We start from the raw sequence: 72,089 nt of genomic DNA, 5'->3' as shown, positions 1-72,089 counted from the left end.
GAAACTGAAATTTCAGAATGTGATTTTCAAGAATCAGGCTGGAATTAATCAAGCTTTTGTTAATTATTTTTCTGCTGCTTATAATGAGGTGAAAACCATCCATCTGAAGAGATTCGACATCCCGCTTAAGAGTATAAACTTTTCTACCATAAGATTTATGGAGAGCCCTTTCTCGGAAGAGGAGGTTTGGCTTACCGTTAAGTCGTTTGATGGTTCAAGAGCGCCTGGTCCATACGGTTTCAGATTAGACTTTTTTAAGAAATTTTGGAATCATATTAAAGGTGAAGTTATGAATTTTATAGAGGAGTTTTATTGGGGAAAAGTTGAAGACCTTTCTTTTAACAAATCCTATATTGCGCTTATCCCGAAGAAATCTCAGGCTATCTCTCCAGATGATTTCATACCAATCTCCCTTGTGGGCAGCATGTACAAGATTATCGCTCGGCTATTGTCTAAGATATTAGGTAGTTTTCTTTCTGAGGTGATTGGAGAGCATCAGTTCGCTTTTATTGCTGGTAAATAAATTTCCGACTGCAGTTTGATTGCTAATGAGGTAATCGATGGGTTGTATAAAAGCAAGAAAGAAGTAGTGTTGGTTAAGGCAGATTTTAGTAAAGCTTTTGACACGGTTGATTGGCAGTTTTTGAACTTTATTCTAAAGAAGATGGGGTTTGGTAAAAGATGGAGAAAATGGATTAGCCTTTGTATCTCTACTCCTTCAATTGTTGTCCTAGTTAATGGTTGCCCGTCTCATTGTTTCTCAATCAAGAGGGGTCTTAGACAAGGCTGTCCGTTGTCTCCGCTGCTCTTCAATATCGTTGGTGAGGCGCTTAGTGGAATGTTTAAGAAAGCTGCGGATCTTGGAATATGTCGTGGAGTGGAAGTTGGAACTGGAGGTTTTGCTTTATCCCACATCCAATTTGCTGACGACTTGCTCATTTTTTCTGATTCAAATGTGCTTTCAATTTCTATTTTTTTGGATTCTAAAAATCTTTGAGGTAGTAGCCGGTTTGAAGCTTAATTTGAAAAAAATTGTTATTTGGCATTAATCTGGAAGATAGTACAGTTCGAAGTTGGTCAGAATTTTTTCATTGTGGATGGGCTCAGCTTCCGTCGTCATATTTGGGTCTGCCTCTGGGGCACAGAAAGAATTCTAAGATGCTCTGGCAACCAATTTTAGATAAAGTCTCTAGTCGGCTCCAAAGTTGGAAAGGGAAAATGCTTTCACTGGGAGGTAGAATTACTCTTATAAAATTTGTCCTCGTCAACTTGCCTGTTTATTTCATGTCAATTTTTTTCAATCCTAATTCAATTTCTGACCACATTAATAGATGCATAGCTAATTTCATTTGGAATTCTAAGTCGGATAGAAGTATCCATTGGATTAAGTGGGACGCTATATGTAAACCTTAATCTCATGGGGGTCTGGGTATATTTGATGTTAAAATTAGAAATCGTTCCTTGCTAAATAAATGGGTTTGGAGGTATGATGTAGAGAAGGACAACTTATGGAGGAAGACTGTTATAACAAAGTATAATTAGGATCAAGACGCAATCTTACCAAAAGCTGTAAACAATATAACCTCTTCTTGGGTGTGGCGCAGCATTATGAATCCCTCTGGCTCTATGGTGTTTGATTGTTATTGTCGATTTGCGATGCGTTATGGGTAATGGGAATAACATAGATTTCTGGACTGAAAAAACATCTTTAAAAATCTCTTTTCTGAGAATTTTCAGTCTAGCAATTAAAAAATGCGGGATGATCAAAGAATTTGGTTGTTGGGTTCATGGAAGATGGGAATGGAGGATTGTTATGAGAAGAGCTTTCTTCCAATGGGAAAAGCCTATTTGGAGTGAATTCTTACAGGTTTTAAATAGAGTGGTTAGTGTCGAAGAAGGTCTTGATAGGGTAACCTGGTCGGGTTCACGGGATGGCAAATATACTCCAAATTCCTACTGTTCTAAAGTGGCTTGTGATGGCAATTCGGAGGAACCAATGTGGAATCTAGTTAAGTTTAAATTTGTCCTTCCTAAAGTTTCTGCTTTTGTGTGGAAAGCAATTCATCTTAGATTGTCGGTTATGGTTGAGTTGGCTAAAAGGGGAGTAAATTGTAATGATCAGATTTGTTGTTTATTTTGCAAAACTGAGCATGAAGCAATTAATCATGCTCTATTTCATTGTTCTGTTGTATGGAAAGTTTGGCAAAGTTGGTGCTTGGTGTGGAATGTAAATATAGTGTTTCCTAAAAATGTTTCTAAATGGTTAGAAGTCTAGTTTTCACAAAGTGTTAGGAAGATCGTGAGGTCGCTTTGGTGTATTGGTTTTTTTCGGTTTGATTTGGGTTATCTGGATATGCTGAAATAATTCGAGATTTAATGGTGTTTTTTTTGGGCAAACCAGATTTATTTAAAAGCTTTGCTCCAGATAAGGTTATAGGTGAATTACTTATGGCTGATGCTGGTTCCAGTGGTCTCTGATTTTATCCATAATCCAGAAGCTATTGTTCAAGGTGTGACTTAATGGTGATTGTTGCTGCTGCGTTTTTTAGCGATGTCAGTTTAAGCACATGATGGTCTTTGTTAGCTACTGTTTTTTTATAGAAATAAGATGCCTCATTAAAAACCTCCCTCATAGTAGTCCTTTTCCCTAAGGCTAGAACCAACTAGCGGAAGGAGGAAAAGAGTGCATCAATTTATTAATAATAAGCCAGTTATATAAGACTTAATAACAGTCTTGCAAATTACATAAAACTTAAAACACTTTCCTCTAAAACATACAAACCAACCAAAACAACGTTATTAATCACCCAATTCCTTCCTTTGCTAGCTTATCAGCCTCAGAGTTACACCTTCTAAGAATCCACCTAACAATAACTTGTTTAGTTGAAACAATAGAGACAATTTCCTTGACAAAATTTGACAGAAAAGCAGGGGCTATAGCTTGGTCTTTTATCCAGACCACTGCTATCTTTGAATCACTTTCAATAATTATTTTGCCCTTCGAAGCCCATTGTGATGAAACAAATAGATCAATGCCTTTTTTATAGCCTTAAGCTCTGCTAGAATGGTAGGAGTAGGACCGACACTTTCTGAAAATGAAAAAAGTATAACCCGATTCCAATCTCTGAGGATATCCCCTATTCCAGCATTCATTCCAACCGTACTAACAATCCCATCCACATTCATCTTAAAAAAATCCCCTAGAGGAGGACTCCAGCAATTCACCATCCTGTTTAGGTAGTTGAACTCTGTAAGATTATCAGCCAAATAAGGGTCAACAATTAAAGAATCTATCTGAATAGGGATTAGGGGATACTTTGCTATATACCATTTGGCTAACCTTAACCAAACAGTGAAAAACACTGATAATCTATCTAACTCTATTTTTTCAAAGATGAACTCATTTCTAATCTTCCAAATTGACCAAAAGACTACCCCCGGAATAAACTTCCACATAGAAAATTTAGGATTCACATCATCCCAAGAACTTAACAGAGATAGAGGGTCTGGCGAAAGAGCTAGCCGAATACCCCAGTACCCTATAATCTTATTCCACAGTTCCCACGTAACTTGACATTAAATAAAAAGATGTTGGATTGATTCATCCCCTCGGTTATATAGAGGGCAGAGAATGTTCTCCCCTAAAGGAACCCCTCTTCTCAATAATTCAACTCTAACCGCTACTTTTTGGTGGGATAATTGCCAAAGGAAAGATTCTACTCTAGGAGGAACTAAGCCCAACCATACACTTTTGCTCCATTGAAAAGTTTCATCCTTAAAAATAGAAAGAGCTTTCCTGCATGTTTTAACATAAAACAACCCCACATCCGACCCATTCCACAACAAACAATCATCCAATGACTCAAGAAGTTTAATATTTTTTCAACGTATCCAACAGCTCTACCAACTGCTCCACCTCCCAATCACAAAGGTTCCTCCTAGTCTTAACACTTCATTCCCATCCGGTTGAATCAAAACTCCCAAAATCTGCAATAGTACCCATTTTATTTAAAGAAAGGGAAAAATTTTGGGAAAAATAAGTTTCAAAGGAAACTCCCCAAGCCATGTATCACTCCAAAAAGATATAGATTTCTTCATTCCCGATATGAAACTTTGCGTGAGATCTAAGACAACCTCCAATGGCATCATCCTTAATATAGTTGTTCACAATTCCCCTCCAAATCCAAGAGTTGTTTTGAGAGATAACCTTGTTTATATCCATGGAATGACAGCTCACATTGTGTTTGCAACATAAGAATTTCTTCCACATCGAGTTTTTATCATTAACAAATTTCCAAATCCAGTTACCCAACAATGCTCGGTTTGAAATATTCAGATCGACAACTCCCAATCCTCCACCACTCAATGGCTTGCAGATTTTATCCCAACTCACCCAATGCATTTTCTTCTTTGCAGCCTCTCCTCCCCATAAAAAATTCAACATCATGGAATTTAACCGGTGAGAAATAGTAGTAGGCATCTTAAAAATGGAAAGGTAGAAAATAGGTAAGGATGATAAAACCGACTTAATAAGTACCAATCTACCGGCCATAAACAGAGAATTAGCTTTTCATCCTGCCAATTTCTTGCTGAAGTTGTCCATGATTGGCTCCCATAGCTTAACCGAGTTCTTTTTCGCCCCTAAAGGAAGGCCTAAATATACATAGGGAAATGAATCAACAGTACAACCAATATCCCTAGCCCAATCGTCAAGAATATCACTCTCCACATTAATCCCATACAGTTTAATTTTAGCTAAATTCAATTGGAGCCCCGTCAATAAGCCGAAAATCCTTAAAACTATTCTAACATTCTTTATCTGGGTAATTGAATCTCGAAAAAAGATAATTAAATCATCTGCAAACTGCAGATGAGACAAAGTAAAAGAGTTTTGATTATTTCCAAAAGAGAACCCATGAAAAAGACCCAAGTCCACAGCTTTCGACAGCATCAAGTGAAGCAATTCCCCAACCACATTAAACAAAAGAGGAGAAAGACTGTAACCTTGCCTCAATCCTTTAGCAATAGAGAACTCTTCAGTAGGTGACCCATTCACTAGAACCGAAATAGAAGCCGTTGAAATGCACTGTGTGATCCAAGAACACCACCTCTCACCAAAACCCATCTTTTTCATTAGCTTTTGCAGGATCTGCCACTCCACAGTATCATATGCTCTTCTAAAATCCACTTTAAATACAACCCCTTTAAGTCATTGCTTCCTCCAAAAATCAATTCATTCATTAGCTAAACAAACACAGTCCAACAATTGCCTTCCTGGAATAAAAGCAAACTGTGGCAGACTAATAATATCATTGACACACGATATTAGTCTCTTAGAAAGAACTTTTGACAGTATTTTGTACAGGTTGCCCACAAGACTAATAGGTCTATAGTCTTCAATACTCTCGGGATTACCTTTCTTAGGAATCAAGGTAATAAAAGCTTGATTAACCCCATGAACCCACTTCTTTCATTTATAGAAATCTGAGAAAAACTCCATAATCTGATTCTTAAGAATTTTCCAGTATTTCTTGTAAAAACCCATGGTAAAACCATCTGGACCAGGAGTTTTTGTACTATCCGAAGAATAAATTGCTTGCCAAACTTCTTGTTCCGAGAATTCAATCTTACAAATATGAGCTTTGAGATGCTGTTAACTATGCAAAATCCAAATTCAAGTCCTCTACCTCCATGGCTGAATTGTAATTGTAAGCAGCTTTTGCTACTGTTTTTGTTTTTGGAATTCCTATGTTTGATGCTCGGTCACGAAACTTCCTTCAAGTTATCTAGTTATGGTCGTTCCTTTATAGCTTTCAGCTCTGTTTTAATTGTTGCAAAGTTTAGTTGTTCTCTCATTGGTTGCTATGGTGCTCGTTCTGTTGGTTGCTTTATCGGTTGGTGTTGATTCTATTCTGATACAAGCTGGGGTTTCGCTTAGTGGTGCAGTGAGGTTGGCTCCATATTTCCCCTCTCCTTGTGACCACTAAGTTGTGTAGTTTGTCTACATTATTTCCATAGTTATCGATCATTGGCCTTTGATTTTGGGGGTTGCAGTAGGGATTTTTTTCTAATTTTGGTTGTGTAGTTCCTTGTCGTAGCTCTTTCAGGGGTATTTTGTAACTATATGTTAGCTTGTTATGTGCTATAATTCTGATGTAACTTTCGGTTTTCGTTCTGTTGTTCTCGGTGATTTTGATCATCGTTCCACCTCAAGGTTCACTCTTTTTCCTCTATATAGGTTTAGGGAGGTTTTTTAATGAGGTCATTGGGGTGATATACTTTGGTTACTTCAATACAAAGTACTCATCTTTCAAAAAAAAAATAGAAAGCAGAAATCAGAATAAGCTAAATTTGTACTAAATTAAAGTAGAATGGTTAAATGTTTAATTTCAAATTAATATAGGAACTAAAATTATAATTATACCATATTTTTTAATTAGTTTTATTTCTTGAACATGCAAATATAAACATACATCAACTCTCTATCGCAGAGCAAGGGTGACTGTAATGAAGAAGACAAGGGAAGAGTAATAGAAACCAAATGCATGGAGTTGATATCAGCCATGGCAGCAGGCAAAGGAGCTAAACAAATACTCGAAATCACAACACAAGGCATCACGCCATTAACGATGGCACTCGCGGTGGCCGCAAAGCAAACCAGCGGTCAACTTATCTGCATTCTTCCGTCCCTACAATCATCGCACCACATCTATTATCGACAACAACATCATTCGAAAATTAAACTCCGTACGGCTGATCTTCAACGATTCATAAAGTCGGTGCATGCCGCCGGAAGCAACCCTTGCGAGATTACGAAGCAAATAGCGCATCTGCAGTTGAAGAAGGTAGATTTTGTGGTGGTTGATTGCAGGTTCGACGATGGTTATTTGGAACTAATGTTTAAAACGCTTGATGTTGGCGATGTGATTAAAACTGGGTCGATGGTGATAGTTCATAATGTTGATGACGGGAAAGATGGATTGGGTCATGTTTTCAGGAAAATGAGAGTGGAATCTGTAACTCTGCCGATAGGAGAAAGAACTGAGATTACTAGAGTTTTAGGATTAGTTTTAGGAGACGAAATAAATTTCTCGTCACCCTCTCAATTAGTTTATATTTAATTTTTCGTTTTCTGATATTTCTTTTTTCTTTTTCTTTTTCTTTTCTCTTTCTTTTAATTTATTTTAAAAGACGAATCAAGTGGTATTCGTGATAAATAAATTATTATTATTATTTGAAAATATGTGTTCAAGTACTATAGAGACAGAGGTTTGAGTTTTTAATCTAAAAAATATGAGAATTTATCTTTAAACAGATATTATTTTTTATTTATCTTAGATTAATAAAAAAATTTAAAAAATAAAATACAAGATCAAATATATTTTGTCAGTTAATTAAATTATTTATAATTTATTCTATCGTATTTTTTATCAGTTCTAAATTTATTAAAAGTATTTGTTTTGTAGAGTGGAGTATTCCCTTGTTTTATAAGTAATATTAGAATCAAATTTAAAATTTATAATAAAAAACGGCGTGCAAATTATAGAGTTAATTGAATTAATTTTTAATTTTTTTGAATATTTTAACTACAATTTAATTTTATTAATTTTAAAATTAAAAGTCTAAAAAGTAATTAAATAAAAGCTAAAATTTTATTCTAAAATATAATTAAATTAGTAAATTTTAAGAGGGATAATTATTTAATTGTAATAAACAAATTAAACTATTAAAATTGGGGGAGTTCAGTTGCTCCTCTCATCATCCACGTAGATTCATTTCTATATCCTATGTGAATATATAATTAGTTTCAATCATAATTTAATTTTAATTTTTTAAACATATAATAATAAAATTTGTTCGAAGAATTTTATTAATAAATACATAATTAGTATATATTAATAATTTGAAATAAAATTAAAATATTTAAAAAAAATTAAAAACTTGTTTAGAATGAGATTCTCAATTTATGGATAAAATTAAATTATTCAAAGATTAAATTAAAACTTTCAAAAATTTAATAATTAATTTAAAATAATAATTATAATTTATAATTACCTTTTTAATAATATATTGACAATAGGAATATATGTTAATTTTTTATAGCTAATTAAATTATTATGGAAGGAAATGAGCTACGCTGGTAAACAAATTCAACGTTCAGTAATGCTACATATCGGTAAGAGTAACTTGATTCAATATTAGGTGTCATATCAGAATTTTAACTCCTCAATCAGTTGTAAATAATTAATATTATCTATGTAGTCCCCCCAATCAAAAAAATAATTTTTTTATATTATAATATAATTAATATCTTTTATCTTGAAACGTGATTTAACGACTCTTGTATTAAATTGAAATAAAAATTAATGGTAAAAAATATCCCATCAATTAATTGGGGCCCTCCAAAAAAGTAGAATAAAATAGAAAAATTAAACCAAATCTAAATACATCCGATCTAAAAATAAAGATATATTATAATATAATTAATAAATAAATTCACCTTGGATACCAAAATCTCATAAATAGATTTGTGTCATATTAGGATCATCAGAATCAACCATAATTAAAATTCGTGAAAAATAATTTTTTTTGTTAAGTCATTTAATACCATAAAGCAACATCCATATTAAAATATAAGTTTAGAAATAGTTTGATCATAAAAACAAGATTCAAAAGTACATATTATAAAAACGAGTTTCAAACTCTCATACAAAACAAAATGTGACCAACATGGCCCTAATTACATGTACATCATACTCCACAAGTAACGCTGAAGGAACTCCCATAACTGATATTAACAACTACACAAGATCAATTCTTTAACCTGGAATGGTAAATAAAAGTGAGTGTTAAGAAAGCTCAATAATACAAAATTATCAAATGATGCTAAAAGTCAAGCATATAAATGATAAAAAAACATGAAAATTTTTAGTTATCCAGATATCTATAGATTCTAATGAAGAGTTGAAATTTAATTACTTAATTCTTCAAGTAACAGTAAAGGAACCTATAGTCCGGAGAAAACATTCAAAAAGACAAATTTAGGAGATTGAGTTGAAGAGTATAGTGTGTTACAAATAATTTAAAACAATAATAATTTATTTCGATAAAACATATTTTAAAAAAGACATTAAAGTTTAGTTTAAAATCACATAACTACCTTCCAACCAAACATCTATATGCAATTCCCTAGAACACCATCAATAAGGTTTTACCTTAGGCCCATTGGGCGTAGGAGCCTATCTAAGGGGATACCTTAGGTCCGTAAGGACTTACTCTAGCAGAAGCATAAGAGCCAACCTAAAAGAATACCTTAGTTCAATAAAGATTTATTAGCCTAATAATGGCTAAACCAGTAGAGACTTCATATAATATCTCAGATATTGAAAAATCTAATCAAAGAAATACACCATAGTATCAGAATTCATAAAGCATACGTATTTATTTTCATTAAAATAATAATCAGAGATCATAAATTAGATAATCATATTTTTAATTAGTGGATCAGGAATCATGCTTTCGAATAAGCAATAATCATATTATAAGTAACATAAATAAGAGAAATCATTTAAAGAATGAATAAAAACTATAATATAGTGCACAAGGAACACAGAGTCCAATTATTTTTAAGAGGTACTTGATAATTATGTTAACTATCTAATAAATATGAGAAAAATGGAGAATGAAGAAGTTTGTATATTCGACAAGAAAAACTACATAATGAGTAGAATAAATACTGTTATTTATAGCACACATAGCTATTGTAACAAACTTGAAATTGTATACACGTCAGCATAACAGCTCTAACAAAGTTGGTTAACCCATGCACAACTCATCACATCACACACTATTCATGACCTCAATTGCTTATGCTATTTACACTTCAACATTCTCTCTGCTCCTCTTTGATCATCTCTCTCCAGTATTAGCAACTTCTTCCGAAACAATTCGTGTGACATCATCTACAAAGGTTTAGTCAGCAACTTGATATTCTGCTAGTACATAATTCACTTGAACAATGCCATTAATGTCCTTTTCTTGAACAAAATGCAGGTCAAGCTCTATGTGTTTTGATCGAAGCATTAAATACGGGATTTACGCTCATGGCGATAGAACTCGCGTTATCATTCCAGACAGCAGGAACACTTGCAAGTGACTTACCCATGTCAGTCACCAACGACCTAATCCACACCACCTTAGATACTGTGTCTGTTATACTTTGATATTCTGCCTCGGTTGTCAACCTTGCGACCGTCTTCTGTCTTCTAGCACTCCAAGAAAACATATTACACATCAAAAAATACATAGCCACCTAACACATACCGTTTATAATCAACATTACTCGCCCAATCGGCGTCCACAAATGCAGTCACCTACTGAACATCCGAGGAGGTGGATGAACGAAACACCAACCCGTGGTCAATGGTATCACTAAGATACTGTGAAATTTGTTTAACGGCCAATCAATGCCCTTCACAAGGGCAATGCATATACTGAACTGCCCTATTTACACTAAAAACAATATCTGACCTTGTGTGAAAAAGATAAAGCAGTGCCCCAATAGTGTTGCGATATAACAAAGCATCAGAAAAAGGTTTCCCAGTATCTCGTGTCTGTTGCGGAAGACAGCTATCGGATAGCGTAAAATTCCAACTGATAATTTGAGAAAATAAAATGAAGATAAAAGAGACAAAATTTACGTGGAAAACCCCTAAAAAATTTAGGGTAAAAACCACGGGCAACGGTAGAAGAATTTCACTATGAGAAAATAGGAATTACAACCTCTCTCGATCTACCAAGGAGAAAACAATGATAATTCTCTCTTGATAAAAAAGGAGAAAACAACTCTCAAGAAACTCTCTAAATTCTCTCTAGTATTGGAAGAAAGCTAGAATGCTTTGGGATGGTTTTGAAGCTAAATGAGATAGGGTATTTATAGCTAAATCTTAAGGACTTAATCTTATAAATACCCTAAATTTTAGTGACTAGAGTTTGTAATTTGACCATATAAAAAATAATAAAAAATTATGCACTTAATTTTCGGTGCCAACCCATTTATTATTTTTGACTTTCTACAATCTCCCACTTGAAGATTTGATTGGAACAATCATATCTTCACACCATTCTTTCTACATTGTACCATCATGTTGCTTACGTCTCTGACAGGCCACAGGAGGATCGACACCAAGTAAATTTATCAGTATTGATCGCCTTCGTCATGAAATCTGCTATGTTGTCTTTGGTATGGATTTTCTACATATCTATCGTCCCTTCTTCCACCTTTTCACGAATGAAATGGTACTGAACTTGTATGTGCTTTGTCCTTGAATGAAATGCTGGATTCCTTGCTAAATGCAAGGCGCTTTGACTGTCACAAAATAGAGAGACATACTCTTGATTGTGTCCAAGCTCCTCCAATAGCATCTTCAACCAAATTGCTTCTTTACTGGCTTGTGCAGCTGCTACATATTATGCCTCCTGTTGTGGATGTAGCCACAACTGACTATAATTTTGAAAACCAGCTTACAGCTCCACCAGCAACTTTGAACACATATCCTGTAGTAGATTTGCTTTTATCCAAATCCCCTGCATAGTCAGAATCTACATACCCATTGATTAGTAAGTTTGATCCTCCTCCGTAACATAATGCAACATTTGAGGTCCCTTTGATGTATCTCAGGATCCTCTTTACTGTATTCCAATGCTCTTTGCCTGGATTTTCCATGTACCGACTAACCACTCCCACTGCTTGTGCAATGTCTGGTCTTGTGCATATCATAGCGAACATTAAGCTTCTCACTACTGATGCATACGGTACTCGAGACATCTCCATCCTCTCTTCTTCACTGCTAGGACTCATACTGGAGGATAATTTGAAGTTAATAGGAAGAGGGGTAGAAATTGGCTTACAATCTTGCATGCTAAATCGTGACAAGATTTTCTTCAAGTAATTCTTTTGTGAAAGCCAAATCTTCCTATTACTTCTGTCTCGGTGAATTTGCATCCCTAGAATCTTGTTTGCTGATCCCAAGTCCTTCATTTCAAATTCCCTAGCCAGTTGTGCCTTCAATTCTTCAATATGATCTTTGTTGGGTCCTGCAACCAACATGTCATCCACATACAACAACAATATAACAAAATCATTATCACCAGACCTCTTGAAATAAGCACAAGGGTCAGAATTAAGTCTGTTGTATCCAAGGCACATAATGAAGGAATCAAATCTCTTATACCAACACCTCGGCGCCTGCTTTAGACCGTACAGAGATTTGTTCAACCTGCAAACCAAGCTCTTCTTTTCGTCTTCTTCAAAACCTTCAGGTTGGAGCATATAAATCTCTTCTTCAAGATTTCCATGAAGAAAATTTGTTTTAACATCTAGTTGCTCTAGATGTAAGTTCAATGTAGCACACATTGCCAAAACTACTCAAACTGTTGTTAGTCGAACCACAGGAGAAAATATTTCATTGAAATCAATACCTTCCTTTTGAGCATATCCTTTGACCACTAGTCTTGCACGATACCTCTCAACTTGATCGTCACCATTTCACTTGATTTTGAAGACCTATTTGTTACCAATTGGCTTCCTTCCTTGTGGTAGTGGAACAAGGTCTCATGTATTATTTTTATGAAGGGCTTCAATTTCTTCTTGCATCGCCATCATCCACAGTGAAGCATCTGAGTTGTTTATTACCTCCTGGTATGTTGATGGCTCACCGTCCTCTGTTAAAAGGCAGTATGCAATATTACCTTCTATAACATAATCTGAGTGCCAATTGGGACGTCTTCTCACACGATCTGATTAACGAGTTGTTGGAGTTTCAGAACTCTCTGGTTCTTGTTCATCATGTGCTGGTTCTGCTTCAGAATAATCTCCTTGTTCAACCTCCTTTTCCATATGTATCTGTGTAGTCTCTGACTTTTCAGCGCTATCATCATCTTCTTTTCTTTGTAGTTTATCTTCTACAAAGATAACATCCCTGCTGATGATCACTTTGTGGGCAGTGGGATCCCACAAGCGATACCCCTTTACACCATCAGCATACCCCAAGAATTTGCATTTCCTGGATTTTGGATCCAACTTTGAAATTTCTTGGGTGTTGTACATCACGTACACAATACTTCCAAATACATGAAGGTTTGAATAATCAACTGGCTTACCAGTCCACATCTCCATTGGTGTCTTCAGCTCTATTGCAGTTGATGGAGCTCGATTCACCAAATAATAGGCGGTATTGACTGCTTCTGCCCAGAATGATTTTTCTAGGCTTGCGTCCCTCAACATTGCTCTTGTTCTTTCTAACAAGGTTCTGTTCATCCACTCTGTCACTCCATTTTGTTGAGGAGTGTTCGCCACTGTGAACTGTCTTTTGATGCCTTCTTTCTTGCAAAAGTCATCAAATTCTTCGCTTGTGTATTCTCCTCCATTATCTGTTCTGAAACACTTGATCTTATTTCCAGAATCAAGTTCCACCCGCGCTTTGAAGTTTTTGAAAGTTGAAAACACGTCTGACTTCTTCTTAATAGGGTACACCCAACATCTCCTGGAGTAGTAATCAATAAATGAGACAAAGTATTTTGCTCCGCCTAGGGATGTAACTGATGCTTGCCATACGTCAGAGTGAACCAATTCTAGAACACTTTTTCCTCTAGAATTTGATGTGTTGAATTTCAACCGGTGCTGCTTACTTGTTATGCAATGCTCACACAAAGTAAGTGATACATTCGTTAAGCCTGGAAGTAACTTTTGCTCCACAAGGACTTTTATTCCTTGTTCTGACATGTGTCCAAGTTTCTGATGCCATAGCATTGCAGAAACTGAACTACATGAGGCAACAGAGGCTTCTGCTTCTAGCAAAGTCTCTCCCTTCAGCATGTACAAGTTTGTTGCTATCTTTTCGCCTTTCAGCACCACAAGCGCTCCACGGAACACCTTCATGATTCCTTTCCGTGTTTCAATCTTTCTAGCATTATTATCCAACAATCCGTAGGATAATAAATTTTTCTTCAGGCCTTTCACGTGCCGCACATCTCGAACAACTTTAATTGTTCCATCATACATCTTCAATTTGATGGTTCCCACACCAATGATCTCTAAGGCATGATCATTACAACTATACACAGATCCTCCTGAGACAGGTTCATAATGATGGAACCATTCTCTTCTTGAGGTCATGTGATATGCTGCTCCCGAATCAATGAGCCGTATATCTGCAAATCGTTTTCTACCTTCCATGGTGGTTGACGCTTCACAGCATAGAGCATCTCCATCATCTGAAGTGTTTGCGGTATTGCCTTATGGATTGGAGTTTTTATTTAGACTCCAACAATCCTTCTTCAAGTGACCCTTCTTTCCACAGTGGTAGCACTTTAAATTCTTTTTCTTCTTGACTTCGATCTACCATGTTTGTGACTGCTGCTTTGGCCACGTTCTGTTGATCTCCCTCTCATCGTTGTCAAAGCTTCTGCTTGTTGCAGATTTACTTGTATGTTTTCCTTGTTCTTGCGTCGATTTTCTTCTTGTAGAACAGCAGCTGCAACGTCATCGAAGACTAGACTGGTGATATTATTATTTGTCAAGTTGATGATGAGTTGATCATACGAATCCGATAGACTTTGAAGTAGAAGTTCAGCACGTTCTTGTTCTCCTATTTTATAGCTTAAGGATGTAAGTTGAGAAAATAAAGTGTTCAGCGTGTTTAAGTGCTCCGTCACTTAAGTAGATTCTGGCATCCGGAGAGTGTACAATTTCCTCTTAAGGAAAATTTTATTGTTCAGCGATGTGGCCTCATACAATTTGGTGAAAGTTTTCTCCTTAGCTGTCTTTTTCTCCTCGATGCTTGACAATACTTCATCTGCTAATGCTAGATAAAAGTTTTCCATAGCATTCCCGTCCATTTCGATCCATTTGTTGTCATCTATGAAATTCACCGGCCTTTCATTGATAGCTGCTAGACAACCGTCTTTCCTCAGGATGGCCTTCATCTTCAATTTCCATAATGAGAAATTTCTCACATTGAATTTTTCAATATCAAATTTCGTTGCCATAGCTTCTTTTACGGATAGCTCCCACTATTTCACTATCGTGAATAGTTCTCTAGAACCTTCAAAGAATGGGTAATAACTTCTTATTTTCTTATGTTGGAGGATCCACCTTTTGGTGGCAACCACAAAGACAATAAGCAGATATTACACACTCTAATCTAGCTCTGATACCAATTGTTGCGGAAGACAGCTATCGAATAGAGCAAAATTGCAACTGATAATTTGAGAAAATAAAATGAAAATAAAAGAGACACAAAATTTACGTGGAAAACCCCTAAAAAATTTAGGGTAAAAACCACGGGCAACGGTAGAAGAATTTCACTATGAGAAAATAGGAATTACAACCTCTCTCGATCTACCAAGGAGAAAACAATGATAATTCTCTCTTGATAAAAAAGGAGAAAACAACTCTCAAGAAACTCTCTAAATTCTCTCTAGTATTGGAAGAAAGCTAGAATGTTTTGAGATAGTTTTGAAGCTAAATGAGATAGGGTATTTATAGCTAAATCTTAAGGACTTAATCTTATAAATACCCTAAATTTTAGTGACTAGCGTTTGTAATTTGACCATATAAAAAATAATAAAAAATTATGCACCTAATTTTCGGTGCCAACCCATTTATTATTTTTGATTTTTTACAGTGTCAACTTGGGTGAAACCACCATAGGTGTGGGAGTTGCCTTTGCTCCTGCCATGCACGTACGTTTAAGAAGTTCTCAAACTTTCTTTGTCGTAACACCAATTGCTCAGAACTCCGTTGAACCTCTAAGCCCAGAAAGTAACTGAGCTCACTTAAATCCTTCAAGGAAAACTGTTTACCAAGCAGGTGAATAACTTCTTCAATAATGGCACTCTTCGATTCCCCAGTTACAATAATATCATCGACATAGATTAAAACAAAAAATACGTGCTTTATCAGTCAACCTCACAAACAATGAAGCATCAAATGAAGTTCCACGAAACCCTAAGTCATACAAACATTTTCACAACTTAGAAAACCACATCTGAGGAGCTTGGCACAATCCATACAATGCCTTCCTTAACCTATAAACTAGCCGAGAACCATCAACATATACTTGTTCAAAACCTGGCTGTTGATACATAAACACCTCATCGCTCAACTCTCTATGAAGAAAAAAATTATTTACGTCAACCTGACGTAAACACCATCATTGAACAACAGCCAACGACAACACAACGTTAATCGTAGCCGATTTTACCAAAGGACTAAGCGTGTCCTTAAAATCAGTCCCAGGGACTTGAGAAAATCCTCGTTCCAAAAGACGAGCCTTGTGCCTAGCAATCGAGCCATCTGCTAGGCGTTTTACTTTAAAACCCCACTTACATCCTATGGTAGAACATTCTTCTCGCAATGGCTTGAGCACCCATGTCTCATTCTTTGCAAGCGCATTATATTCTACAACTACTGCTTCTTTCCAAAGAGGATGCTTAAGTGGTTGAGTAATCGAACTTGGTTCATCACCATCATCATGCTTTTGAGCAAGAAAAGTCTTGGGTTTAAAAATTCCTCGTTTGCTACGAGTAACCATAGGGTGACCAACAGAAGAACCGATCACTAGTTGAGCTATAACTTCCTCCAATGGCCGATAAGAATTATCATGAACATCACTATTAGGAACCTGATCAACAAGATTATTAGAAGCATCTTCCAAATTTTGACATGTAGTATCACCTACAGTTTCACTCATTGTATCATCAGCATTACCATGCTGAACTGTAGTCAAAATCGGAGCAGCTGACTCCACTGAGATTCAGATACTTGTGAAGTTGATTGTGTAACATACAAACCTTGATTCATACCTTGCACTGCACCACAGACATGATCCGCCCCAAGCACAATATACATTGAAGCACCATTACGTTGTCGAATCTCTTGAGATGAATTAGTATTTTCCCTCAGCTCAGCGAACGAAAAAATGTGTTCATCAAAGATCACATGCCTCGATACATAGACCTTCCCATCTGGGGCTAAACATTGATAACCCTTATGTTGCGAGTTGTAACCAAGAAAGACACAAGGTTACGACTTGTAGGTCAGTTTATAAGGCTGAAACACTCGTAAGTGGGGAAAGCAACGACAACCAAATACTCGAAGATGACTGTATGATGGTTGTCGTCCATATAATCGTTTAAACAGAGACACAATCTACAACACTTTATTAGGCAAATGATTAATCAGATGAACAGTAGAAACCACAACATAAGACCAAAACTGAAACGGGAACGATGATCTTACTAGTAACGTCAACGCAATTTTAACGATATGACAGTGTTTTCTTTCAAAGACACTGTTTTGTTGTGATGTGTGAGGACACGTCACACAATGTTGAATCCAACACCGGAGAAGAACGACAGTCAACAATCGATACTCGCCTTCCCAATCACTTTGATTTGCCTTGATCTCATGGCCAAACTGAGTGCGAGTGAGCTGCTGAAACAATTCAAAAGCATGAACAACCTGCCTTTTATTCTTTAATAAATATAACCAAGTATGCCTTGAGTATGCATCTACAAAGGATACATAATAGAAAAACCCACTGGAAACAACAGAAGCAGGTCCCTACAAATCTGTGAAAACTAATTGAAATGGTTGTGTGTACTGTGACTTAGAATTAACAAGTCATTCTATGGTATTGATGGTTCTGGTGCAAGAAGTTTGGTAAAAAAGAAGTCATCTGTAGCAAATGTTTGTGTTCCATGTCAAATGGGAAAAAAACATAAACTACCATTTGTTACTTCTCACTCACAGTACACAGATCCGCTTAAATTGGTTTTCACTTATTTGTGAGGACCTACACTTGTAATTTCGGGGTTGATTTTGGAGATTTAGGGGTTAGATTCGATTTTAGGGTTAGAGTAGAACATTTTGGTGTAGTTTTAAGTTTCCGGGACACCAGAGGTAACGACAGAAGCGGCGGTGGACGGTGGTGGGCCGTCAGTAAGTGGCCGACCATTGGCTAGTGGGGGAAGGGTTAAGAGCATTTGGGGAGGATTTTTTGGACATTTTTTTGGTAAAATGAGATAAAATAGTTTTTTTGTGGTTTTTTGGGAGGACCACAGTGTAAATATGAAATAGTTTAATTATTTTTTCGGTCCCTGTAATTTTGATGCCTAATTCATTTTGGTCACCCATTGTAATTTTGCCATTGAATTTTGAATTAATTCAATATAATCCCTATTTATTTTCTTATACTTTGCAAATTGACCCCCTAATGTTTTTATTTTTCCTCGCAATTTTCATTTAGCATCAATTTGACCCCTAATGTTTTAATTCTTTCCAATTTAATCCTTCTTTAATATTTGTTTTTTATTTTAATACTTATTTTATTTTATTTAAATTTTTTAGGGCAATTTTAACTTGGTCAAAGGTAAGTAATTCGGATAAAATATTTTAAATTTTAATTTTAACTTTTAAATTTCGCAATTAAGACAATCGGGAAATCAAATTGGTACCGAAAGGGCAGTATAGTTGTGCTAATCCTTCCCTGACTGTAATCGACTCCCGAATCCGACAAATTTCTGATAAGTTGTAGATCATATTACGGTAAGTTATGGTATTCAATCGACCAAATTAAAATGATCGGTGGCGACTCCAACGCATAAATTTAAGTCGGAACCCGATTCCGATACCACCCGAAGGACGATTACGACATATATATAATTATTAATAAATATATACAATATCAAATTATAGTTAATAAATAAAAATTAAGAAATATTTATGAGATTAATAAATATTAACAATATATAATATATATTGTAATTCTTTTCAAATATATGATTTAGTTTAATGATTAAGATGGTTCATCAATGCTTAAAATTTTAAGTTTGAGTCCCCTTGTTAGCATTATTGTTTGTTTTTTCAATCATCAACTAAAATAGGATATATAGAAAATGTTGTTTAAATCCAAATTGGGGTTTAGCTCAGTGGTTCTTGTGCGTGCATGACTAATTCTTACCCCTGGTTTGATTCTTGTCTAGCACAAATCTCTCAAGGTGGCGACACTTAATTGGTGGAAAAATAAATTGGAATAGATAAATTAAAAAGTAAGAAAATATCATCTAATCAAATAATGACGCATGTGATTATCTAATTGGAGATTAAATTTATTTTATTCGAATTAAATTATGAGCAAATTGATAGGATGTAAAATATCAAGAACCAAATATGTAATTATACAAAAAAAATTAACCGCCATGTCACAATTGATGGTAATCAAGTATTTAAATAGTTGTCTAGTCTGATTGATAAAATCAAAACATCGATAGTCAAAATAAAAGGAGCAATAGTTAAATGATGTCAGCGTAGTATGAGAGTATTTCCTTTTGCTTTAAGAATCATGTGCTCTCTTCCCCTGCTTAAAATATATGAACATTTTGCTTCATATGTTGAGGGTATAGGGCGATGGGTGTTCCTGAAACTGAACCACCTTCTGGTACTTCAACTCAAACTCTACCAGGCATTCATATTCTCAATCCCCATCCTCTTTTCAATCATTCTCTTTCTTTTGTTTTACCTCTTTTACATCAAGAGAAGAGCCTTCAATTCCTCTAATCGCCCTCTTCTTCCCACCGCTACTAGTTTTAACCCCACGGTAACTACTCTTTATCTTATTCAATTGGTACCCTTCGCATTTACTGTTTTTTGCATTTACCATGCAGCCTTGTCAACTGAGTTTGAAAAGGGAGATTGCAGATAAGCTGCCAACCGTGTTATTTGATGAAGAGCTGAGGACAAGGGATACGCAGTAAGTTTTCATATTTATCTGGGTTCAAAAAGGGGGGTGAAGTTTTCATATTTATCATTTTTCAGTTTAATTATGGCATAATGCAAACAAATACCCCTAATGTTTGGCACTATATGCATTTGTGCCCAAATCGTTTTTTTTAGCAATTCTACCCACAACGTTTGTTTATGAGGCATAAGTCCCCTCGTTGGATGGAATCCGTCAGTCAACTGACGGTTAACAGGTCCATCTGACGTGGCATGCACATGTGGTCACCGACGATGTCGTGGCATTTCCACGTCACTAATATGTGCTGACGTAGAATTTACACGTCAGTTTTTTTTAAATTTCAATTAAAATTTTGTACCAATAAGAGAGCGACACATGTCACTCTCCTATTGGTGCGTATTGGAAAGAATGAATAAAATGTTGTTATTTGCGTGGAAGGGGAATCAAACCTGGGGCAAGGGCATGAAATGAGATGGCCCTTGCCACCAGGCCAAGCATGCTACTTGGTTAAGTAATGAAACAAAATCTTATTTAACCCATCATCCGACTATAAAACAGAAATGGACGTGGAATGCTATACACCTCTGCCTTATCTGTTTATAATACAATTACTAATGTTTAGAATTTATTAATTTTGGATACAATCTGCAAACTCATACACCAAATATTCTGATGATCATTCTCGATCAGTTCTTCGGTCTTCACCCGACGCGAGTATTGTTTGACATCGATTTTTAGACTAGAGAAAAGATTGATAGCACAGATTTTGTGAAGAGTTCTCCAAAGTGGTGAAACGGGTATAAACGAGAGCCCAAATTCATTGAATCGACAAGCTCGGACGACATCGACGATAGTTCAGTTACAGAATACGAGGTCTTGTTCTTTCAAGACTTCTTTCGCGGTTGTTTTCGATGAAACGACGACGGTGAATAAGCTGCAGAGTTGGAGACGCATAACGGCGCTGTGAACCTGAGCGAGCTTAGCCAATAACCTGTGGGGTTTATCGCCAAGATCGAAGAGGTTACCGAAGAGGACGACATCGACGATGATACGGTTACAGAAGACGAGGTCCTGTTCTTTCAAGACTTCTTTCGCGGTTGTTTCCGATGAAACGACGGCGGTGAATAAGCTGCCGAGTTGGAGACCCATAACGGGGCCTTGAACATGAGCGAGCTTAGCCAATGACCTGTGGGGTTTATCGCCAAGATCGAAGAGGTTGCCGAAGATCGGCAGCCACCGTGGACTGGGTGGGAGCTTGGTTTCATTTTGTTTACTTCCGTTTCTAAATGAGCTTAATGCTTGAAAAATGCTTACCCTTTCTTAATTGTCGTCGCCGGAGTCAAAATGTCGGTTTAAGAAGTTGAGGAGCCAAGTCCTCCTAGACGCCGGCAGTGGCTTGCGTCAGGTTTGGGGGCTCATTTTTTTAGGTTTAGACAGAGAAAGGAGTTGGGTTTGTTGTAGGTTCGAGTTTTGGTTAGGTAGACCACCATAGGTGTTGGCCGAAGGGTAGAAGAATGTTGATTTACGATGGCGATGGTCTCTCTTTAGCTTATGTCGAGAGTTTAAAAAAATAATGGAAAGGAAGGTGAGAGTTGTCGGCGTTTTTGGGTTTGTTTGGGGGCCTCTTCGACTGCCTCAAGTGGTGGTTGGGGAGTAAACTGCTGTCGAGGTCAGGTGGCTGGGGTATCGTTGCATTGGGGCCATTGGGGTTGAGAGGCATCGCCGCTCGTGCATGTGTGAGGAAGAGAGTGGACAATAAGAGGGTTGTTTAGTTTATGTTTTAAGGTTTCCTTTTAAGCGGATTAGTAATAACATGGACGTCCATTTCTGTTTTATAGTCAGATGATGGGTTAAATAAGATTTTGTTTCATTACTTAACCATGTAGCATGCTTGGCTTGGTGGCAAGGGCCATCTCATTTCATGCCCTTGCCCCAGGTTCAATTCCCCTTCCACGCAAATAACAACATTTTATTCATTCTTTCCAATACGCACCAATAGGAGAGTGACACGTGTCGCTCTCTTATTGATACAAAATTTTAATTGAGAATTAAAAAAACTGACGTGTAAATTCCACGTCAGCACATATTAGTGACGTGGACATGCCACATCATCATTTGTGTAAATTCCACATCAGCATAAAATAGTGACATGGAAATGCCACGTCATCGTCACATGTGCATGCCACGTCAGATGGACCCGTTGATCGTCAGTTGACTGACGGATTCCATCCAACGGGGGGACTTATGACTCATAAACAAACGTTGTGGGTAGAACTGCTAAAAAAACGATTTGGGCACACATGCATATAGTGTCAAACGTTAGGGGTATTTGTTTGCATTATGCCTTTAATTATTCCCCAAGTCCCTGTACTCTTCCGACTTTTGAATTGAGAATACATATTCAAATTCAGTGGAAATCAATTAACAGTGTTATCCATTGGACTTCAATTTTTAAGTTAGACAAGACGAGAGACAAAATTTCTGCTGGAATTATATTCAGAGATACTTAATTTTAAAAGTCTAAAGGAGGCAAGGACTGGGGGCATAATTAGACCACCACTTTCTGTTTTTCTTTTTTATCAGTTTGAGGGTGTTTGCATTGCTGTTAATCTTGGTTTTCTGATATTTACACTGAAATTATAGATAATTTTATCAGTAACAAATCAGAGACAAATGTAAGGGGCTGATAGAGTACATGTCCCCTTCTATAATGGTAAAAATGTTATTTTAGTCCCCTTTAAAATTTTAAGTTTTAAGTTCAGATAATGATAAATTTGTATTATGATAAATGATAAGATTTTAATTTAATTCTTTTAAAATTATAAAACTATAAAGTAAATCAACGGTAAAATAGTTTTTAAACCTTGAGAGAAAAAATTAATTTACTCCTGACCTCAAACAAAATCCCGACTTTGTCAATGTAACTAAAATACATTAACCCATCGAATGATCTAAGTAGTAAAAGGGAATCACTATTAAGAAAATTCTGAACGGATATTCCAAAACTATTAAAAAAACTAAAATACATTAGGTTGAATTAACAATCCAATATGCCCTATACCATGCTTTTGAGGGGTGACTATATATCTCTGAAATTGGTAAAAGGTGATTGTATGGACAATTGAGCATCGATAAAGTGGGTGGCCATAACAGAAAAGGCATAGACGAGGACTTGATTTCCAGAATCTAATGCTTTTCATTTTTATTTAACCACAAACTATGGAGAATTTAACAAACGAATAAGGGCCATCCATATCAAAGCACAGAATCAATCCCATTCTGAATTCCTTTTTCAAATACAAGTACATAATTCCTGGTATTTTTTTATGAATGATTAGTGGTAAATTGTATAGCTTTTTTACTAAATGAATTCACAACTTTTTGGTAAAAATATATTTACAGATGCAGCTTCTGCTTAGTTGATTTTGAGGTGAAAGAGGAATTGCTGCTACTCCCATCGTGTAAACACGTGTTTCACATTGAATGCATGCATGGTTGGCTACGTTCCAACCTTACTTGTCCGCTTTGTAGATGTTGTGTTTCCCTTACCATCACCAAAATACATCACCACCACTCCATCAACTGAATCTGTCATCTTAGCCATAACCAACCCTTCTCTTGTTTATTTACATGATCTCATTTTCAGTTTATTTTATTCTTCCATCCATAATACGTTTAAATCTTGGAAAATAACAGCTCGTCTCAATGGTTAAAGGGAGTGTTATTCTTCCTAAAGATCATGGGTTCAAGCAGTGTATGAGGGTGTATATGCGTTGTCAATGACTAAAAAAAATTCTAAATAAATACAATCTTATAATCATCCTAGACTATTATAAAAAAAATAGTTGGAGAATAAAAGAAAATTATTACACTTGTGACAAGAAAGTAAAAATGTTTGTATACGTGAATTCCATATATATAATATATGAGTTAAGATCCACATACACTACATAAAACTAGTAAGTTTTACACTAATTTATAGTATTTAGATTTAAATAAATAAATGGATTAGATTTAATTAAAATTTATAACCCATAACTCAAGTAAAACAATATGTTTTCTATTAATGGTTAGAGTTTAGGGTTTAAGATTTTGAGTTTGAGATTTGATATGGAGTACAAAGAGATATTGTTTTACTGTGAGTTAAAATTTATTTATTTATGGGTTATAAATTTTAATTAAATCTAAATTATTTATTAATTAAATCTAATGATTAAATTAATATAAAATTTATTAATTTTACATAGTGTAAACAGATCTTGCCCCTATATACATTGTCCAAATGGGTTGCAAATGCAAGTAATGGAAAATTTCAGTGTTATTAATTTGTAAAGAGAAATTTAAATTGGCATCATTGAATGGATTGATTTAAGTTTTTTATATGAAAAAGAAATAATATAGTAACGAAAGAAATGGTTAAAATAAGGTCGTATGTAGGGGTTGAGCTTAGTGCTAAAGCCATCACTTGGTCATGGACATACAGCCATATGCTGATACCCTAGCATTATAAGCAGTGGGCCAAACTTTGTTGATAAAGTTTATATCTAAGGGCATTTGGTTCGCGGAAAATATCATTATCAAGGGGAATGATCTTCCGGAATTGTATTCTTATGTTTAGTTCACAGAAAAGATCATTATCAAGGAGAATGATCATCCGGAATTGTATTTTAATGTTTGGTTCACGGAAAAAATCATTACCAGGTAATAACTTATTACCAATTGTAGCATTTTCGAGTTCAAATGGTGGGAATGTCATTATCCCAAATTCTTAGGTAATTAACAATTCCCACCACTTTTAGACACTAATAACCTTGAAATAATAATTTTTTTCATATAAATCTTTCTCAATTCTTATTCTTCGTGTTTTACTCAAAATTATAAACTTAATAATAATAATATAAAATGAGTTTAATTTAGTAAAATATTGATAAATTTAAGTATTTAAAATTATTTTATATTTTAATATTTAGTATATTAATTATTTTATAATTTTTTGAGGTGAAAATATTATTATTGTAAAAAAATATAATTTTAAAATAATATTTAATTTTAAGTTACTAAAAATAGATATTGTACATTAAAAAATAATATGTTTATCCACTCGAGGTCACAATATTATTTTCCATATTATTTTATATTTTATATAAATAAATGTGATACATATGAAAATTATTTAAAATTATAAGTTTGATATATTAATTTTATTAATTATGTGTTAAATGTATTTTTTAAACTTAGATAGCATAATAATTAAAATGTTTTTATAAATTTTTTATTCAAATATTTATAATATTAAAGTTGTACTTGTTAAAATAATATATATGACAAGAATAAATTGGTAAAATATACATCCAAGTAATCTTATATTCTTTCAACCAAATATTGTAATCTTACATTCTTGCTAAACAAACCAAATAGGATAATACAACATTCCCAAAGTAATGTTACATTCCAGTAATCTTATTATCAAATGTAATCTTACATTCCGTGAATCAAACGGTCCCTTAAGAAATTATAATCTCACGGACGGAGCTATACATGGAGTGGGAGGGATTCTTGCCCCTCCCAAAATTTTTAGTTTAATAGTGTTTTAGGTTCTTATCAATTTAAATTTAAGTAAATTTGAACTTTTTCCCCATCAATTTTTAAATTAAATACATAATAAGTCCTTATTATTTTAAAATTAAGTACCTTGTTCCTCCTAATAATTGATATTGGCTCATCTCGTTTATAGTCTTGCTTGGTATTGTTTTAAAAACATATTACAAGTCCTTATGGTATTTTTTTATAATTTTTTAACTTTTATGTCTATCTTATAATCTATATTTGAGTTTTACGCATGGACTAAATGATTTTAGTGGTTAAGGGATTGTTGTCATCTCTTGAGGTCACGGGTTCAAGCACTACGTATACTAGGGGTATGAGCGTCATTGTAAAATATTTGAGGGTCTTTAAGCATATACTACCTTATATTCAAATTTATTATTTTTTAAAATCAAATGTCAAAAACGATGCATCTTCAATTATTTATCAAAATGAATTTTTTATTAAAATCTAAAAAAAGATCTATATGACTAGAAGTAGGGGTGTGTAAAAAGATCTGATTATATCGGTTCAATTCATTGATCTGGTGATCCGATCCGAAAATTCAGATATCCGATCCGTCTTTTATCTTCGGATAATTCAGATCGGATATACGAAAAATTTCGGATAATCGAATCAGATACGGATCAGATAAATTTCAATTTCGAATTATACGGAAATACATTGGTCTTTTAGATTTTAGATACATTTAACCTAATAAATGAGTAATCCACTAACTCATTATAGCTCTAACCCAATAAAAATTAGGATATTTGATTATTTATTGTGTGTGAGTAACTAAATATATATATAAAAATATAGTAGAAGTATAGAATAAGTTACATTAAATCATAAAATTTAAAATTACTTTTTTGTCAAATTAAATTTTAAATTCGGATTCAAATATCTGATCCAAAAATTTGGATATCCATTTTTTCGGATCGGATATGAATCACTATTCTAGGTATCCAAAATTTTCAGATATCTGAATTTTTGGATCGTATCCGATATCCGAATTTGCACACCCATAACTAGGAGCATTTTTGCTAATGTGGAAGGATCCCGGAAAAATATTTAAAATTATAACAATCGAACACTGAACAAAAAATTGAAAGCCATTAGAATGTGGATGTTACTATACAGTACATGGATGAACTAATAGAGTAGATATTATCGATTAGTACATGTATGAACCATCAGAACATAATATATATTACCAATCAGAGCATGAACAAAAAAATAAATAAATAATGAAGATTTGAAGTTTATGATGGTAAGGCGATGAGGATTTGGGGAAGATGAGGTTGATGAGAATTTTGGGTTTATAATGATTTGGGTTTGGACGGGTTAAGTTCATAATGATAAGAGTGAGGTTCATGGAGGTTTAGGGTTTAGGATGGTGAAGGTGAAACTACTGAGAATTTAAGATTTAAGGAGTTAAGTATGAGGTTGGTGAAGATTTAAGGTCTTGAATGGTATGTGTGAGGTTGATGAGGATTTAGGGTTTGGAATGTTAAGGGTAAAATTGATGAAGGTTTAGGGTTTTGGGATGATAAGGTGAGACCTGGGGTTGGTGATGTGAGTGGGGCTGGTGAAGATTTAGGGTCTAGGACGGTGGACGTAATGTTATTAGGATTGGAATTAGGGTTCAGGGACTTTATTTCTTTATTTCTTTTTACTTTGAATCACATGTAACATAAATATTAATAAATAAATCATGTCACATTAAAATATTAATAAAATAAATTAAATCATTGCACATTTCATGATTTAATGATAGAATGATCAAAGCAGGAGTAATTTGAAAGTTGATTAAATTAAAAAAAAAATAAGCTTCAATGACCAAAATCAAGATGAAGGTAAAATTGAGTGATGAAATTTATAATTTACCCTAAAAATTATTAAAATAGTCGATCAAAGTTATAAAGTGTTGATAAGAGATGTCATTTTAATTTTGATTGCTATTAAATTTTATGTTTGATTCTGATAAATGATTCCCCTTAATATCACAAAAATTATTAAAATGCTCTCAACATGATCGTGGTTGGGGGATTTCCCAGCAGTCCTTGACGCGAGGGCAGGTGTAGGTAACGATCACTACATATTGAAAATGTTAAATATTTACTTTAAGCGAAAAAATACTTTAAATGCCCAGAGTTAATTATTAAGCCTTTTATAATATTTTGTTAAGAGCTGAAAAGATTCAAAGAGTTCATACCGAGAATAACAGGGACTAGACCCCATAACCGTTAATTTTATAGCTATTAAACGAGATATGATACCATTTGAGCCATACATGTCAGGGGTCAAAAACAAACATTCAGATTAAATTTATTTTATAGGGAAAAAAAGAGTGAATTCAAGAGAAATTTGTTGGCATGCCAAACCAGTCACAGTTTTAGCAAAATTATTAAATACCATAATTAGAAAAATAAAAATTGAACTTCAGTACATTATAGTTTAACGATCAAAGGACAACATTAGTAGCATTTGACATAAAAGTCTGAAAAATTAAAGCAAATACAATATTAAGTAGCATTATCCATTCTTTAGTTCCATACCATACATAAATATATAGCAACAAGTTCCAAGTGACAGTTCGAGAGGGAGCCCGTGTTTAGGATCACCCGAGTTACTAACCATGGTCGTCAGTCGGTACATTAGAAGAGAAGAATAACCCCAAGAAACCAAAATATCTCCTATAGGGTTACATGCAAAATGCTTTGACCTCCACATCCAGTCATGGAGCTCTTTTCATGATGAAAATATTATGGGGGGGGGGGGGAATACAAGCTACGTTGATGAATTTACAAAAGAAAACAAGCTAGGGTTAGTTTTTTTTACGTAAACATGATCTTCCCTTTGCCATGGGGAAGATGGTGTTTGTTTTAGATATATTATTACATAAGCATTTTAAAAAATATATGACTGCATGGTCCTAGCTTTTAAACCCTAAAAACTAGATGTCAATGCACGCACGAGAAACTTTGTTGCTAAAACTGCCTCATTATCAAGAGGTGATTAGCCATTTCAAAACAAAAATCGAAAATGGGTGGCTTGCCTTTTCTTGCTGAATTTACAAATTTTGCACGCCATTTTTCTGTTTATTAGCCTTGCCTAGGCTAAGAGTTAGAAGAAAAAAGAAAGAAAGTAAAATGTTTTGATTAGCCTTTCCATGGGCTAATGGTGCAAAAAGTTTTCCCAACTTTGCTGATCCAAGTAGCAGAAGTTGGCATCTAGATAAGAAAAAAACGCTTTGCTTGTCTTCAACAAACCATTGTTGATGAAAAGATGCAATTGAAAAAAACATGCATGATTCTCCATTCTTTGGAGGTGATTGGAGTTAGATAGAAATAGAGGGAGAAAAGGAAAACCATGGTTAGGCCCAAGGTTGAGACTTTAGAACAGCTTGGAATGAATCTTCTAGGATGAAGAGCCATTGTCACACCTGTTGCACAGCAAATATACATGATAAAGACACAACCCTAATTGTTAAACTTGAAGATAGTATAGCGGATACTGCTTATTTCAGGAAATATGGGGTTTTTACTTGTACAATACGAACCTTATTGCAAGGGTGGAGTAGGTGCAAGAGCCACCGGTGCACCGAAGTGCTGTGGATAGCTCCCGGTTGAGCAGTGAAAGAGGTGATGTGGGAAATGGATACCGTATCCTTGGCCGGAAGGACAGACAGCGCCGGCCATTCCTTCTCCGAAAAGATAGGGGTAGAATGCTGCTCCGGTGCCAGTCATCATGCCACCTCCATACACCGGATACTGGCCGGTGGTCCCTCCGTACACATTGTAGTAGCTCTGAACCATAACCACACAATTCCCAAAGTTAGACATATGATGCATATTCCTCAATGTAAACTAGGAATGAATATATAGACAAGCAAATCATGGTGAACAAACCGTGGGGTAATTAGAGTAATCAGGCGAGTAGCTGTAAGAGTGCAAAAGGGAAATACGATTAGGAAATTCATAGTTGAAGAAATAGGAGCAATAAATTATGTGTATTTTTATTTTAGAATTTTGGAAAATAAAGGAAAAGGCATATACCCTACCCATAGAGATTAAAAGGAAATCCAGGTTGGATGGCATAATAATGAGGTGGGAAGGTTGCTGCCGAAGAAAACGCTGTTGCTTTCGGCACACATTTCATTCCCCTCCAATTCCTTCCTCCTGCACCAATTTCTATTTTACTATTTTCCTTTTGAAGGCATAATATTAAATTCTGATGGCCATTTAATATAACCATCGTATGATATTTTGAAGTCGACATAATAATGTAATCGCATCACAGTTTAAAAATATCTAATTTTTCAGAAACAAATCACATCCGAGACAACAGTTACAGTTACACGATCCATAACATCTATAGTATCATCAACAATTGTATGATGGCAATCGCATTCGTAACAAACACAACCACAATTTAATATTATGATTTATCACTTTAATGTATTTATTGCCCTTTGTTTAGTTTCTATTTACTGAAAACAGAATATTTTCTAGGATATTTACCTGTAATAATGTTAAATATAAACCTCGTATATATATGGTTAGAATCCACTTAGGCCCAACCTTTTAGAACCGTTTGATTGAGAAAAATCAAATGCTGAAATTAACTCCTTAATTTTCTCCATATATATATATTTTATTAAGATCCACCTACACAATGTAAAACTTTTTAATTTTACATAGATTTAAAACCGTTTGATTAATGAAAATGGAAGATTGAAATTAACTCATTGTAATAATTTCGGTTATAATTGAGAATGTTATATTGTGACGAATTTTAGCATAAATGTTATATGTCAAATCTAAAAAGTTATGTTTAATTAATTATAATTTTGATTACAACAGAGAATGTTTTAGCGTTGCACGAAACGAGCAATGAAAATTGTAGTTATTTCTTGAAGTCTTGGGTTTGAACATTAGAAATATCATGGGTTTGAACGTTCCATGTAAAATGATTAATTATCTTTGAACATATATTATCTTGTAATTACTTAAATTAATAAAAAATACTTTAACGGTAACCTTTTTAGGTTGTAGCCAGAATATTTATGAAATTTATATTGTTTATTACAGAAAACTTAATATTTTCAGTTTTAATAAAAAAAAATATTACTCATATTACTTTGAAAAATTAAAATATTGAGAATCGATTTCTACTGTTTTTAACCTTAACCGACTGTATTTTAGACTATATATACACATTTAATCTTTATACCAAACCCTAAATTCATTAATACTAAACCACAGACGATTCAAAAAGAAAATAGGTAGGGAAAGCAAGTAGTCACCATGCTTTGGAGTAGAAGGTTTGGATCTTTGAACACCCAAACAACCCAGATTGCAGTTAGCCCTTCTCCCGTCGATCACCGGGGCAGCATCAAAGCAAGCTCTCGTGGCTGCTTCCGGTTCACGAAACGTCACCTATATCAATACACATGCAAATCCAAACAAAAAATTATCAAATTTCAATTTAAAATAAAACCCATCAAAAATCACTCACAATACACGAAGGATCTGCTGATAAAAGACAAAAAAACAGTATGAAGAATGAAGAGATTAAGCGTACAAATCCATAGCCTTTAGATCTGCCAGTGGCCTTATCGGTGATGACGACGGCCTCCAAGATATCGCCGAATTGCTCAAAGTACTTCTTCATCGTATCTTTCTGGGTTTCCCAAGCCAGCCCTCCAACGAACACCTTTGTGAAAGTGGTATCACCGAATTGCCCACTCATTTTTTCTCTCTGAAAATTATGAAAGGAAGAGCAACTTTGATCTTTGGTTTCAAAAACCTGAATAAGAACAAGAAGAAGAGAATGTAGATCTGAAGGATGTGATGGGTAATTTCTAGATTTGGAGTGAATGAGAAGTGTGTGTTTGGTGGTGTGTGTGTGATTTAAGGTGGAAAAATGAAAGGAAAGAGAAATGGAGGGAAGGGAGAGACAGCAAAAGTTAAAGAAAAGAAGAGGGAACACACTCTCTACCTGCCTCATGAATCATATAACACAGCTCACCCCACTGCTTCTTTACTCCATTTCCTCCTCTCACGCGCCTTTTTTCACTTTCCATGCAATTAAAATAAATTTTGATTATGTATTTATTTTATTATATAATCACAAAATTAACCTTTAATATTTATATGACTTAAATATAAAAAAGGTGTTCAACGTATTTATTTGGTTTCAGTTTGGTGTCTAATATTTTTTCGTTCTAATTTTGTGCCTAAAGTTTCATTCCGTCTTTTTGGGTCAAGCCGTGACGGAACACTAATTTCGGTCATTAAGTGACACATGTCACAACCTGGTTATTTTAAAAATTATTTAAAATAAAAAAAATTAAAACTATATATTTTAAAAAAAGAAAACATAAATTTTGAAATAAACCCAAAACTTTGAAAACCTTCATTTCAACCCCTAAACCCACATCGACCATTGCCTTTTACCGTCGACGAAGCTCTACCTGACTCCCTTGACCTCGGCGACCAAAACCCCCATAAAATCATGATTGATCGACGACAAATTGATGACGAATCAACGTCTTATACTCGCAAACCCTAGGATGAAAATCATGATCCCACGCGATTCTGGCAGCCCATCGACTGTCGATCGATCACGATTTCATGAGGTTTTGGTCGTCGAGGGGTTGGGAGGTCGGGTGGAGATTCGTCAACGGCAAAAGAAGGCTGTCGGCATGGGTTTAGGGGTTGAAATGAAGATTTTCATGGTTTTGGGTTTATTTCAAATTTTGTGTTTTCTTTTTAAAAATATATATATGTACTTTTCAATTTTTAAATTTTTAAATAATTTTTTTAAAATTATTAGGTTGTGATAAACGGTCTGTCATGGTCTGACCCAAACTGAGTTATGGAATGAAGCGTTAGGTGTCAAATTAGAATGAAAAAACGTTAAGCACCAAACTAGAACCAAATGTATACATTGAGCACCTTTTTTATATTTAAATCTACTTATAAAAATAACCATTTTATTTTCTATTCTGAAAAATCAACTCAAATGCCGTTATTTTAAATTTAAGCTTTAATACTTGTATTATATGGTTAGATTTAACAATTTAAGCTATGAAACTTCTGAGTTTTTAAAAGTTTTATCACTTGCAAGTATATCTTAGGCCCAGTTTTTCGTGATTTTTTAAAAGCAAATTTAGTTAAAAAAGTTTGTTTTTACCATAAAATTAATATCAAGTGATAAAAATAAAAAAAAATTACGGTGAAAATGGTACTTTCAAACCAATCGCAAAAGATATGATTTCTAGTTTTTTCGTTTCCACTTTGTGTTTCAAAACACATTATAATTTATCTATTTACATTTTATTTTAATAATTTAATTACTTAATAATTTATTTTAATTACTTAAAAATAAACAAAATTCATGGTTTATATATTAAAATATTAATAGTGAGTTATTATAAAATATATTTTTATTATAGTTATATTTTTATTATAATATCTATAATGAATATTTTACATTTTCAAAGACACTTTTCAACAACAATATCAAACAGTTAAATTTTAAATTACACTATTAAACATCGCTTTTTAAAAGTTATTTTCTACAGTACTTTTAAATATCACTTTTCAGAAGCCCAAGCAAACTGACCCTTAGTATATTTTCATGTAAGTCATGCAAAGGAATTTTTTACTAATTTCAATCCACTATTACCTCTAAATTTATCAAATAATTTTTTAATAGTTCAGGATGATTAATAGATAGTATCTGTTCATTTTTTTTAAACATTGACAACTAGGGGTGTTCAAATGTACAATTCGAACTACTCGGTCTATTGATCAGTCGATCTGGAATAAAATTATCAGGTACTTTAGAGGTAAATAACCGATTTTGGCGACCAAGTACCTAACATGTTATTTTTGGCCGGTTTTTTGGTCGGGCCTGGATCACAAAATTACTCTTAATTGGGTACCCGTCGACCCAATTTTTCTTTTTTTATTACTATTTTTATTTTACATTTGATTTTTCATTTCTAATTTCAAAATTATTTTACCCTAACATGCTAAATCTATGTTTTTAAAAATTATTTCACGTTAACATTTAAATTATTTTTTAAATTATTTACTTTAATCTTAAATTATTTTAAATTTTGTTGTAATTTTATTATTTTTTTATTTTTTTTATATAATTTTAAATTTTATTTTAGATTATATAATTTGAATTTATTAATTTTATATTTATGTTATGTATTATAAACTTTTAAGTTTTAGATTTTATGTTTTTCTATATGAATTTTTCTGAAAATTAATACAAATTAAGAAAATAAAATAAATATTAATCCGGTACCAAAGGCTCGAATATGCAGGTACCCAAGTTTTATGGGTAGTTGAATTACAAGTACCCGTCTCTTACGGGTCGGGTCATGGGTCAAATATTTGTACCCGAAAGTTCGGGTACCCGGTATTTCCGGCACCCGAAAATGCAAGTACATGGATTTAAACACCTCTATTGACAACGTACATACATCATACAGTCTGCAAACATAATTGTTTGCACTCAAGATATTTAAAGAGAACACAACTTTAATATTGGTTGTATCGTCATCAGGTTGTGTCGATGTTGGGTTTTCAGAGATTCATGCTCTGAATGCACTATTTTCTTTGGCATGTGAGTATCGGTGGATGCATGCAATCATTGAATAGGACTAAATGCTTGTAGTCAACAAGTTGTCTCAACTGGAGGAATTCTCTATGTTGGGTTATCATCTCCGGGAAGCTCATAGGATTTTGGATGCTAATTTAAATTACAAAGTGTGTTTTATTCCTAGATTTTGTTATATTGTGGCACATATTTTGACTAAGTAGGCTCTTTGTTTTCTGAAAATGTCTTGTATTTTGACTCGGTTTGTTCAGAGATCATTACATCTGTTGTATCCAATTATTCTTCTTCTGGTAATACAAGGTCTTAGGACACTCTTATCCCCACCAAATATAACACCCCATACCTGATTACGAAGATTAACTCGGATACCTGAGCATATATTAGATTTTAATCATGTTGGATAAAACAAAAACCTAAACATGTATGATAAGTAGAAGTAATTTAAATTTAAAATATACATCACTCAACACGTGGAAGCAACCAATAAGAATATCAATCACAATATTTACACAATTGAATATCACAAGATAAACGTCATTTAAAATGCAAGGGTAATTTGTACATTTTACACCATATGCTTGTTCAAGTAAAATTCTTATTTTAAAGTTACCAATATTTATTTTTACCCATTAATTAGAGGCACACAAATTTTCAAGTTAATCGGATGTAAAACAGGGCCTAATTGAACATGCTCAACTTAGGGACTAAAATGTAATTTTTTTCAAAATGTGAAAATAAACCAAAAATATGAAATTGAAGGTTCCAATATGAAATTATTATAATTATAGAGTCATAATAATTTTTTAACAAAATCCGAGTTGAAACCAAGCTTTAACTGCAAAATCATCAAGGAGTCGATCCTTTTTTATGAAAAATGCATAAAATGCATACTAATGCACATGAACATGCATCCAATTGGTCATGCAATTGATCTTAGGGTCTACGAACATGCTTGGAAACCCTTAAACCACTTAGAACATGTCGCAACACATATGTAACATGCTTCATAACATCAATTAACAAATAATTCAAATATTTGGCACGCAAAGTCAAGATTTTCACAAAAGTAAACCACAAGTCACATATCTATTTTGTACATCATTGATAGTTTCATGCTTCCTATGAGTCTAACATATATAACATCATATCATAACTTGTTTAGGTGATCAAAATATGTATTTAAGACATAAATCATACTCTAGTCAACTTAGGCATACTTAATAATGGTGCATAACATGTAATCCAACATCAAAACTCATCATTTCATTATTCATTCAAGAATCAAAGCATAATATAAGTCATTATAGGTCACCTATGAACTAGCAAGTGTCAGAAGAACAAAACAACTTATAGGTCAATTAAGGATCCCATATTACCTCAAAATTAAAACCAAGATTCAAAATAACTTTACAAAAGCTCCCTTGCTTTAATCACCACCAAGTGCCTTGTCCCTCAAGCTTTCGATTCCACAATTAAAGATCTAAAAAATATAAAACAACAAACGTGTACTATAAAGCCCAGTGAATGACTAAACATTCAAATATGATGCACGTGCCAAGGCTATAGGAAAACATATCTAAATGCCATGAAACCTTACTTATTTTTACTTCAATGATCATACCTTAATGTCATGCTACAATGTTCACTTATTGCATCATAAATGCACACAAAATCCAGATTATAATCATTATTTACATCTTCATATACCTTGCAGCAAATCACATACACTTATGCACAATTACCTTTTCGACAGTCACATATTCCACATACATTGTTTCAATTAATGATCAATGGTCTTTGTTCAAAATAAAACTCACTCATTGTATAAATGGACTCCATACAACTCCCATTTTATTTGTAGACTCACATGGATCCAAAATCATGAAATTACAGAGCAAAGCTCAACGTCCGCCTTACCCCGTGTCTTCTTGGAGCATAGCTCAATGTACCAACCGAATCTTGTTAACCCGATCACACACACATATAAAACACATAGAGTATTCTTTCTTAAGCATGCCTTTCATATCCAAAGGTCCCATTAAGAACAAATGGCCAATTAATCTGAGTAAACAAGAGCAGTTGTCAATTATGCATAGTTTTTCATATATATTGGTTCAAAATCATTTTGAAACACAAATCACAATTGGTCGTCATGATCAACCCACATTATGGACAGCGAGATGATCGACTCATCCAAGCACATATTCACACTTAGAGATGGTTGTCATGATCAACCTCACACTTATGGATAGCGAGAATATTTGACTCATCCAATCACACATTCATATTATATATAAATTTTCAGAAAACATTATCAAAATTCTATACATCATTTGCAATGCATCGCATTCACATTTCATATCAATTGCACATTTCCAATTCACATCCTATGAATCACAATCTTCTAATACACTTATAGTCACCATGTCATATCATATATACACTAACAATGATCACATGTTTCTATTACATCATAGCTTATATTCAACATGATTTAACACTCATGCTTGCATATAACACTTATTCCCAATGCATCGTGAATCATAATTAATACATCATAATTCATATGATTATTTCAATCATATTCTTTCAATATACTTTTAACTCATAATCGACATGCTTTTATACACATGCTCATAAAGATAATAATATCATCAAAACACCTTAATCAACCCAAGAAAACCTTTAAAAGTGTCAAGAAAAATAACACAATAAATACCTCCGGAAATCACTTTTAATTCATAAGTTCTCTTTAAAACAATTGTTCAATTAAAATCATTAATCACATTTAATCATTGAAGCACAAAAAGAATCAAGGAAAAAGATAATTACCTTGCTCCGGAAATCACTTTTAATTCATAAGTTCTCTTTAAAACAATTGTTCAATTAAAATCATTAATCACATTTAATCATTGAAGCACAAAAAGAATCAAGGAAAAAGATAATTACCTTGCTGGAAAATGAAAGAAAGAAGAAAATCAACAATGGCAACACCAAAGAGATCAAAGAAAACCGACAAAGAAGAAAAGGAAAATAAACAATTTTGATTGAAGAGAGAAAATTAAGATGAAAGGAGCAAGAATCAATAACAAAGGAATAGAAAATTAAGAAGAAGAGTTTTAGTTATTAGATAAAACTTGAGAGTGTTTGGGAGAAAATACAAGAGTGTTTGGATGAGAGAAAATGAAAGGAAGAGTTAATGAAAATTAGAAATGAAAATAAGCAAAGATTAACAGAATGAATCTAGATGGAAAATTGGAAAAAAGAAGATTAAAGATACGGTTAAACTTGGAGGGAAAAATCATCCACACAAGCCTTGGTAAAATAAGCTTCACAAATTTTTGATTTGTGATCTTTTACGATTTAGTCACTAAAAACATAATTTCCAGTTCATTCAATTTAGTCACCTTGTAAAACCAAATTATAAATTCTCAAAAAATAGAAATCAATAATTCAAACATTTAAATCATTTTTAGAAAATATTTATCAATTAAAAATATTGATATTAATATTTTTACAAAAAATATATCTTAGAAAGAATTTTTAATGAGGCCCGTTTTCTTTTAAAAAAAATCAAAACCACATATATGTAATAAACGTAAATTTTATTTTATTTTATCTATTTTTAGCATAAATCTAGTTTCCATTTAAAATAAATTCCATTTGAATATAAATATAACTCATTTCAAATGAGAAAGATTAAAATATTTAAACCGCAAAAATCTTGATTGACATAGCTAAGTGTCTCGACGCGCCAGTGCTGAAAATGGGCAAAAATAAATACTGAATTATTATGTCGTCCTAGCTGTACTTGTATTATTTTTAGGAAAGGGTCGAAATGACTAAATGAGGCTCTTACTTTAAACATAACTACGAGATTTACCATACATATTTGCAGGTATGAGCTGGAATGTCAGTAGTGGTAGAAACGGAACGGGGAATTTATGGGAACGGAGAAGGAAAGGTGATTAGTATTACATATCATAAACACGCGGGAGGTCAACGGTCAAACATCCAAATGCTTTTCCAGGCCCAAAGTAAGCTACAATTTTATTTATTACAGTTTGAGACCAAGGAATGAAAATAATACTACAATAACGTAATTTTATTTAATATAATATCAAATTTATTTTATCAAGCAAATTTTATAAATATAACCGTTTTAAAAAATAAAGTTAAACACAATTAAATTTTATCACATCTACATCAATGTCATTGAAAAATATTTATATAAAAAATTATTTAATTAATAATTATACGTAATGTGATAAAAAAATCATATATATTTTATTTATATATATATATATATATATATATATATATATATATATATATAAGTGTCCGTAGAACAGATCCAATTCAAGTAAGGTGATCATAATAATTGTAAAATATTTTGAACATTTAAACAATTAAAGGAGTCACCTTGCTGATTGTATGACGAGTTAAATGAAATGGATAATAGTTGATGTTTACTATTAACGACGGATGCAAAAATTTATGTTAGGAGATAAATTTTTAAAATTTTAAATGAGGACAAGATTATAAAATTTTAAGGAGACGAAAATAGATTATCAATAAAAATTATATATTTAATTTGAAATTTTCAAAAGACGACTGGAATCCAATCTTATTTACGATGCTATAACTGAAATATTCCTACTGAATTGTACTTGTTGAACTTAATCTGGATATCGATGTCTGCTTGCTGTTTTTATTTTGCTGGAAGCATTTGACTGATATAATTATGTATATACACAGTTGTTGGATCACGCTTTATGCATATGAAATGCAATTGCAGGGGAGCAGAACCCAAGCAATTGGCCTTCTCTATAGCTTTGGGATTTACCTTGGGGGTATTTCCAATATGTGGTAATATTTTTTTATTTATTGGATAACTGGAGAAAGAAAATGAATGAAATTGAGACTGATAAATGCATGCGGGGGTTACGGTGGTTCTGTGTGGGATGGCAATAGCGGTGTTGGGATCATTGGCTAATGCTCCAGCAGTTATGCTTGCTAACTTCCTTGCTACTCCTATGGAATTAAGGTGCTCTATTTTTTTTAAAAAAATAATTAAATTAGTGTTTCGTAAGAATATTTTACTATTAATTTTTTTGAAATTATAATTAAATAAATAAAAAATGAGGGAATGTGTTGTGAAAACGGGCTAATTAACTCAGGAAATCAACAAGCAGTAAAACAAATAAAGAACACAAGATTTAATGAGGTTCGACAATGTGCCTACGTCCTCGGAAGCGATGAGCGGCTATTCTCTTTATTATTAGCAATAATAAAAAATTAGGTTACAATTACAATACATAAGAGTAATCCTGATACAATTACAAAAATACCCGAACCGTACCTAACAGAACGTGTAGCTTGATGGTGCCGTTCCTGAGGTTTGGGGAAGCACTGACGGGGGGAGAGGCTTTTGAATTGACATCAGATGCTTTAAACAAAGTAATTACAAGCCAAGCTTCCTCTCAACTCCTCTTTAGTATTGCTCGTGCGGTAAGTTCCTTTTCTTTCTCTTTTGATATATATATAATACTTCAATTTATTTTATATTATATCGTCAGCTTATTACAAGTCATGTTTAGTGTACCAAATTAAACATACCTTAATTATAAGACAAGTTTTATCTTCACTAGTAGTATCATTTTAGGTGGAAAGGGTGAGTTTGTTTATACCAATTCTGCAATAAGATTTGTGTTTATGGACATGTATGATGGCATTTTAATAAACAAATCATCTGAAATAATTGGTGGGTGCAGTTATTGGGATGGTTTGTTGCGGCACCCATTATTTTGGGCACACTCTACCTTGTATTTTGCCAATCTTCAAGTTCCTTATCCACAAGTTCAGCAACCCTCCCGAGCAGAAAGACCACCTTTCATAATTACAAGCACCAGGGGGATATGCTTTCACCTTTGTAAATTTTATTCTTTGCTAATGTATATGGACCGTCATTCACATTACCATAATGTATACCAAACTATTGTAAGCTTAATTAATTCAAGGATAAAAGATTGCTGCCTCTTTTGATAAAGCTTGTTGGAAGCACAATGAAACTTTTGTGTAATGGTTCCACCCAGCACACTGTCTCTCAATGACGACATAAGATTTTATACTAGGCGCGAACTTCTAAAATTCCATAGGAATGAAAACAAACAATTAATAGAAAATACAAAGAAAATATATAAACTATATGATAATTAGAACTTTTCAGGAAGGCAATTGCCCCAGGCCACCCCCTTGGGTCCATCTCTGGTTTTTTGTGTTATCTTAAAATCATTTGCTATAAAGAAGGAACAATACTAATAAAATCGAAACTACACAAGTCGGTCCATGCTTGTTGTAACAAGATGCATACATATGCCAAATCTAGTTCATGTTTAAACATAACAGATATCACTGCCCCATCACCGCAAGCAAGATCAAATACTACACAGGTTCTAACTGAGAAAACCATAATCTAGTCCAGCATGTCCTTATCCGCATGCTATGTGAAAACAGTGCCAAATACCTTTTATATAGTTTATACTTGAACTTCATCTATCCCACTCCAAATCAAGATGCTGCTTTGGGTTCACCTTTGGAGGACTCCCCTCAATGAATTTATGCGACTGATTCGTCAACCGATCCCATCCGATGATGTGGGGCAATGCAAACTGTGCAACATTGGACCAACATAAATTGCTCATTTAATTAAACCAAAATCAACCAACATAAGATTTATCAGCTCAAACAAGGTCTATATTCATCTATGGTCATCACCAATATAAGATTTCAGTTTCAGTCTTGTTCATATGTGATGAAATAAAGAGCAATCGAACAAATCAACTTCTCAGACATTTTTTCTTGTATTACTAAAAACCCTATTAAACTTAATATCTTGTCAAATTTATCCACTTCTTTCAGGTATATCTAGTAAATTAACCTATTAAACTATTTTAAGAACCACATAAATCCCATAGCTTCTTAAACGCTATGTCTAGCTTTGAAATGACAAGATGACTGCCCTACAGCATAAGCCAAATATCACATTAAAATGGGATTCTACTCCTAATTACTGATTACCAAGGTAATTTAAAGACTGCAAAGCTAATCTCACAAAGATATCTACAATATTTGTTTCCAATAATAGGAAAAATTCCAGTTACATCAGGGAGATAGCAATAAAGTTGAGTCGGTCATTGCATCATACACTGCATGCTGTCTTCAAGACAGCAAATTCAGCTGTTGTAACAGGTACATTAATGCGCTCAATTGATTTCAGAATGTTGTTGGTGACAGCTGCAAAGAAATCACAGAGGAAGTTAAAACTTATGTAGAACACCCAGACAGAAATAAGTTCAATCCAAGTTACCGTTCGTTACTGCAGATTACCTTATTCAGAAATAAAAGAATAATAGTGGCGTAAGAGTTAGGAAACATAGTATTGAGGAAAAATGGAATGAACTAAGGATTTGTTCTACACTTCCCAACTTATAGTCTCTTGTTTCTTCAAAATGCGTAACAAAGCACTTGAAACATACCTAAGGACATGATCTATTACTCTTTCAAGTATCAGTAGACCTGGCTTTTAAAAGGAAAACACAAAGCTTAAAGAAACTTAAAAATAGACATTATTAACGCCTAAAGGAAAATAATTGACATTGTTAACACTTAACAGAACCATAAGAAGCTAAGCTGCTAAATTTGCATAAATACCATTTTAGGCACCAAGCAAGGTATACAAGAGAAGAGCCTTGCTTAAATTGCTTTTCTAGGGGGCTCTTAGGTGCATTCTCACACCTCACAATGCCTGAACACGTGCTTTCAGCTAAAGTAGCAATAGCTGAAGATGAGAAGCATTTCCATTTCAATAGCACTGTCCGAGAAATAAGCATCACCTTTTCCCCTTTTGATAAAATGAAAGGACACTGGTTGTGAATCCGAGAGGACCCAATCCAAGATAACATTAGTGTGCCAACAGAGATTATTTTTCATGTTTTCAGAAAAAAGAAAACGTTATCCATACGTCTTTTTCTTGTGAACAAGATGACAGACATTTGGTCCAAGAAAATCTCAGAACTTCTCTATACAATGAACATGTGTAGGTCACCAATCCCCTAGAATAGCAGATGTTTCTGCTCCCAGGTGTATCTATTCTACTACAATCTCTATCAGTCAACCATTATCCTTTAAAGCAACCTTAGCGAAGCAGTGATAAAGATTATTAGTATTGTCCTAGACAATTATGCTCCGATTCCTAGACCTTCCCTCCATAGATTATTCCAGAAAATATTAATTCAACACTCGCCAATCTTTCAAAAATTCAACAAAATCAAGCTTGCTCTCTCTTGGCAAAAAATAATTTAGTGTCATCAAGCATCCAATTAGTATCTTTCATGCCTGATAGTATGAAAATAGGTCAACTACATGGAGCAATCTTGGCTGACAAGTTGAGCTCTACAGTCTAGTCCGTTATAACTGACAAATGGTACCATATATTTCATCATGCCCTTCTCATGCGATTTTATTTAGGGAATTTCTAGACACACCAATTGTGCCCATTCAACAATTTGTCTACATTAAATTATAAAAACCTATTACCCACCTGTTACTCAGACTCAAGTATAGTGTTGGATAAAGGTATATGTCCAATAAGTTTTTCCATCTTGGAGGGTCATATTCCCATATCCATGTCCAAAAATATGTCCAACATGAGTGCTGGAGACTTCATGAACAAGGAAGAATTGGAACAACATATTTCCTAGCGACCAATAGAAAATTTTCATCCTCTACAACTACACAAGTTGTTCCTAGGAAACGTGTTTTGTCATATCAATTTCAATTTCAGGTCCAGAAGAACGGAAGGAACAAAGAACATCCGACTTCAGTTATAATATCTATTACAGAAAAGAAAACATACGATAGAAAAGGACCTACTCAAGAAACAAAATGATTTGGCAAAACAAAAACAAATCAAGAAATTATGAACTTCTATTCTTGACCTGCTTTAGAAATCAACCAACTGGTTCACTACAATCATTGGGCTTAACAGTAGGTTTTACATAAATCTCATTTTGCCCCTTGGAGGCATCCCAAGTTTCTTCTGATCATATTTTTTTTTGATAGGAATAGGAGGTCTCATTAAAAACCTCCCACTTAGTAGTCCTTTACCCTAAGGCAAGAACCTACTAGCTTTAGGAGGAAAAGAGTACCTCAGTTTATCAATGATGAACCGATTACATAAGACTTCTAAAAAAGCTCCTGCAAAATACATAAGACAAAACGCACTCCTCTATCACCTTAACTGTAAAACAAACCAACCAACTCAAACAGATTACACCATCACCCAATCCCCTCCTTTACTAGTTTATCGGCCTCAGTATTACAACACCTAGGAATCCACCTGACAATAAACTGATTAACAGAAACAATAGACACTATATCCTTAACAAAATTATTGAGAAAAACAGGAACTAAAGCAGGATCTATGATCCAGTCCACTGCTAGCTTGGAATCACTCTCAATGATTAGCCTACCCTTCGAACCCCACTCTGAAGAAACAAATATGTCAATGCCTTTTCTGATAGCATTCAGTTCTGCTAGAATAGGAGTAGTAGGACAGACATTTTCTGAAAATGAAATAAGTTTCTGATCATATAATTCAAGGTAGGTGATCTAGGGACAGAGATCTCACCAAGATCAATCTAATACAATCAAAATATCAACTTTTCACTATGTGCAATACCAGTGGTGATGAAAGAATCCAAAATTGCCAGCTAAAAAATCTGTTCTTGACAGAACTGATCCTCTTTCTCACAAATAATTTGGAAGTAATGTCCAGCTTTTAGGAAAAACAAATAAATAAAAAGCCACAATAAATCTACAATGTTGCTTTGAGAGAGCACAACAATAATGTTGAAAACAAAGAAACTAATTAGAGAGGGAGTACTTACTCAAAGAAACCATGTAGCCATTACCACCATCAAGTGCTTTAATAAATAACTTCTTGCTTACTTGACCAGCATTGCTGTTGCAGAAATTATTTGTCAACTTAACAAATTAATATACACACACGTTAATAAAAGCTATAATTGCTTCCGGCTAAATGAATATAGAAAAGAAACAAGTGCAAAAACAAACCTAGATTTCATTGCAGGGTCATGGTAGAATTCAGAGGCATCATGAGCACCCATGCTTATCAAAGATCCAACTTCCGTCGGCGACAAAGCAAATTTCTGCAAAATGGTAACAAAATCAGTAGGCCTAAATGCTAAGGGTTGACCAGGAGCAAAAAGACTGTGACAGAGATCAAGGCAAAATGTTATCATAAGCCAAATATATCCAGCTAAGAGCATGCTATATTCCAGTCTGATCTCCTGATTAGAAAAACAAAATTCACATGGTTTTGAGCTGTATTTATCAATGCACTAAATGTTTAATGGGGAAACAAGAAGGAAATACTTACCTGTCTCTTCTCCCAATCATACTTGCGCTCACCAATAGCAGGTAAGAAGGTCAACATCATCGAACCACGTCGATCAACTCTAAGGCCGCCGTTGGCAGACTACGAACACAATTCAAAATGAAAGGCACCATCCATTAGAATGAGAGCCACAGAAAGGGAAACATAACTACAAATATTTCGGAAAGGCAATGGGAGCATACATCTATCTTACTGAAAGTCGGAAGAAGAGGAGAAACGGAGAGTGCAGCTTTTCCCTTGTATATTGTATAAGGGGCGAACACACGAGCATTGGCACTGGAATTTCCTGCAGCCATATGAAAAAAATATATATAAACACGAGTTATTATTAGGAAGCATTTATGAAACAATGCAAATAAAGGAACTCGATACCTGTAGCAGCAAAACCATGGATAGATGTTGAAAAGGCTGCTCGAGGTTCAAAACCTTGTGGACATAAAGCACCTCTAGAATCACCCCATTTCCCAGACAGCAGTGTTTTGGAAGAATGGTTCCTGTTTGCAGTGAAAACATTACTACAAACAGGAAAACCCCGTATAGTTATGTATGTAAATAAGAAATACTAGTCCTTGCAGAACGAAAACCCCGTGCTCTGACAGTGAAAAAATACCTTTGAAAATAAAAATTTACCCAAAAATAAGAATCACTAAAGACATTTGAAAAATTATTTTTTTAGGGGGTTAGGGGAAGACGAAGAAGCTAGGGCTTAGTTGAGGTTTTAGAAAGTTAAAAAGAAAACGAGCAAAGAAGACGATAGAATATAATAGAATAGACATTTCGATTCTGCTTTCTCAAGAACCATAAATCTTCAAGTAAAACAAACTAATCAGGGTTTTCGAATGTAAGCTTTTCAAAAAAATGAAAAAAAACCTGTAGAGCAAAGAGCGCCATCGGTTCAACATCTTGGTGCAGGTGAGTGGAGTGATGGGTACCTGCTCGGCCTCTTGGTCAAAATGACTTTATACCAGCTATTAAAATTGCTTCTACTTGCCCTTTTATTAGGTTAAAGAAAGATTTATGAACAAATATACCATTTTTTTAATTATTTATAAATATTACACATTTTTAAGATTATATTAAAATAATATCTATTTGTGTCATTTAAATAAATATATACATTCTCTGTCGTATCTTTTAGAAAATGTGTTCGACTAAATATGTTTTTTTCCTAAATAGTATAAACAATTTAAACAAAAGAAATAAGATATGTTGGATCAAAAACGCATTGGTTCAAATGGTAAGTAGCTTGATATTGTTTAAGCAAGATCTTAAGTTTGAATATTTGTGTATGTAGAAAATCCTATTGGGAGACTCACTCACCAAAATTAAGTGTACAACGTGGATCGATCCACATTAATAAGACAAAATCTTAAAATCGAGAAGAAAAAAACACCTTTTATGAAATGGACTACCTTTGATTTTAAATTTAGGTTAGTAGCTCAATGCTGTATGAGGTTTAAGGGTTAGAGTATTATTGAATTCGTTTTGAATGTTATGGTTATTTTATGGTTTTGGGTTTTTATAGGAATTTTCAATTTTGTTTGGAAAAAAAGATTTTAGGATTTCAATTATTTAGGGTATTGAAACTTAACGTTATGAAACATTGATTTAGAATTTAAGGTTTAGTTAGAAAAATTATTTATATTGTTATAAATACAATAAAATCATCGTATAAGAAGATTTGCTAAGAAAAAATTATTTTAAAAAAGGTTAAGTTTTTTTTGTTGTCTACTAGCTCCAAAGTTTTGCTCTGATTAATCTGGACCGACTCGAGCCGCACACTGTTTTTGGTGGGTGAGTCTCCCAATAGAGATTTTTTACATACACAAAGACTCGAATTTGAGACCTTACTTAATCGATATGAAGCTGCTTACCACTCAACCTAACCTCGTTGGTCATGGGTCCAAAGGTTAAGTTTAATTATTTAGTTTTTTGTGTGACAAAGATTTTAAAATATAGAGATTTGTTTTGAAGTATTTAAGGTAATCATTCAAATTGTTGTCCATAATAATTAATTAAAGTAAGAATTTTATGAATATGCTCAAATTAAAGGGTTACTAATAAAGAATGAATAAATGATAAAACAAAGAACATGTAGAAATACTTAATAATCATAACAAAGCTTAACATAACATAATGTGTTGACGAAAAATATCAACATACATTCAAGAAAAAACAATTATTATGTCTTACAAAAAAAATAAACAATTATTATGTGCTACAAAAGACCACCCTACTACAACATATATACATCGTGCATCACTAGTCACGATTAAATAGTCCACATAGATTGTAGGGCTTATAGATGTAAAATTGACCTAATAGGCGAGTTAATTATTTAGCTCAATACAATACAAAACAAATTATTAAAGAATTTATGACGTGGCGAGTTTCAATAAAAATATTTTTGATTTAAAATTTTTACCTTAATAAAGAATATTATTTGAGCAAACTCTTCACGTCAATGTAACTAGTTTACCATGTACTATAGCATTTACTGTAGATTATAAAATAAATTTCAAACTGACCTATTGAACTAATTAGAGGTTGTTTATTTGGCTCTGAATGGAACCATTTAGCGTTGAATGTTGAACTGTTCAACATTCAGACTGTTTGTTTTTCATCTCTGAATGATTCGGTGCTGACTGATTCAGCAAAATAGTGCTGAATGATTTAGCACAGAAGTACATTCGGAATGATTCATAGCCATTATCAAACAACATGTCACATTCAGAGCTAATTCATACAAAGCATCTGAATCATTCAATATTTAAATCATTCAGCACTTAATCATTCTGAAGTAAACAAATAACCCCTTGATTTTTCCTCCTGATCTAATGGGCCAAAAAGAACCGGCTTATAGATCCACGACAATTTGGGCATGGACTGTATGTCCCATAACACAGACAAAGGGAATGATTTGGTGACTAGAGGGGTACATTCGATGATCCTACAATAGTGCAATAGAATATCAAGGTCCCTCTCCTCGTACCAAAAGTCAAGAGTGGATAAAATTCGATAACCTTTAGGTTCCCAATACCTTATACATAATAAATATAAGCCAAGAAATATGTGACTTTGACTAACCCTTGATCGGAGGCTTGTTAGCAAGGGCGGATAAGTATATACCTATTATTTTGAAATAATTGTAAAAATTAGCCTAATATGTTTAAGGGAATGAAAAAAGAAAAAATATTGCATATTTATTTTATTTGAAAAAAGTGTATAATCTATATGCTATAATTTCTATATCCGTCACTACTTGTGAGAGGAATTGTAAACCGAATTCTAACATCCGATACTAACCAAGGAAGCACTTATGTTCCTATGCCCAATACAAGTACAACACATATGCATATTATTAACAACCATTATGTCCACGAAACAAGCCATAGTTGAAGACAAAGACTGGCAACAATAATTATGCCAGGAAGTAATCGTGAATATAAAATCACTACTACAAGCCTCTACATACGAAAGAAAACCGTAAAAACTTACGAGCATTACAATATAATTTGCGATCTTTGGTAATACATCAAGCATAAGATCAATATGCAAATTTAATATTATCCCATCATTTTTAATATTTAACTCTTATAAATTCTTTTAATAGTCTCAAATGATTATAAGATAAAAAATAACAACACTTCATTTTACTAGTAAAACTGCTGAATGAATTCTTAGTTCTTATATTTCAATCTAACATGATTTAATATGTTATTCTTATAATATTATTAGTTAATCAAAATTATCCACATTGTTACTATTTTTGTTAAGATGCTAACACGTATTTTCTTTTCAGAACACGTGATCTAATATAAAAGATCTGCTTTAGAATGACTTGTTGGATAAAGTGTTTTCAAGGAAAAATCATGTCATTATATAACTGAAATAATTAGTTATATTAGTTATTTAAATTAATTATTATTCCAAAACTTCATAGGACTGTGTTCCTTGGATACATTTTATTACAATTACAAGACAAAAGCAGAACATGGATCAGAACGAGGGAACATGCATCACTATATTAAGTACAAAAATACACTCAAAGTTTAAAACTTAATTTAACTAAGTAGTTAAAGGAATTGTTGTTATTCCCATAGATCACATGTTCGAGTACTAGCGGCTGTAACAAAGTGATTGAGCGTTCTTGAATCTGACTGCAATGTTGGAAAGGCTATTGTGGGCAGTCAGGATGCCTCCGATTCCTTCGTGGTGTGCCGACGGACTATCCTGTCTTCCGAGTGGGATTTTCCATGTTGGACCTCCACCCTGCAACCAAAACATATATACTCTTCAACATTGTTCTAGCTCTAACATGGAATCCAAACAATTCTAATTGATAATAACAGAAATACATACCAATAAAACAAAAATTTGAGCAGCAAGGGCAAAATATCGACGCACGAGACAACACGAGGGCAGGCTTTCCCTAACACTATTTTGATATCGTTGATAACAGCGTATCCATTGGTCAAAAGGTTCGTGGCGGCAATTTTTTCACTGTTTGTACCATTCAGCAACAGTGAGACATCGCAACCCCGTATGTGTACGTGTATAAATGCCAGTGACTATTGTCCGCGTTTTGTGAGTACTTAATATGGACGCGAAATATGAGAAATTATACACAGTTGAACAAGTAATACAATGATGAGTGAGTATCATCTCCACAGGGATTGGAGCAAATTTATAAGTTCAGTCAAAGCAAAGAACTACTTTATCTAAGTATAGTTAGTGTGATGGTATGTACTAATGAGAATGATGAGGCAATGTGAAATGTATGTTGGTGAGGATATAATAATAGTGTGATGTGGCAACAAATGGAGATGTTGTGAAAAAAAATAAATTTTATATAGTGAAATCAAATGAAAATGTAAAGGCAAAATAAAATGTAAACACATATTTGAATAGAATGACTTGACAATCCTCACACAACAAGCTACTATGGGAATGAATGATAGAAGTCACTTAGGAAACTTAAGTCTATCTTCTTAGGATGGTCTTGCTTCTATGTCTTACTTTCCCATCAGAGTTTATGAAAATACGCTATGATATCTATTGGGATTAATGAAGAGGCTCAATTGACAACCGAAAAAGTGCAAAGGGGGTAAATAGATAAAATTGAATATAGGGAGTACGGAAAACAAAAAGATAAGACAATATGGCACAATGATTTAAAGTGGTTCAACTTATCAACCAAGTCTACATCCACTATCTTAGCTCCTCACTAAGGATTTTCTAACAAATTCACTAATTTGTTCTTTCTTTTTCAAGGACAAAGAGATAACCTTTACAACTCCCTATCTTTTCACTTGGCTAAGATAGAACCAAAACCCTTTACAAAAGGAAAAAAGAATGTAAACAAGAAAACCCTTACAAGGTAGGTGTTTACAAAATTGAAGCTCACTAAAACACAATATTTACAAGAGAAATGAAAATAAGATTGGAAAACTCTTCTCTTGTGTTTGACTGCTTGGATAGGTGTTTTCTAACCCTTCTTCAGTGTCCTCAACTTGTATTTATATGTTGGAATATTATTTTGTGATCGTTTCTAGCCGTTGGAAGTGGTTTGGAGCCGTTGGGGGATCAATTTTCATGCAAAATAAAGCTGTCCAGACCAAAGGAGTATCGGTACTAACTTTGTTATATTTAAATCAACTAGTCGTTGGGGCCTGATGGTATCGATACTATGTCAATGGTATCAATACTACTATACAAAGTAGTATAGGTATCCTTTGGGTATCAGTACCATTTTTGCATTCTGGAATTTGAACAAAGCTGGTAGTATCGATACTACCTAGTAAGTATCGATACTTCCCTTACCTTGGTATCGATACCATATGAACAATATCGATACTTGTTCATGAGGTATCGATACTGTAAGAACAATATAGGTACTACTTGTACAAAAACTTATTTTGTGCTCAATTCCACTTTTAAGGACTTTGAATTATTTTTGAAAACTTTGAATAAATTCAATTCAAGTCCAAAAGCATTTTGCCTTAAATTGTTATATCAAAATATAGTTCAACACTATCTCTAGTCAAGGGACTCGACAGGTTGAGAATGCCATGACAATACCTCTTGGCGTTAGCAGGTGCAAGGATCCTATTGGTTCAGATCAACAGAATATGTCACGACAATACCACTCAGCGTCAGCACTAACATCTAACCTCTCGACCGAGCACTAATGCTTTACTCGATTGAAATCCTAGCCTTATGTCTAAGGGTGGATTAGGTCTAGTTACTATCTAAAACCCTTAGTTTATGTTGATCCTCCTTAGTTTCCGTCGAACACTAAAGATGAGTTACTTAGTTTCTCTCGAACATTAAGTATTTTCCTAAGGAATGACTACTCGAATAGCTCCTACAACCTTAAGTCATTAAGCACCACAAACAAAACAAATAAACACATAGAATTAAATAAAAAATTAAGTATCCGTAATGAACTCCCACCAAATAAGGCTAGTTCATGGTGGGATTCGAATAATCCAAGAAGTAAATTATAAAATACATTCGTTCTTTACAACCCGAATGTGATAAGTGAGAAAGAACAACAAAGGGAATGATGAAAAGCCTTTGACTTTAATTATTGGAGCTCTCTTCGGGCACCACAAACTGCCTTAGTTTGCTAGCTCATCGCGGACGCCTAGCTTGCCACTCCCTCAAGCTTGTTAATGGAAGAACACCACTTTAAAGATGAAAGGAAAGAAAAAAGGGAAACTTTTTCTTCCAATCGCATCTCATCTCAAGAATTTTAGCTCATATGTTTCAAAATCATCTCTCTAATATGGGGACCTAATATCCTTTATAATAGGGAATAAACATAGGGATTTGTGTTAAATTCCCATGATACCAAAGGTTCATTCCCTTCATGTAAGGGGTGGTACAAAGGTGGCAGTGGTCCCCTCCTAGGTGGCTGGTAGCAGAAAGCACTTGAAGATAAGAACATATGGCTTTAATAAAAACATCTTCTTTTGTCTTTTCTACCCAGAAATGACATCCGCGTTTTCACGAAATTTGCATTCTGCTCAGCATTTCCAATTTGTTATGACAATTCTCCTTGTGCATCGTTGCTCCTAAATCTTGTACATCATCAAACAAAGTACCTTCCCCATAACACAACTCCGTTTTCCAAAATAAAATGCCACATATATGCTCTTAAATGCATCTATATGATCATATATGGACTTTTAGAAAATCAATAAATTAAGTGAAAAGGCCCTAAATACAATTTTTTATGGAGTTATCACACCCCAAACTTAAGCTATTGCTTGCCATCAAGCAATGGATAGTAGTAAGCAAAACAAAATTTCCATGGCAAGTTCAAGTTCAAGCTAGTCATATGTGATAGAATTTCAACCCTCAGGATAGTTGGCTTCAACATGCTAGACTAGTTTGAGAAATCAAGTACTGTTCCCTAGGCCAAGATTCTTTGCGTGTGTGTGCGTGATTGTATCTAGTCTATGCTTAACAAATCTAGAAAATTTCTAGGCAAGCTCTCTTATTTTTCCATGACATTTACTAGTCACTTAAATGCAAGTTTACTCCCACAATGTTTTCTTTTTCTCTTTCTTTCTCTCTTTTTTAAAACTGCTACAAGGGGTGTCAACTCATCACACCTACCATCCCACACTCTAGGATAAAGGGAGCATACCTTCTACCCTGAGCTATCAGGTAGAGTCATCCCATTACTACTTTCATTCAATCATATGACGTGGTTGCCTTTCATTTAAATACAGTATCTAGGCAAGACCATGGCATAGTGGAGTGTCCCTCTACAGGTATGCCAAAACATTTATTCACAATTTCATTTTTTCATCATTTTTTTTTAAATTTTCAGGAACATGTGGGGCTTTCATCATTCAAGGTAATTGTCAAAGGTTTATGCCAAGATATGCAATAGTTATCTTATAAAAAAATTCTAAGTTCCTTAAGCGTGGAAAACATACAATTGTGTATCAAAAAGTTACAAAGAATCAAGTCCTAGAGTTGGTTATATTATTCTCAACAGCCATGTACATTCAATTCTAGCCATAAAGAGTTCATCATCATTGGGCAGCATTAATTTATTCCAGAAAACTAACTCGAATGCTTACTAATGTCATGGCATATTCATTCTACTATCATGTAATGATTTAGAACCCTACCTTCCCCAGACTTGAGAGAAGCATTCTCCTCAATGTTAAATAAAAAATAAGTTAAAACTAGACTACATGATATGCAATACAATTCAAGGTACCTTAACCATTTATAATGGTGGTGCTACGACAGCTGTGTGATGTAGGCGTTTGTGCAACGGTGTGTGGCTAGAATGTTTAGAATCTGTTAGTGGTGCAGTAGGGGGTCCTAAGGCCTTCAGGGATCAAGGTGAATTGAGGCTCCTCATGTTCAGACACCTTCTTCAAGTGACGTCGACTCCTTCACAGAGGGAATTACTGTGATATTTCCAGTTGTGCTACATCATGTGGTTTCATGGGCTACAATGGTGTTATCAGAGTTGGTAGCTGGACTCAGTCTGTTGTCGCTCAGTTTCGGGCACTGTGTGGATTGGATCAACATCTTTAGGCTCCTCCTCATTAGCTAGCTGGGGAGCATCTTCTGATGCCGTGGCATCCGTAGATGTTCGTAAGAGTGTATTAGGGAAGACCGGGAGGTCAAGATCTATATGCGGAAGAAGCTCCATGAAGGTAGTTTCCACAACCTCGTCTCTTTACTTGACATAGTAAAAGAAGGTCGTCAGTTTGCTAGTCAGATTCTCCACTTGGTCCTGGGTCTGCTGTCACTTCCCCGAGAGCATCTATTTTTGCCATGGCATCGTGGTTTGTATCAGCTCGGGAGGTGCTCTCTTCTTTTTCTTTTCCCTTGTGCTCTTTGAACCCAAGACGTAGGCGACTTGGCCTTTGTAATACTCGATAGCCCATGCAATATTTCATCAAACTAACCCTCGACCACCTTTTTTTATGATAGAGTGTCATGATGATGTTTGGAAAAACCAGGGCACTTACGAGTCGCTTTAAACAAGTATGAACTTGCTCAACGATGATCTTTATACATCAATAGAGAACCCAATTAAGTGCAACAGAACCATCCTCTACAAGAGACAGTGGGTTATGGGCAGTGGGGAGGAGCTTATGCTTCATAAAATGGTTATATAACTTAGCCCTTGGTTGCAACTCTTGCGATCCACCGATCGTCGAATTGCTTGCTGCCTATTCCACTTTGTATTTGAAAAGATAATACATCAGAAGGCTCACATCAAAGGAAGAAGTAATAACTCTTCCAAATGATCCACTAGTCCAAGCCTTGGAAAAAAGATCATAACAGCAGCAGACATGCGACGACTTTTGAATGACATCCTAATCCTATTTGGTCAATATGTCTTCTAGATATGCAACTGTATGTCTTTTAACTTTCCAACGGTTCTTCAATTGCATCAATCCGATATTGGTAATCAAGATATGTTCATTTAGTGAAGACAACACATGCAAAAATTTCTATACGAGATTAATACGTGATTTTGAAAATATTACATATTTTCAATATTTATATTGATTATTTGTAATATAATATAGGATGATGCATTATCTTTTAGGATTAGATTTTATTTTATTAGGAATTAAGGTTGAGTTAAAACATTAATTTTAGTTATTATTAACATGTTTAGTTTGTTATTTTATTCATTAGTTATTTAGGACCTTTAGAACTCAACCCATATGTAAAGGAGGCTTTATTCAACTTTGTAAAGGCATATTTATTTGATTAATAATACAACGAGAGTTCATTTTTGCAAGTGCTGATTTCCTTGTGCCTTCGAAGCTTCTCTTGGAGTTCTTTCAAGTTCTTGTGAGGGAGATTAATCTTCATACTCCAATTTGCCTTTTCATCGCGACTAGGAGGGTTGGTTAGAGCCATATTATTGAGTTTGCCTTTTCATTGCGACTAGGAGGGTTCAATAGGACACTTGGAGCTGTACTATCAAGTTTACCTTTTCATTGCAACTAGAAGGGTTCGATAGGACACTTATCCATATATTTTCCACAAATCTATCCTCACCATCATCATCTTTACCTTTCATATTCATAAGGGAGTTCTTTTGATTTCTTGGTTATCATACTTTATTCTCAATTTCTTTATCTTTTGTTTATCTTGTTCTAATCTTGTTTCTTACCTTGTTTTTAGCACTTAAAAGAAACTCTAAAAGACCCTAGATGATCCCTATTCATACCCTTTGTTATTCATCGAGTCTAGAGCTTTCTAGGTTTAATTCTTCAACAAGAGCAATGTTCATTAACCTGCCACACCTTTCCCTATGAATTGGTATCAGATTTGGGCTGCTTCTTGGAAAAAAGAAAGCAATCTTGCTTGTTCTTGCACACAAAACTATCAAGGTACCCCAACGGAGCTAGTTCGCAAAAGATTCATCGTTTCAGGTTCTTTTTATTTAATTTTAATTTAGATTCAAATAATTTTTGTTAGTTTGCTGTTTTAATAAAAAAATGGTCAAAAAATAAAAAAGCAAAAAATAAAAAATAAAAAACTTCAAAAATTGCAAACGAAGGAATTTAGGGCTTATTTTCTCTATATCTCATATTCATCCTAAGAGTAATTTCCAGGACAAAATTCACCCCAATCAGAGTTCATTAGTGCCTTCAAATACATCGTTCAAGTTTAATCGGTAGATTCAATCTAGAATCTTGTCGAATTTCTTGAAATTATATAGGAGGAATTTCGTGGCAAAAATTTTCAGATTGAAACTACATATATTGAAGATCATTCACACAAAAAATAAGAAATTTTGGAGATCAATAACACCTTCGAACAAATCGATCACGAAAAATAGACTGTTTGAGGACTCGCCGTTCAACAGTTTACTGGATACTACTGAAGAAATTTGGTTCTAAAAATTTACATGTGGTTTCTACACACTTTGAAAGAAATTAAAGAATTTTTCTATAATTTTTGGACACCGGTAAACCCCTAAAAAACGTTGCTCAAGTTGGCCCAGCGTTTTCTAGGTTTCTGATTTGGTTCTTTTTTTCTTTGACTCTTAGTGATTTAGGTTCTTTTGTTTTTCCTTTTTATTGTTCTTTTGCATTATCTAACACATTATCTTTCTTGTGTTAGTAGGACTAAAGAGTTTGCATACTTCTTCATTCTTTGCATCTCTTTGTAAAACCAAAGTTCACGATCCCGCCTTTCAAAGGAGACAACGATCCAGACAAGTACATTGATTGGGAAGGAAAATTTGATATCATGTTCGTATACCATGACTCCCCCAAGCTGAACAAGTTCCCTTCATCACCATGAAATTAGAAAGATATGCCCACACTTGGTGGATGCAAACAAGAAAAAAGATAGAGAACTTCCAAATTCAAGTAATCACTTCTTGGACCAACCTCAAACAAACTACGAGGAACCGATTCCTACGGACACATTATACACAAGAAGTTAAACTACAACTACACTGACTTTGACAAGGTAGAAGTTCAGTTGAAGACCACTACAATGAGCTGCAATCCTTACTCAATAGGGATAACATAACCAAAGAAGAAGAATACATTATGTCAAAATTCGTCGTTGGCATGAACTCAAACATCACTAATCTTCTTGACCTCTATGGGTACGAAAACCTTGAAGATACACTAAAAAGGGAATAACAATCGAAGAACAAATCCAAAGGAGATTCTGATTTATAGAACATTACCAAGGTACTTCATCCTCTTACCAAGGTAATCTTTCAAATCATTCCTCATCTTCTAAAAAAATCGAGAGATGACAAACCAGACAAGGAGAAACAATGGCAAGCAAAGAATGACACACTTCCAACCCCTAAAGATCAAATGAGAATTTTTGAGGAGTAGGGAAAGTAAAAAAAGAAAAAATTGAGAAAGAGGCAAAAGCAAAAGAGGTCACTAGTTACAAAAGCCAAAAGAATAATGACCCATGAGAGGTGAGTGAACCTAATTGTGAGAAGAAAAGAGTGACTCAAAATCTGTGTAAGCATAAAATAATTGAGAGAGAACATTCTTTACAAATAACCTTGCATCATTATTCACTTTAGGGAATCAATTGTTTCGATTTATAACATTAATAATGATTTGCCTAGCGTGTTTTCATCTTTGTTACATGATTTTCGAGAAGTGTTAGGTGATCCACCTTACGGATTACAACTGGAAAAGGAAAACAACACCAAACCAATCTAATTCAAGGTTCTATCATACCTCATCAAACACAATCTCGAAGAAAGCAAAGAGTTAGATTTGTTACAAAAAGGCTACATCCATGAAAGCCTTAGTCATGACGCCATCTTAATGACGAAACATGATTTGAACAACTCCACAGCTTTATAGTTCATGCATAAGGAATCTAGTAAATGATGAAAAATAAAAAGCACACAAGACTGGCCCCACATCTTCCATCGCCAAGAGTTGTCGAATAATGCTAGATGACCCTCTTGACGGGTTAACACCTAAAAGCCCTAATCACTATGCCAAATCAATGAAGAGTCACGATTTACGAGAGTCCAAAGGTAAGTATTTTATTACTCATTTTAATGATATTGTAACGTACTTCTTCTCCTTTTTACAAGGTAAGACTCTTGAAGTTGTCATCCATACTAAACACAACTCCTTTAAGTGCGAAACAGACCGAGGCAAGCAAAACACAGTAGACGATGCACTACCACGAAGGTTCTATAGTCCAAAAATCTCCTCCAGAGAATTCTTATTCATGAACATACTTATGAGGCTTAAGGGATTACTTTAACAAACCAGTTGACTTGGTTTTAAACACTCATTCTCGCCAATCACGAATAAAACCATGAAGAAATTAACTGAAGCAATCATATAGAAAGCCAACAGTGGTCGGCGCCATGTTGAATTTCAACCTAAACATCATATTACAAGACTTGTATGTAAAAGAATATTTCAAGATTACAAGAAATCAATTCCTAAAAAGAATAACCTCGACTAAAATGCATAAAGACATATCACATTGATCATGGTAAATGTTTCACAAGTTTTCTTTTCAACACATCTAATTCTCTTTCTCTGGATTTTCAGATTCGAGGACGTATCCTTTTGAGGAGTGGGGGAATTATACATGCACCAGAGTCCATAAACATGCTTCTTTTGACTAATGTTTCTACTCGAACCTATTAAAAGAACAAAGTCTCGAAGATTCAAAAGCATATCTATTCGGTAAACATAATGTGAATGAATCATTAACTATTCTAATGTTACTCCCTTAATGTTTCAGATTCGAGTTTGATATTTTTGAAGAAAGGGAGGATGATACATGCATCGCAAGGCACATCAAAGGTAGAAGTAATAACTCTTCCAAATGATCACTGTCCAAGCCTTGGAAAAGAGATTAGAACAGCAGTAGACTTGCGATAACTTTTTGAATGGTATCATGATTTGATTGGTTAACAGTCTTCTAGATATACAACCATGTTTTATCTTTACAACAGTTCTTGAATTGTATCAATCCGATATCGGAAACTCAAGATACATCCATTTTAGTGAAGAAAACACATGCAAAAATTCATATACGATATTAATACGTGATTTTGTAAATATTACGAATTTTCAATATTTATATTGATATTTGTAATTTAATTTAATATAGGATGATGCATTATTTTTAGGATTAGTTTTATTATTTTATTAGGATTTAAGGTTGAGTTAAACATTAATTTTAGTTATTATTATATTAGGAATTAAGTTAAGACATGTTTATTTGTTATTATCTTATTCATTAGTTATTTAGAACTTTTAGAACTCAGCCCCTATATAAATGAGGCTTCATTCAACTTGTAAAGGCATATTTCTTGATTAATACAATGAGAGTTCGTTTTTGCAAGTGCCTTGTGCCTTCGAAGCTTCTTCTCCTGGAGTTCTTTCAAGTTCTTGTGAGGGAGATTAATCTTCACACCCCAATTTGCTTTTCACCACGATAGGAGGGTTGGTTAGAGCCATATTATCGAGTTTTCCTTTTCATTGGACTAGGAGGGTTGATAGGACACTTATCCATCCATTTCCACAAATCCATCCCCACCTTCATCATATTTACCATTCACCTTCATAAGGGAGATCTTTTGATTTCTGGTATCATACTTTATTCTCATTTCTTTTATTTTGTTTATCTTGTTTTAATCTTGTTTTTGACCTTGTTTCGATCACTTAAAGAAACTCTAAAAGAACCTAGCTGCTGCCGCCACCTTCTGTATTCATTCCCTTGTTCTTCATCGAGTCTAGAGCTTTCTAGGTTTGATCTTCAACAAGAGCAACATTCATTAACTCGCCACCACTTCTATATCAAAAGAAGATGTCCTCCTAAATGATATGGTAGGTAGTTATGTTCCTCATTTGCAAATATGGTGTGGCTATCAACAATATCCTACAATTTGAAGTAACGATTGATAATTGTGAGCACCATTTATTTCATTTAATATACCCATACCTGCTGCCATGCTCAATTCATGCGTGCCAGTTGCCAACGCCCATCCTTACGAGTAGCCCATACGATCACCCATGCCCATGCTCCAACACAGCTCCACTAGCAATATTCTTATTATTTTCTACATATGTAATGGATTATAAAACCCCAAATCAGTGTAATATAGAGGGATTCCTTTTTGGAGCAAGCAAAGAACCAAGAATTCTAAGGTATCCAAATTTTCTTTAGTTATAGTTCAATCCTTGTAATGCAATAAAGGAAATAGACTCTGGTTTTCTTTTTTTTAGGTAATTTTACGTTTTAAAACAAAATAATAAAATATCGGGAGCTTACTGGCTTCGACAAAGCTCGGTTCACTGGTGAGCCTGTTTCATGGAGTTGAGAGAAGAGGAGAGATGAAGGAAAGTAAGAACTCACGACAGAAACAATAAAGAGGGATTATTAACTTTTATAATTTTTGGTCTAATTAAACGTTAAGTCCCCATATTCCAAGGCTTTTTGGTTGGTTAACATATATTAATGGGTAAATCACACATAAATCCTCAGCTTCAGCATGTTTATACTATGGTCACTCTTTTTTTTTATTTTGATTATGCATGTTGTGTTTTATTTTAATTTAACCACTGTTAATTTCTGATTTAGCTACTATTATTTTAATGTTTGCATTTTGGTCACTTTTTATTTCTTATTTAATTACTAACTTTATTTTCTTTTATTTAGTCATTATTATTTTATATTTATGCAATTAGGTCTTTATTTCATGTTTATTTTATTTTATATTTTAATGTTTTATTATCTTTTGTTTTAATTATTTCAATTAGGTTTATTTTTAATTGTTTTGTTTCATAGTTTTAATTCTAAATTTAGTTTTTAAAATTAGATTAATATTAGAATAAAATTAGAAATTAGGATGACACCTAGTTTAATTAAGGGCAATTCGAGTCGAGTTTCGCATTATACGCCCGAATACTCGAATCAATTGTCGATAAAATTAATTAATGATTAATATTTTCTAAAAATTTTAGTTTGATAATTAGGTTTGTCCCTTAACTTTAAAAACGTTCAATTTAGGTCTTTAGATTTTTAAGTCTTTTAGAGGTCAGTATTTTAGTTCCTTGACACTTTTAGTTCCTGAACTTCAATTATACTTTAAATATTGACATAATTAAATAGGTTAAATAGAGCCTCCATTTTAGCCTAGATTTCAAACTATTCTTTTAATTTAGGGGATAATTCGAGTTGGCCCTCATAAACGCTCGAAGGACCATCTCGGTTATTCGATTCAACAAAATTAAAACCAAATAGGACTATCAGAGCCTACGTTTTTTAGATTTAACCCCCTAGGTTCTTTAATTTCATAATTTGTCACCGTAAGTTAGAAAAAGCCTTAATTTATTTTAGTATAATTAGGATTAATAAAATTTTGCTTGATTGCATTGTTTTCAAAACTTAAGGCATTGTTCACTTATTAAGGAGTTAATAGTATATCCTCGCGATTGTGCTCAGGGGGTGACTACTGGTAATTCCTAAATAAGTTGACATCCTTTTCAAAACCACATCATGTTTTTTAAAAAATGAGGCAATGTTCGCTTATTGACAATAGCTGATCTCCCGCAATTACGCTCGGGGGCGAATGCTATCGGTCTCGATAAATGACCCTTTTTTCAACTTACATCCTTAATGATTTTTAAGTTAAATAAAGATCGTCAAAATTTCAATTTTAAATATAGGGTAATCAACAAGGTACCAATTTTTGGCACTTGTGGGGGTGCTAATCCTTCCCCACACGTAACTGACTCTCGAACCTGATTTCTAGATTTTTCGCAGACCCTAAAACTTGGTATTTTATTAAAATCACTCAGGTTTTACGGTGTTCCAATCTCACCTTAAATGATTGGTGTGACTCCTCACATTTCGAAACAATTTTCAAAGAGAAAACCCGAGTCGATATCGCTTTTCCCGCCCGGGCGAAAAACGGTGTCGACAGCTTGGTGACTACTACTGGGGACTTTGTTTTTTAAACAAATTGAGAGTCGATCCCGAGTTGGTTACCCTATATATTATTTTGGAAAATGGAGTTCGATCTTGTTTAATTTTGGTTCATTTTGTTCTCTAAAAAAATATTTCTCTCTGGTTAATGCTTACACTTTGTGAATATTTAGGATTGTTGCATATCATAGCTCTAAACCCTAGCTTAGTTATGAGGTACGCTTTTAGTGGTGTGATCCCCTGAGCTGAACTCGATTGTAAGTCTGTAATGGGCCAGAATCGGGGTCAACCATAGCAGGTTGTAAGAATAGCTTGGGAACCTTTGCTAGAACCCATCCTCATATAGAGAATTTAGTAAACCTACCCCGCTAGAGCCATATAGATAACTAGGGAACTAGAACGCAGCAGTTAGGATTATTTTCTTTGTATGCCTTATTTTTAGTCTCAAACTTTAAGTCATATTTAAGATTATATATATATATATATTTTGACTAATCATTTCAACTAACTTGATTCTTGTTGTCTTGTTTCTACTAACATTAATGCTCTTATTGCATTTTTGTATGTATCATTGTCATATCACATCATTTCATAAAAGGTATTGATTCCCAGATTACCTAGTTGTTATAAAAAGAGCTTAAGGCAACAATGTCTTCCAATGGGACTGAGAATACAATCAGTGTTCAGACCTGGTCTGAGTACGTGCAGACGCGGTTCGAGGATAACCTTGTTACTACTGAAGAATCAATTTTGCCAGAGAAGGTGATTATTCTAGTCGGACAGGCACATTGGGCTAAGTTGTCAAGAATTTGGGCCACCTGGGATGATAATGAGAAGACACTGTTCAGAGAGATATACGGCGACATCTTAGAACTGCTGAGAGTACCAATATATTCAGTAGTGATTCGGGCCCTGGCCGAGTGTTGGAATCCAGCTTACAGGTGTTTCACTTTTAGTAAAGTAGACATGACCCCTACATTGGAAGAGTATACGACTTTGCTGAACATACCAAATGTTAGAAGGCATTCCATCTACACCAAGGCAATTCGACCGAAGGGGTTTGTAGCCAAGATGATCACACTGATAGGAAAAACCAAAGAGTGGGTCGAAGAGTACATTCATGATGAGGGGATCTCCTGGGATCAGCTAAAGAGTTTGATTTACAAGCAGACTCCATAAAAAAGAAGAAAATATCACTTCGCACTTTCAGTATATGGCTTGGTAATTTTCCCCAAGAATGAGGATCACTTCGACATCGCCTTAATCAATTTCGTGGAAGTGATTTCCAGAAAAAATCCTGCACCATCCATCCTCGTAGAAATATTCTTATCACTAAACCATTGTAGACAATTTGGGGGAGGTCAGTTCACAGGATGTGTCTCACTGTTACTAGTTTGGTAGTGGAGCCACTCTTGGATAGTCGAGAAGGGTTGGGCTGGGAGACATCAATTAAGTTTTTCACCTCTAGTGGATTTCTTTGACAAATACCAAATCCCAGAGCATCGCAAGAGGAAAGACTGGGTTGAAGCTCTCCGTAACATAAAAGACACTGAGATAGTATGGAAGGCTAACTGGTTACCTAAGGAGGACATACTTTTCAGATGTGGTAACGATAGCTTTGTGATGCTCCACGGATTATGGGGAGCGATCGGGTATACTCTACTAATTGCACTCAAAGAGTTCAGTACCCGACAGTTCGTACCAACTACCCATGGCCTGAAAGAAGTTTTGGGCCTTAGAGAAGAATATGAGAGCCCAGGGTCTACACTATACTACTAAGACCCTAAAGATAAAACTCAATAGAGTAGAAAGAAGCGCAAGAAGAAGCCAAGAAGAAAAGAAACGAGCCCTGCAACATGCTCAGAGACTGAGAGAGCAAAGAGATAAAGCTAACTGGGAATTAGCACAGAGGCGAGCATAGATTGAACAGCTCGAAGCACATATGCTTAGTATAGATGAGATTTTTCAGAACAGCGAAATGTCCAGTCTTTAAAAAGAAAATGAGGAATTAAAAAAAAGAATAACAGAGTTAGAAGAAGTAAGGTTGATCCACTTATTCACACAGTATACAACCAGACAGGATAATGAGGCCTTAAAAGCCAAGATTGTTGAGCTATAAATTGCAATACATGAAGGCCATCAGTGAATCCAACTATTAGAAGAAAGCCGACCAATGACTAATTCAGAGCTTGGAACCGCGCTACGGCAGGCTCAGGATACCATTTAGAGTCAACATGAAGCAATGGGTAGAGCAGTGAGTCAAACCCGCAGTGTTGCTTACCAAATCTACGAGTTATCTGAAGAAGCAGCCGCCCTAGGAGTTTTTGTGATCCCGGAGTCAGAAGAAGAACTACACATTATGGGATTGCTGATAGAGCTCGAAAGATTAGGGGATAGAGAAAGATTCTACGTTTAGTTTCCATGATTGATGTACTCTCTTTGCCTAAGTGCTTAGACGTTGTGTGTTGTTGAGTACTTTTTGTATAAACTAAGTTATTTCGGAATCAATATTGGGTTGCATTTGCATTTCCATATATTTTTCTCTAAATGTTTAAAAGAATAAATGATTATATTATAACAATTCATTCATTCTTTAAAATTCACCAAATAATAAAATATATTTTCCAACCAATTATAGTTATCCTGGCACTCGCCTCACAGCTGTTCAGTACTCGCAGAACGACCAAGAAAATGAAGGCAATAATGTAGCAACTCGAACAAGACCAAAAACAAGCTCAAGAAGAAATGAGAGAGAGACTAAGTAAGATGGAAGCAAAGATAGAAAACTCGCAAGTCGGTATCTTGTAAAAGATAGAAGAAATATTTAAGAAACATGCTACGAGTGGAAATGCTAAGGTTGACCAGCCAGCGTTATCCGAGAAAGATCCCTTGCATCCTCCAGTGTTTGAACCAGGAGCGTCGCATCCTGCTGGGTTTACATCTGATCCCTAACACCCACCGGGGTTTACACCAGGACCTTGGCATCCTCCCAGTTTTACCCCAGTGTACATTTATGTTATATCGTCAGCTCTGCAGGAAGCTCACCGAGGAGTCTATAGGGAAAATCAACAGAATCATACTAAGCCTATATATCAAACTATTTACCCACTGGCTACCAGGGTAAGACCTGTTGAGTCAGGCATGGAAGAGTTACCCCATGACTTTCATGAAGTATCAGAAAAAGGAAAGGTTGATAGAAAAATAACCCAGCAACTGAAAAGTCTGGAGGAAAGGGTAAGGTCAGTAGAGGTGGAGCCATTATACGGAATGGACGTAAGGGGGCTAAGCTTAGTTCCTGATCTCATATTGCCCCTGAAGTTCAAAGCGCCAGATTTTGAAAAATACGATGGGATCACTTGCCCATCTGCCCATCTCAGCATGTTCTGTAGGAGGATGACAAGCTATATTGAGAACGAGAAGCTTCTGATACATTTCTTCCAAGACAGTTTGACTGGATTGACGGTCAAATGGTATAACCAGTTAACCAAGTCCCATATCAAATCATGGAAGGATTTGGCCCGAGCATTTTTAGAGCAGTATCATCACGTCACTGACCTTTTGCCTGACAGGTGGACACTACAAAATATGGAGAAACGACATAGTGAAACCTTTAGGCAATACGCCCAAAGGTGGTGTGATGTGGTATCCTAAGTGCATCCCCCATTACTAGAAAAAGAGGCTACAATCATTTTTGTGAATACCCTGAAAGCTCCGTATCTGGGGCATCAGTTAGGAAATGCTACCAAGAATTTTGCAGACTTGGTCATTTTCTGGTGAGCTAATCGATAATTCCATTATGAATGGCAAGATTGAAGGAGGGGAAGGGTAAAAGAAACCCTATTTTAAGAAAAAAGAAAGTGAGGTGAACCATGCGAGCAATCACCATAAAAACTGGACTGCCAATGTTACAATCACATAGCCTAGGGCCGAGAAGACAAACACATATGAAAATAGAGGGCCTAGAAGGGAGAATATGGGACAAAATTTCTCACCAGTGCCAGTACCGTACTCAGAAATCTATGCCTCGCTCTTGAAGGCATATTTAGTACGCCCCTACAAATTGGCTCCGCTGCAGCCACCTTACCCTCACTGGTACAATGCCAATTCCCACTGCGAATACAATGCAGGGATCGCTGGACATGATATCGAGAATTGCTGGCATTTTAACAAAGTGGTACAAAACTTCATCAACGCTAGAGATTTGGAATTCAAAACACCAGTTGTAAACACTCACCCTTTGCCCAATAATGAAGGGCAGGGAATCAATATGGTTGAAGAAAGAGAGATCATGACGACCAAAAGAAATTTATCAGAAGTTAAGTCTCCCCTCTATTGGGTATTCAAGCAGCTGTGTACATCGAGAATTATTGAGGGTAATCCCAAATCAAGGCCATTGGAACAAGAAATATACTGCGAATATCACCAAACTGAAGAACATGGCATCCAAAATTGTCCCGAATTTCAAGGATTAATTCAGAAAATGATAGATAGCGGAGAAGTAGAATTTTTCAGTAGGGAGGAAAAACCACAAGAAATAGACATATGTATGGCGGATGGCTCGGACAAGATGCCGGTGATGAGAAAATCGGTATTCATCACAGTTAATCTAAGAAAAGAGAGATCATCATCAACAACTCCAAAGTTGGTGATCACAACTCCCATCCCCATTCCTATTCAAGGATACCCGACAAGTTCCTTGGAGTTTTGCAGTATACGTATCAATACCGGAGGGCTCCAAGATGTCTAAAAGAATAAACAAGGAAAATGAAATGAGCTTAGTGGAAATAACTGAGGTGAGTCATTTCACACGAAGTGGAAGATTCTACTCACCAGAAATATCGAGGGAGATAAAGAAAAAGCCAAAGCTGTCGTAGTGCCAAATTTTTTTAATGAAGAACCTCCACCGATCATTAACGAACTTGTGATCGAGGATCAAAGTCGTGAATTTTTGAGGTTTCTTAAGCACAGTGAATATAATATAGTGGAGAAACTTCACAAACAACAGGCGAAAAATCTCAATCTTGGATCTCTTGATCAATTCCGAAGTGCATCGGAACACCTTACTAAGGGTGCTCAACCAAACATTTGTCCATGAGGATATCTCCACGAATAATTTAGATCAAATTGTGGGACACATAGTTGCTGACAACTATATTGCTTTCACTGATGACGAGATCCCGAAAGGAGGGATGGGATCCACTAAGGCTTTAAGTATCACTGTGCACTGCCACGGTCATGTCCTGTCGGGTGTTCTTATATAATGGGTTGGCACTGAATGTAATGCCCTTAGCTACACTGTAGAGGATGCCCATTGATAGCTCATACATGAGAGCATATCATAACATTGTCAGGGTATTTGACAGAACCTAGAAGGATGTGATGGGAAATATGGAAATACTCTTAATGATCAGGCCTGCTATTTAACAATGTTGATTTTGTGATAATGGATATCCACCTGAAATATAACTGTTAGTTAGGGAGGCCTTGGATCCATGCGGCAGGGGCAATTCATTCATCCTTGCATCAGAAGCTGAAATTCGTAATTGATGGAAGATTGGTCAACATTGGGGATGAACAAGAAATCATAGCTTCTGTAACCCGAGACCCCGTATATTGACATCAATGAGGATGCCTTGGAGTGCTCATTCAGGGCCTTGGAATTCATCAATGCAACATATGTGGCTGAAGGCAGTAGAATTCCATGACCCGCACTATCGAATTGTACAAAGATGACAGTGAGGCAAACCCTAGGGAAATGAGCAAGAATCGGTAAGGGACCGGGAAAAGAGCTGCAGGGGCAGGTGCAACCCATAACTGTTGGGTGGAAGAGAGACTGTTTCGGGCTCGGATTTAAGCCTATCTTCTAGTAGCGGGGCCAAGAACTGAAGAAAAAGAATGAGGCGAGAAAGGCCAGATTGAGAGGAAATGATATCTCTGGAGAACACATGTCATTCCCTTCCCTGAGGAGCTTTTTCGAATTTGGAGAGTGTATAACGTAGAACAACAGTTGAGTAGTGCCATCGAAATCGGGATGACATGCGAAGCTCTAGAAGGATTGTCAATCAACTTGATTTCTGGGGGCAACAACCCGGGAAGTTTCTAGTTGGAATCTGTCTGTGCTTACCTAGTTAAAAGCTCAACAATTGGACAGCCGAGGACCTCTCTTTAGTTTTTAGGGTCAATCCAAAGTAATGGCCAAAAATAATTTATATTAGCATCTGAAAAATATCTGAACTATTTGTAAAACTTCACGCTTATCCCATCAATCAATAAAAGATATTTTTCTCAAATGACAATCATTTTCATTTTTCATTTTTTATTACATCAAATTCTTTATTTTTTTTATTTTTTTTACTTTCCAATATATCTGAGTCAAATTTCATGCAGATGTCATAATAATGATAGCATAATTATCCCTGAAGCTAGTTACAAGACAGATTTTGAGTGAACACTATGTCTGGAAGAAGTCAATGAATGTGAAGATGAAGAAGACTGTGATGTCCCTAGTGAGCTATTAAGATTGGTGGAAAGAGATGAGAAATAGATCTTACCCTACAAGGAGGAAGTATAACTTGTGAAATTGGGGACCGAGGAAATATAGAGAGAAATAAAGATTGGCACTACTCTATCCACAAAAATAATGCTAGAGTTGATAAGTTTGCTCCAGGAGTTCAAGGACATTCTTGCTTGGTCGTATCAAGATATGCCAGGGCTAAGTACTGATATAGTAGTCCACACGTTATCGATCAAGCCAGAATGCAAGCCAATCCAACAAAGACTCAGAAGGATGAAACCAGAGATGCTACTAAAGATTAAAGAAGAGGTAACAAAGCATATCAATGCAGATTTTCTTTAGGAGGAAAATATCCTAATTGGGTAGCAAATATAGTATCGGTACCTAAGAAGGATGGAAGGTTCGCATGTGCGTAGATTATTGAGACCTTAACAAGGCTAGCCCAAAGGACAATTTCCCCTTACCTCATATAGATACCCTGGTGGATAACACTGCGGGGCATTCATGGTTTTTCTTCATGGATGGCTTCTCAAGGTACAATCAGATCAAAATGAACCCTGAAGACATAGAGAAAACGACGTTTATAACCATATAGGGGACTTTCTGTTATAAAGTAATACCATTTGGGTTAAAGAATGCTGGGGCAACTTATCAAAGAACCATGGTGACTCTCTTCCATGACATGATGTAAAAGGAGATAGAAATATATGTGGATGATATGATTGCCAAGTCCAGAACGAAGAAGAGCATGTACAAAATTTGAGAAAGTTATTCCAGCGATTAAGGAAGTACCAATTGAAGCTTAATCCAGCTAAATACACATTCAGAGTAAAATATGGGAAATTATTAGCTTCATGGTGAGCCAGAAAGGAATCTAGATAGATCCGGATAAGGTTAAGGCAATTCAAGACCTGCCAGCACTATGCACACATAAAGAAGTTTGAGGGTTCCTAGGAAGGTTAAATTATATATCGCGATTCATTTCTCAGCTTACTGACAAATGTGATCTGGTATTCAAATTGCTCAAAAAGAATAATCATGAGGTATGGAATGGCGAATGCCAGGAGGCTTTGGAAGTCATCAAAAGGTACTTGTCCAATGCCCCCATATTAGTATCACCAGTACTTGGCAGACCATTAATTCTCTACATAACAATTTTCGAGAATTCAATGGGTTGTGTACTACGGCAACATGATGAATCATGAAGAAAAGAAAGAGCCATTTATTATTTTAGCAAGAAGTTTATCGATTGCGAGACTCGATACCCACCAATTCAAAAGTTGTGTTGTGCCTTAGTTTAGGCTACCCGAAGACTCATGCAGTACATGTTATACCATACTACATGGTTAATATCGAGGATGGATCCGTTGAAATTTTTTATGGAGTCCCCCTACTTTGACTGGAAGATTGGCTAGATGGCAGGTATTGTTATCCGAGTTTGATATTATCTATGTGAGTCAAAAGGCAATAAAAGGGAGCATTATAGCCGACTTTCTTGCAAGTCGTGCCTCGAAGGACTATGAGTCTTTGAACTTCAGTTTCCCAGATGAAGATTTAATGTGCCTTTTCATCAAGGAGGAGAGCTTTGAAAGCAACAAATCTTGGACTTTGTACTTTGATGGTGCCTCTAATGCTTTAGGAAATGGAATTGGGGAAGTGCTTATTTCCCCAGAGGATATTTACTATCATTTCACAAGCAGATTAGATTTCTTTTGCACCAATAACATGGCCAAATATGAAGCTTGTATTATGGGGTTAAAAGCGGCCATTGAAAGAAATATCAAAATGCTCAAAGTATAGGGAGATTCCTCGCTAGTGGTGTATCAACTAAGGGGAGAATGGGAGGCGAAAGACTCGAAGCTAGTCAAGTACAAAAGTTTAGTCCTCGAATTACTAAAAGAATTTAGGATGTCACGTTCAGATATCTCCCTCGAGAGGACAATCAAATGGCATACACATTAGCTACCTTAGCAGTAATGTTTAAAGCTAATAAAGGAACACACGTGATGCCCATAAGAATGCAAATATAACGAGTCCCCGACTCACTACTGTCACCTAGAAGAAGAAATAGATGGTCATCCATGGTACCACAATATTGTGCAGTATATGAGATACCAAACATATCCCCCCGGTGCATCTGAAATTGACAAGAAAACAATCAGAAGAATGACGGCTGGATACCTCCTTGATGGGAAAATTTTATACAGAAGGGGCAGTGACCAGGTTTTACTGAGATGTGTAACTACCAAATAAGCAAAGAATATGATGGAAGAGGTGTATGGAGGAATGTGCAACACATGCAAATGGTTTGTCCATTGCCAGAAAAATATGAGATATGGGTACTATTGGGCCACGATGCATGCAAATTGCGTCAATTATATATATATATAAATGCCAGATATATGCAGATAAAATTCAGGCACCACCGTCACCTTTACACGTCATGAGTTCACCTTGGTCGTTCTTTATGTGGGGCATGGATGTCATTGGGGCAATCACGCCGAAAGCTTCAAATGGACACAGATTCATCTTAGTGGCAATTGATTAATTCACAAAATGGGTAGAGGTTGCTTTCTATTCTAGTATCACGAGATCTATAGTATGTAGATTCATAAAGAGGGAAATAATCTGTCGATATGGATTACCAGAATGAATCATCACAAATAATGCTACTAATCTGAACAACAAGATGATGGATGAGCTTTGTACACAGTTCAAGATAAAATATGCCAACTCTATAACCTATCAACCAAAAATGAATGGGGCAGTAGAAGCAGCAAATAAGAATATCAAAAAGATAATCACAGAGACTACAAAAACTTATAGAGATTGGCACGAGAAGTTACCATTTGCCCTATATGGATATAGAACGACTGTGCGTACATTGACAGGGGCAACACCTTTCTCTATGGTTTATGGAACAGAGGCAGTCGTCCCTATTGAGGTTAAAATCACACACTTTGAGTTTTGAAAGAGGTGGAATTGGACGAATTAGAGTGGATCCAGTCTCGCTTTGATAAGTTGAATCTTACTGAAGAGAAAATACTTAAAGTTATATGTCATGTGCAAATGTATCAAAAGAGGATGATGAGAGCCCACGACAAGAAGGTACGCCCGAGAGAGTTCAAAGAGGGAGATCTAGTATTAAAAAAGATCTTGCCAATCCAGAAAGATTTTCGCGATAAATGGACGCCTAATTGGAAGGGGCCCTATGTTATCAAAAAGGCCTTCTCTGGAGGAGATTTGATCTTGGCAGAGATGGACGGAAGAGTACTGAAAAACCCTATAAATTCATACTCTTTCAAGAAATACTATGCCTAAAAATAGAAAAAGAAAAAAGAAAAAGAAAAGAAAAATAAAAAAGAGAAAGAAAATGAGAGGTTCGAGGTGAAAACCCGCAAAGGGCGCCTTGAAACCAAAGGGTGATTTGAGTTGAAAACCCGAAAAGAGAGGCTCAAATACATTTGATATGAAGGAATCTGGCAAGTAAACCCCTCGAGAGACTAGTAGTTCATGAAGGACTTCACTTTAGCAAACAACTTTACCATGTTGAGATCTCCCAGACAAAGGACTACCTCGGGGTGTCAAATCAAATGGTGCAGAAATAATTGTGCTAGAATTCATTAGGATATATGCTACTTTGTTTCTAGAGTCTTTGCTCAATTTTTTCGATTGCCATGACTTTGTTTAAAACTTCTCTTTTGTCAATAAACTTCATGAGCATCATTTCAATCTTTGACTCATTCTTTTATGTATGCCACAAGTAACCTAGCATAATACAAATTCTAGAAATTTCTCGATATTACTTTTGATTGACCTGTAAAATGCTGGGAATCCAAGGTCGTCCATTCATCCGATATTTTCACCAATTAAAGCAAAGAACTAATGAAAGGGCGAAACGAGAAATTACAGTAATGAGAAAGGATTACGAATCAAACAAAGAGTCAACAAAGACAGAGATTCAACAAGGATAAAAATGGGAAAACAAAGTCTTATAATACCCTAAGAACAAAAAAAAAACACATGCACACACCATGCATACTCATTCATTCACTTAATAGGAGCATATGCATACATTAAGTTTTAAAAACATGACAGGAACTCCGAGAGTCAATGAAAGATTCAATTCACAAATTATAGCAAATTCAAAGACTATTTAAAACTTTCAAAGAGGGTAAACTAGTTATCATGAGAGAGTTCATAATAGAAGAACTTGTTCAAATTTTAGCTCGATTCTATCACAGAAGGAGGTGGGTCAACACTGATATCCGTTCGATTTCATCATAGCAGGAGGTGGATCGACATTTTTTATTTTCGCTCAAATCCATCGCAGAAGAAGTTGGATCAACGTCAAATTTTAGCTCGATTCTATCACAGAATGAGGTGGAATAACACTGTTATCTTATTCGATTTCATCACAGAAGGAGGTGGATCGACATTTTTATTTTCTCTCAAATCCATCGTAGAATGAGTTGGATTAGCGTAAACTTTTAGCTCAATTCTATTACAGAAGGAGGTAGATCAACACTGATATCTCGTTTGATTCCATCACAGAAGGAGGTGGATCGACATCGCTCAAATCCATCGTAGAATGAGTTGGATCAGTGTCAAC

The 72,089-nt window shown here is 34.8% G+C and overlaps 4 protein-coding genes, 1 long non-coding RNA gene and 1 pseudogene across 5 annotated transcripts; 3 read left to right on the top strand and 3 right to left on the bottom strand.

The window, feature by feature from the left end:
- Nucleotides 1–4,570: 4,570 nt before the first annotated feature.
- On the bottom strand, nt 4,571–5,125 carry LOC120174063. Its single transcript, XM_039181039.1, has one exon. It carries the CDS (start codon nt 5,123–5,125, stop codon nt 4,571–4,573), a length of 555 nt encoding a protein of 184 aa, XP_039036970.1.
- A 14,251-nt stretch (nt 5,126–19,376) lies between these two features.
- On the top strand, nt 19,377–23,388 carry LOC120174062 (probable E3 ubiquitin-protein ligase RHA4A). Its single transcript, XM_039181038.1, has 3 exons — nt 19,377–19,661; nt 19,729–19,814; nt 23,205–23,388. The coding sequence occupies exons 1-3, from the start codon at nt 19,377–19,379 to the stop codon at nt 23,386–23,388; spliced, it is 555 nt and encodes a 184-aa protein (XP_039036969.1).
- Nucleotides 23,389–28,717: 5,329 nt separating this feature from the next.
- Nucleotides 28,718–31,321, bottom strand: LOC120174097 (probable RNA-binding protein ARP1). Its single transcript, XM_039181070.1, has 6 exons — nt 30,975–31,321; nt 30,697–30,829; nt 29,452–29,569; nt 29,300–29,330; nt 28,951–29,197; nt 28,718–28,833 (listed from the first exon to the last, which is right to left on the bottom strand). Exons 1-5 carry the CDS (start codon nt 31,140–31,142, stop codon nt 28,952–28,954), a joined length of 696 nt encoding a protein of 231 aa, XP_039037001.1. The 5' UTR covers nt 31,143–31,321; the 3' UTR covers nt 28,718–28,833; nt 28,951.
- On the top strand, nt 29,287–29,520 carry LOC120174098. The gene is made up of 2 exons (XR_005521125.1): nt 29,287–29,326; nt 29,439–29,520. It is a non-coding gene; the product is annotated as an uncharacterized LOC120174098 (long non-coding RNA).
- A 9,012-nt stretch (nt 31,322–40,333) lies between the features above and the next one.
- Nucleotides 40,334–45,493, bottom strand: LOC120174125 (single-stranded DNA-binding protein WHY2, mitochondrial-like). The gene is made up of 8 exons (XM_039181088.1): nt 45,382–45,493; nt 44,884–45,005; nt 44,694–44,797; nt 44,494–44,592; nt 44,169–44,263; nt 43,982–44,055; nt 41,239–41,327; nt 40,334–40,702 (listed from the first exon to the last, which is right to left on the bottom strand). The coding sequence occupies exons 1-8, from the start codon at nt 45,411–45,413 to the stop codon at nt 40,583–40,585; spliced, it is 735 nt and encodes a 244-aa protein (XP_039037019.1). The 5' UTR covers nt 45,414–45,493; the 3' UTR covers nt 40,334–40,582.
- A 24,739-nt stretch (nt 45,494–70,232) lies between these two features.
- Nucleotides 70,233–72,089, top strand: part of LOC120174061 — a 23,215-nt pseudogene continuing 21,358 nt past the window's right edge.

The sequence above is a fragment of the Hibiscus syriacus genome, unplaced genomic scaffold (genome assembly GCF_006381635.1).
Source record: "Hibiscus syriacus cultivar Baekdansim isolate YM2019G1 unplaced genomic scaffold, ASM638163v2 tig00112000_pilon, whole genome shotgun sequence".
In the NCBI taxonomy this organism is placed as follows: domain Eukaryota; kingdom Viridiplantae; phylum Streptophyta; class Magnoliopsida; order Malvales; family Malvaceae; genus Hibiscus; species Hibiscus syriacus.
The sequence above is the reverse complement of the archived record's forward strand: the minus strand, read 5'-3'. Positions and strand labels throughout refer to the sequence as shown.

What these genes read in the sequence shown, in the direction of transcription:
- LOC120174062 (XM_039181038.1), top strand. Translation starts at nt 19,377, where the DNA reads ATGAGAGTATTTCCTTTTGCTTTAAGAATCATGTGCTCTCTTCCCCTG. An exon ending in CTACTAGTTTTAACCCCACG is followed by an intron (nt 19,662 to 19,728) that starts GTAACTACTCTT and finishes TTTACCATGCAG; the next exon opens with CCTTGTCAACTGAGTTTGAA. An exon ending in CTGAGGACAAGGGATACGCA is followed by an intron (nt 19,815 to 23,204) that starts GTAAGTTTTCAT and finishes ATATATTTACAG; the next exon opens with ATGCAGCTTCTGCTTAGTTG.
- LOC120174063 (XM_039181039.1), bottom strand. Translation starts at nt 5,125, where the DNA reads ATGGGTTTTGGTGAGAGGTGGTGTTCTTGGATCACACAGTGCATTTCA.
- LOC120174097 (XM_039181070.1), bottom strand. Translation starts at nt 31,142, where the DNA reads ATGAGTGGGCAATTCGGTGATACCACTTTCACAAAGGTGTTCGTTGGA. An exon ending in GATCTAAAGGCTATGGATTT is followed by an intron (nt 30,830 to 30,974) that starts GTACGCTTAATC and finishes GTATTGATATAG; the next exon opens with GTGACGTTTCGTGAACCGGA. An exon ending in ACCTTCTACTCCAAAGCATG is followed by an intron (nt 29,570 to 30,696) that starts GTGACTACTTGC and finishes AAATTGGTGCAG; the next exon opens with GAGGAAGGAATTGGAGGGGA.
- LOC120174125 (XM_039181088.1), bottom strand. Translation starts at nt 45,413, where the DNA reads ATGTTGAACCGATGGCGCTCTTTGCTCTACAG. An exon ending in TGGCGCTCTTTGCTCTACAG is followed by an intron (nt 45,006 to 45,381) that starts GTTTTTTTTCAT and finishes CACTGCAAACAG; the next exon opens with GAACCATTCTTCCAAAACAC. An exon ending in ATGATTGGGAGAAGAGACAG is followed by an intron (nt 44,264 to 44,493) that starts GTAAGTATTTCC and finishes ACCATTTTGCAG; the next exon opens with AAATTTGCTTTGTCGCCGAC.